The 72089-nt window shown below is 36.4% G+C and overlaps 1 protein-coding gene across 1 annotated transcript; it reads right to left on the minus strand.

Moving 5' to 3' along the window:
• Positions 1 to 29217: 29217 nt before the first annotated feature.
• On the minus strand, positions 29218 to 33366 carry LOC108990292 (fatty acyl-CoA reductase 2, chloroplastic-like). Its single transcript, XM_018964213.2, has 9 exons — positions 32945 to 33366; positions 32747 to 32850; positions 32252 to 32451; positions 32050 to 32150; positions 31729 to 31909; positions 30837 to 30998; positions 30465 to 30546; positions 29603 to 29979; positions 29218 to 29507 (listed from the first exon to the last, which is right to left on the minus strand). Exons 1-9 carry the CDS (start codon positions 33306 to 33308, stop codon positions 29339 to 29341), a joined length of 1740 nt encoding a protein of 579 aa, XP_018819758.1. The 5' UTR covers positions 33309 to 33366; the 3' UTR covers positions 29218 to 29338.
• Between the last annotated feature and the right edge of the window lie 38723 nt (positions 33367 to 72089).

Here is a 72089-nt window from a genome sequence, read left to right on the forward strand (position 1 = left end):
TCTTTTAAATCTTGAAAAGTAGCACTTCTAGACCTCCCTACGAAGGAAGGAAGTCCCAAATACTTAGAGTGGTGATGTACGGAAGAAACATTCCATATATCCATAATAGCTAAAACAACATTTGCATTCACATTAGGACTGAAAAGCAACTCAGTTTTATCCAAATTTAATTGTTGTCCAGAAACAGATTCATAAAGGGCTAAAAGCTGCCTCAAAACCAAATTCTCAGCACAAGTGGCTTGGTAGAATAATAGACTATCATCAGCAAAAAATAAATGACTAATGGCAGGTGCCCGGGAGCATACCTTAACTCCATTAATCATCTAGCAAGTAACAACATTCCTCAATAAAGGGGAAAGAGCTTCAGTGCATAAAACAAACAAGTACGGTGATAGAGGATCACCCTGACGCAACCTGCGTGAAGGAACAAAAGATTTAGTAGGGAAACCATTAACCAGAACTCGAGAAGAAATTGAACCAATGCATGACAGCACTAAGCTCACCCATCTCTGGTGGAAACCAAGCTTTAACATAACTTGTTCTAAGAAGCCCCATTTGACTCTATCATATACTTTACTCATGTCTAACTTCACTGACATCACACCCTTACGACCATTTTTCCTTTTTTTATTGCATGGACAGATTCATACGCTACTAACACATTATCCGTAATTAATCGTCCTGGCACAAAAGCACTTTGACAATCTGAGACCACCTTAGGTAAAATAATTTTAAGCCTATTAACAATAACTTTGGCAATGATCTTATAGAGCACATTGCATAAGCTAATAGGCCTAAAATCTTTCATACATTTAGGATTCTTCGTCTTGAGAATAAGCACAACAAAAGTCTCATTAAGAATAGTCGGGACAGACCCCATTAGACAAACAACACAAGACAGATTTAGTCACCAAATCCCCAACACTTACCTGGAACGACAACGTTTTGTATTCAAGGCTGAGTGGTCGTGGGCCAGGAGGACCTGGCCTTGAGGCCGGTTATTACAGAATTGAATTTTAATCGATAGAAGAAATTAATTTTGGATTCGTAGCTTTATAGAAAAATTCCTAATATACGGTAATTATATATAAAAAGTTTTGTTTGACCATTCGTAATGTAGGTCCGGTGGACCCATTTAGGGTAAAGGATGTCCTTCGTAAGCCCCAATACAATACAGGAAGGGCGAACATAACTGATTCCGTTTTGGGTATGGAATCGGATAAGGACCATTAATGAACTGAATCGAATGATTGGATCGACTGATTCGTGACAATTTTAAATCTGTTATTTAACAATATTAATAAAAGTTATTAAAAATCCAATTTAAATATTTAATTATATTTTCTATAAAAAAAAATACTTAATTATATTATATATAAAAGAGTTAATATATAAATTTATTGACTAATTTCAATAAACATGTAATTTATATATATAATGTCAATTGTGACATTTTTTACCTCATATATGAAGAAGGGAAAGATCATTAAATTACCAATACATAGAAAATGTATTATTTTATGTATTATCACAAATTTAATACAAAATATTTATTCATTTCTTAATTTTTTTTGTTCAACTAAAAAAATAAAAAATTACATCATGTTCTTTCGTTCAGTTTTTGTATGATTCTTATTGAATATAATAATAAAAAAATTAATATATATTTTGTTTTGTCATATTTTTGTAAGAAATTTTAAAAACAACTTAACTTTTAGACAATTTAAAAATAAAGAAAATTTTGAATCGGTTGGAATTGATTCAAATCGGTCTTGAACAGAAAATAATCGATCTTAATCGGTCGATTAAAAAGATTGATTCAAAAACTTTGCCAAAACCGATTCAGTTTCTTACCGACAATATGAATTGGATGACTCGGTTTGAATGGAACCTTTTTTCCAGCCTTGGTTTACTGAACATGGCACAAGGTTTAATGAAAAAAGTGTAAAAGCTAGAGAAAGAGAAAACATATAATATAAAATAAGCGACTGCAAGACGGAAAAAGAGAAATATGACAGAAGTTCTTTCCTCTTTTGTCTATGGCCACCGTAATAGAAAGGTTAAAGAGGAAGAGTGCTCGTATAAAATATTTTTATAGTCGATTTCACACCTTCGACTCTTTTGACGGAGGCGTTAGTTTGAACCGCTTAACAATTATTTTTATTTTATGACATTAGCTTATCTTTGCAAGCCATGGAACTTCATCGTACATACAACAACTTTCAAAGCAAACCCTCGGTCATATTGATGGCTACTATTTGTCGAAACATTCACCAACATGAATTTGGCATGCTCAGTAGGAAAAGTTGTCGGCAGGAAATATTGTTGCTCTCTAGATAAAAGGTCACATGACTGGAACATCCAAGAACTAAGAAAAGCAAAAAAGACTCGCTTTGAGGGTGAGAATCTCTAGAGAATAATAAGAAGAAGATGAAATTTCATTAACCAAAATGCATAAAAGAAAACGATACTTCCAAACAGAATAAGTATATGACAAGCATAACAAATTTTAGTAAAAAGACAACAAAGCCCTCTGACAACAACCAATAGCAATTAAAAGAGAGTAACAACTTATTTCTGAAATACATCTTCTAGAACACTAGTCTTTATCTTCACTTTTAATGTGCTGGCATAATCTCAGCCTTTCCTCAGATCAACGGTCACAGAACACTCCAGGATCTTCTCCTTCTAACCCTAGGCTTGGATTATGGCGTTCCACTTCACAAGCTTCCCTTCCACTTCTCTCTTCATGTTGCCGCACACAACCAACCTTCACAACCACCTATGGCTAGATGTGTAACAGAGCCCCACCGATTTAAATCACCTTCCCCACAAGGTGTGGGTAGGAATTTCGCATCTTGTAGAACGATTCCCAGGTTGCATCTTCATCCTTGTGCCCCTGCCAACAGACTAGAACCTCTATAATGGGTAAAGACCCTTTCCTTTTCACTCTTCGCTCCAGTACAACTTCTAGTTATAGGCTCAGAATACCCTGGGCATCTACGGGTGGGAGATGGGCTATGCGTGTCTAGTCTAGACTTACACGTTTCTTCAGTAGGGAGATGTGAAAAACAGGATGGATTTGTGATGAGGATGCCAAATCCACTCTGTAGGCGACCTCATCGACGCGTTCAATCACCTGGAATGGACCGTAGAAGCGGGGAGACAGTTTAGCATTACATCTTTGGGCTAGTGATTTCTGTCGATACGGTTGTATTTTCACAAAAACCTAGTCTCCAACATTAAAAGTTTTCTCCTTTCGTTTCAAGTCTGCATATTTCTTCATCCTATCTTGTGATTTTTGCAGGTTGTGTCGCAACAGCTGCATGATTTGATCTTGGGACTGAAGGAAGGAATCCATAACTTCAACAAAAGAGGTGCCAGGCAGGTGGTCCACTAACTTGGGATGGGGGTAGCCGTATAGAGCTTGGAATGGAGTGAGTTGAGTCGAGGCATGTTTGGTGGTGTTATACCACCATTCGGCCAAGGGGATCCAAAGTGCCCAGTCTTTGGGACGATCACCCACAAAGCAGCATAGGTAGTTCTCCAAGGCCTTGTTAACAGCTTCAGTCTGGTAGTCGGTTTGGGGGTGATAAGTTGTGCTATAAGCCAGTTTAACTCCCTGTTGTTTAAACAACTCCCTCCAAAATTTGCTGGTGAAACTCTTGTCCCTGTCCGACACAATAGAATTAGGTAGGCCATGGAGACGGAAGATGTGTTTGATGAAGAGTTGGGCTAAGGTGGTTGTTCTATAGGGGTGGGATAAAGGGATGAAATGACTGTATTTAGTTAAACGGTCCACCAAAACCCAAACATAGTCGTAGCTCTGAGACATGAGTAAAGCTTCTATATAATCCATGGTTATTTTAGTCCGTGGTGTAGAAGGGATGTCTAGGGGTTGTAATAGGCCACTGGGTAAGGTGTTATCTAGTTTTACACACTAACAAACATCACACTGTCGAATAAACTCCTTTACATCAGCCTTGAGTCCTTGCCAAAAGAATTCCCTCTGCACTCTGTGTAAGGTCTTGTCAAACCCTGAATGACCTCCTATTGGATTGTTGTGAAGGGCCTCCAAGAGTCTCAGCTTGAGAGGTTTAGAATTGGGTATACAAAGCCTGCTCTTATAGTACAAGAGCCCATTCCTCATAGTGTAATGGGTCTTTAAGGCCCCTTGAGACAGCTGCTGTAGCAGCTTCTGAATATCTGTGTCAACAGAATAAAGTCCTTGCAACCCATCAACTAGTTCTAGAGTAGGGACTGAGACCATAATTAGGACCATAGCTGCTGGATCACCCTCCTCAAATCTTCATGACAGAGCATCTGCTGCTCGATTATCCTTGCCTCGTTTATATTCAATTAGAAAATGATACCCATTAGCTTGGAAATCCATCGCTGCTGCATATGTGTACCCACACGTTGGTCTGGCAAGAACTTTAAACTCTGCTGGTCCATTTTCACCACAAACTGAGCTCCTAACAAGTAGGGCCTCCACCTTTGCACTACAAACACTAGTGCAAATAGCTCCTCCTCATACATCGACAATAGCAAAGCCCTGTCTTTTAGAGCCTGGCTGTAAAAGGCAATGGGATGTCCTTGTTGCAATAAAATTGCACCCGCTGCTCTTCCCGAGGCATCACACTCTATGTAGAAGGGAAGTGAGAAATTAGATAGTGCCAACGTAGGCGGTTTCATGACTACATCTTTCAACTGCATAAATGCTAACTCAGCCCCTAGATTCCAATTAAAACCATTCTTCTTTAAGAGGTATGTCAAAGGGGTTGCAATGCCTCCGTAGCCCTTAATAAACGTTAGTAGTACCAGTTAAGGCCCAAAAAACCCCTCAATGTTTTGAGGTTTGATGGTCGTGGCCATTCAACCATGGCCCGTAGTTTCTCGGGATCAGCCTTGACACCATGGGCTGAGATGAAGTGCCCTAAGTATGCTACTTCAGGGCTGCCAAAACTGCATTTCGATCTCTTGGCAAAGAGCTGGTGCTCCCTTAAGATTTCCAAAGTCATGGCCAAATGTTGCAAGTGTTCCTCCTCCATCTTGCTGTAAACTAATATGTCATAAAAAAGTACAAGGATATATTTCCTTAAATAAATTTTAAAAACAACATTCATAGGACTTTGGAATGTAGAGGGAGCATTAGTCAAGTCAAAATGCATGACTAAAAACTCATAGTGGCCTTCGTGAGTACAAAAGGCTGTTTTGGGGATGTCTTCTTGTCGCACTCTGATCTAGTGGTAACCAAATAGCCAATCTAGCTTTGAAAAATTGCGGCCCCGCATAGTTCGTCTAGAAGTTCCTCCACCACGAGTATTGGGTATTTGTCCTTAATTGTCACATTCTTAAGGGCTCTATAGTCAACACAAAGCCTCGAGGACCCATCAGCCTTTCTTACCAACAAAACAGGTGAGGAATAAAGGCTTTGGCTAGGTTGGATAACCCCTGTAGTCAGTAACTCTTTCAAAATTTTTTCAATTTCATCCTTCTGAAAAAAAAGGATAATGATAGGGTCTAACTGAAACAAGTTTAGTTCCAGGTTGTAATAAAGTGGAGTGGTCGTGGGAACTTTGGGGTGGGAGAGATTTGGGTTCAGAAAAGACATCCTGAAATTGATATAATAGTTGCTGGATTTGTGCAGGTGGAAGCAAGTCAGTGGTTGTTGTGGTACCTTCCAAAAGATGCAACACCACCCCTTTGTGCCCTAAACTATTGCTAGCAGGTAATTTACCTTTCTCAATCAATTTGGAATTAATCAAGTCCTTGAGTGTTACTGTTTTTCCTGGCACATCAAACTGCATTGTTAATTCTTGAAAATTCCACAAAATAAGGCCTATAGTTTGTAACCAAGCTACTCCCAACACCATGTCACAACCAGCTAAACTTCATATATAAGCTTCTGGTTCAATGTGTAGGCCCTGTATAAAAAGAGGCACTTTCGGGGCCCAGCCCTCACTACTCACCAAATCACCATTTGCCATTTTCACTTGCACCTTCACAAATTCTTCTAGAGGTAACAAAGTCTTTCTTAGCACTTCCGGGTCTAGGAAGTTGTGTGTACTGTCTGTGTCAATAAGTACCATAATCTAACAATTCCCAACCTTAGCCTTAATGCGCATAGTTCTTGGGTTTACTGAGCCAGTGATGGCATGCAAAGATATTTCAGGGTTGCCCTTTGAACCACCAAAATCTACCAATACACTCTTTAACTCCTTGTTATCTTCCTTTTTCTCTTCTATTTTTTCGGTCACGGGATCTTCATAAATTTCTTCAATCAAATATAATTTTGGCTTTTGACATTTGTGACCTGGACTCCACTTAGATTCACAATAGTAACAAAGTCCTTTCTGTCTTCTCTCACGCATTTGGTGTTGGTTAATTTTCTGGACTGGTAGGGTTCTTTGTGGTGGTTTGGGAAATTCAGGGGGTTTGAAGGGTGGCTTGAGTAGTCCAGGTTCCGGATTAGGGGTAAAAAACTTGGGAGATCTTTTGGTGAGGTTAATTGTTTCTTCTTGGATTTTGGCGAGACTATAGGCAGTAAGGAGATTGTGGGGGTTAAACATGCAAAGGCGGATCTCATCACAAAGTCAGCTGAGAAAAAAACTCAATTTATAAGTCTTGGAAAGGCCACGTAACCTGTTTGAAAGAGTTTCAAATTGAGACTTATACTCCTCAACCGAACCTATTTGTTTTAGTCTAGTTAAGGTTTCCATCGGATTATCATAACAACAAGGACCAAAACGAATCAACAGCGCTTTTACAAACCAATCTCAATCACCCAACACTCTTGATTCATCAAGGTCCTGAAACCATGTGAGTGCCTTCCCATGCATATGAAAGGAAGCTAACCTAAGACGCTGCTGTGGTAAGGTATTATGGAAGGAAAATAACTGTGATACCTTATACAACCAGCCATTAGGGTCTTCCCCATTAAAGCTGGGAAAATCCAATCTGACTGAGCGTGTCATTATATCACCAGCAGGGACTAAAGGAAGTTCAGAATTATTTTGGTTACCTGATGATGAGTCCTCATGGTTTTGTTGCTTATTTTGTTTCTGCAACTCCATTGCCAACACAGCCAGCTGCTGGTGGACGTCCTTCACTTCAGCTTCTAGGGACTTGTATTGTGTTTCTGTATTTTGAATTGGGTTTTGGTTGATTTCTTTAGGGAATTTAATCCCTCTTGCAGTTGTGTAATGCGAGTACCCTCAGCCATTAGAGTAATAGTTGAGGAAATGTGAATGTAATGGAGAATCGAAGGCTCTGGAAACCACTTGTAACAACCAAGAACCCAGAAAAGCAAAAAAGACTCACTTCGAGGGTGAGAACCTCCAGAGAATAATAGGAAGAATACGAAATTTCATTAACCAAAATGCATAAAAGAAAATGATGCTTCCAAACGGAATAAGTATCTGACAAGCATAAGAAATTCTAGTAAAAAGACAACAAAGCCTTCAGGGAACAACCAATAGCAATTAAAAGAGAGTAACGACTTATTTTCGAAATACATCTTCTAGAACACTAGTCTTTATCTTCACTTTTAATGTGCTGGCATAATCTCAACCTTTCCTTAGATCAACGGTCACAGAACACTCCAGCATCTTCTCCTTCTAACCCTAGGCTTGGATTACGGCATTCCACTTCGCAAGCTTCCCTTCCACTTCTCTCTTCATGCCGCCGCACACAATGAACCTTCACAGCCACCTATGGCTAGATGTGTAACAATGACCTAAAAAGGATAATTCTTTCGAGAACTGTTAGGGCCTTTTGGACAAGGTCCTTAAAGCGGAGGAGAATGTAAGGTACAGAAGGATGGACTGTCGTGGAAGCTGGTATAGAGAATGGAAGTTGGCATCGAAAGGGAATAAGTGAACAAAATGGTGCTTAGCAATTTGTAACAGAAATAACATAATTACACTTAAGTGAAACAGTGCGTATTGACTGTAATAGAAATAATTGCCTGGTAGTGCAGACTAGGCTCATTACGACGATGTTTTATTCTTCTTCTTCATTCTATAAATAGGATTGTAATAAACAGAGTAGGGTATTGAACAATCTTGATAGAAGTTCTTTATTTCTGGTAAGGAGGTTTAGGGTTCCTCGAAAACCCTTGGCAAGAATCAATAAGAGTGGTTGTTTATTTATGTTCTGGTTTGTTTGAGTGAGTAAGGTTACTGGTTAATTCTCTTAAGTTCCATTGTTCTCTGGTTTGGCACCTTACAAGTTGGTATCAGATTGGAGATCCTCACTTGAAAATTACTCTGATGGCTAAAGGTACTAGGGGTCTCTCAAGTCCCAGGTCGATGACAAGCCTCAAGAAGTTGTTCAAAGGCAGTTAGATGATCACAACAATGCACTTCATAGTATGGTTGACAGGTTAGATCGAATTTCTGAAATCCTTACGACTGTTATACGGACTCGAACAGTTGTTACTAATGATGATGTACAAGACAATAGTGGAAGGGATCATGAAGGGGAAAGACTAGTCTTACCTCGGGGTATGAGATTTGATTTACCTCATTTTGATGGTACTGATCCATCAACATGGGTGTTTAAAGCCACTCAGTTTTTTGACTTCCATCAAACTTTGAAAGAAAGGTTAGTGATAGCAGGTTATCACATGGAAGGTCAAGCTTTAAATTGGTATCAAGATGCTTTGGATGGGGGAATCTTTAGATGTTGGGATACCTTCATTAAGGCAGTAAATGTTCGTTTTGGTCCCACTGCTTATGATGATCCTATGGAGGCTTTAAATCGCCTTAAGAAGACCAATTCAGTGAGCACTTATAAGGATCAGTTTGAGCTTTTATCAAATAGGCTTAAAGCTCTGTCCGAGAAGCATAAGTTGAGTACATTTTTTAGTGGGTTGAAAGATGAGATTAGGCTTACAGTCAGAATGCTTGATCCCATTAATCTTAATGTTGCATTTGGATTAGCTAGGATCCAAGAGGAATATGTCTTGGCCTCAATGAAATCCACTCGATTCATGAATAATAATTTTGATAAAGCACAGTCTGAGGCACCTAATGATCGTGGTCAAAGGTTTGTTGGACCAGTTAGGAGGGTGTTTTCTCCACAGATCGATGAAAAAAAGGAAAAAAAGCTTATGTTACCATTGTGAAGAAAAATGGAATCCAGCTCATCTTTGTAAAAAGCCTAGAGTGTATTTGATACATGGGGACGGGCAAGAGGATTTTGTGCTTCCAGAATCTAGTGACCAAGAAGAAGTATTACCAGAAAGTAGTGAAAAGAATGAAGGGGGGATGGAAATTTCAATACATGCATTGTCTGGGTGCATTAATAGCAACTCTATGCAATTGTTGGGAAAAATTGGTGATGCTTCTGTTGAGATATTGGTAGACTCTGGATCTACCCATAACTTTATTGACCCTCTAGTTTTTCAGGCATCTAACTTAAAAGTTGATGCCAGTACAAGACTGCAGGTTCAAGTTGCTGATGGAAATTCCCTTTTCAATCAAGGTCTTCATTCCATTTCATGTCCTTGAATTATGATGTTGTGATGCGGTTCTTGGAGTTCAGTGACTTAAAACTTTGGAACCCATTATTTGGAATTTTTCAACAATGTCAATGGCTTTTTCTGTGGGGCAGTTTGAAATGAAACTAAACAGGTATTGGATGCTCAATTGAAGATGTGTCAAGGGATGGACTGTTTTAAATCTTCTTTAATTAACTAGCTGTGACGCCCCCAATCCCCGCTTGGGATGGAATGCAGACTTAGAGCGTCGGAACATGCAACACAAGGTTATGTACCCCCATTCATGACAGTTAATATGCAATGCATCCTAGTATGCAACTAGCAGTATGCAATAATCGCAGTGGAAATAAAAGGTTAAAGTGAAAAATATGCCAGAATAACTAAAACATCCCAACTTCATTAGATAATCTTCATATTCAAAATACAAAAGTAGCATAGATTTATATACAAAGTTATAACATTCTCTTCATGCAATCTAAAGCATAAAGGACTTGGGCTATGAACATCAAAATTAAGTCCAGCTTCCACACCAAATCTGACTCCTCCTCAATCATGCGAATGCAGTCTCCATCAATCTTGTCCTGGTTGATTCCTGACACAGCTTCAATCATTCGGAGTGGAATGATAATGGTCCCATAAAAGGATGAGATTTACTCGAAATCTCTGTAAGTTTTTTTTTTTTTTTTAAATCTCTGTAAGTTATACAACTAACTGACACAAAATAAATCAATAATGAAAAAAGATAACTATGCAATGTATGAGATGCAAAAAATCAGTATACAAGTCTCCCATCCAGATTCTTCAACATCTTTTAAAAATATGGAGACACATATTTTTACTCAGTAAGTAATTTCGTCATCATTTTTTAAAAGACATAATTTATTCATAAAAATTTCATCATAAACTTTCATCATCATAGACTTACATCATTATCTTAATTAATAACATAGCGTGTAGTAATTTCACAGTTCTCAAATGCACTGTGAGTACCTGCCAGTGACCATAGTATAACTTACGTTTGAACTACGTTATCTATAGACTCGTTCTCAATGCATTGGTAAATAACATAACATCACAAAAGTCATAACGTGTACACCCACCAGCATTAGGTGTCATAACATGTTGACTTCACTCCGGTGTTTTTTAAAAAAAACTCATTCGAAACCTGTTGACTGTTCTTCGTCAATCTGGGGGTTAGCACTCCATTATTAAACACTCCAAAGTAGACAGAGGAGTTCCACCAGGATAATTTCTCATCCTGGCCTTTGGGGTCATGACAAAATGATTTTCATGTTATGCTTTAAAAAATGTTTTTCATGACATGTGCATATGTAGCAAGTTTAATAAAAAATGACATTTATATGCACTATACTAAAAATGGTAAAAATATCACGTCTTGTATGTATGCACTCAATGTATTATATAACATGATATTTTATACGCAAAATGATAATTGAAATATGAATGAACATTTATCAATAATTTATAAATAATTTATCAAGGTGTAAGTTAGATGCCAACTTACAAACTTCTGGGAAAATTCAAAATTAGCGTCGTAGCTGCGTAAATCGTGTGTATACTAAGTTAGGGTTAATACTCTTATGGATAGGTTCAAAATCAAAGGCTTCAAAAAAAATTAGATATTTACAAAAATACCCATAGACTTTCAAAAATTGCCATATAGGTCCTAAATTTTCACTAATTGTAAACAAACTCCAACTTTAACCAAATATTATGAGTTCATATTTTTGGCATTCTAAAACCATCTATGCCCTTAGATTTTCATAATTCAAAGTGAAACTTGTCCAACTAGGCCCAACCCGTGGCATGCATCCTAGTTGATGCCTATGTATATTTTCAACTATTGATCCCTATGAATGCATACATATGAGATTTTCTCTAATCACTAATGATCACCAACATCTTTAGGGACATTATGAAGTCTAATCCTTGAGTAATCAAGTTCATCCCAACACTTAATCAAAGCTAAGAAATCCTTAATCACCAATATGCTGAAAACTGATTCATGCTTGATAATCAAAACAAGATAGATTTCAAACCTATCAGAACATGCTTCTAATCACAAATTTAACCTTCCATAATCATGTTATGATAATGATAGATCATATAAAATCATGATTAGGACATTCCATAGCTAAATTTCCAATTAAAAACATTCAATCATTCAAACCTTCCTTTAATTGACCCCGATTTTGTATTAAGCATCATAAGCTTCTCAAAACTCAACCAAATTTCGTACCAACATTTGAAAACAAAGCTTGAAATGCTAGCTAAGATCAAAATGAATAAAACTTATAAATTTCGTGGCCTTCCAAGCACTCTAGACTGCCTTACACATAATACTCAAGAACTCACCAAAACTCACTTGGTTTGCACTCTTTTGATCTCTAAGAGGGGGAAATTCTCTCAAGGTTCAAGATGATGTTTGGAGCTGTGGTGTGGGTGAAATGAGAAGGGAGGGAAGTATTTATAGGTGGCCAAGGGGTGAGGGACGTTGGCTTGGGTGCTTGGTGATTGGGTGAAGTGGGAGGTGCTCAAATCTGGAAACTTTCCAGATTTGCTTACATGAGCTTAGGTCACATGTGCAGAATGAAATAGTGCCCTAAACTACCATAATCTCCTCTCCAAATCAACTGCAAGGGTCTTGTAGATGAATCCAGGTCGTGGGGAATCATTTGGATAGCAGAAGATCCCTCAAACCACCCTTGAAAATTGGTGGATGAAGGTGGTTTTGTGGTGGCGAAAAATCAGTTCGGTTTTGGATTTTTTTGGGCAACATAAATGAGTCAAAATTCTTCATGATGGTCATGGGAATTCTTGGTTATTTTGTGGAGAAGGAGGTGGCATGGGGTGGTGATGCAAACCATTGCAGGAGGCTAGTTCAAATTCAATCCAAATGGTCCCTACACAAACTAGACCAAGGTGCACCCGGTTTGGTTCTTTGAGTTGGTTGAAACAACCAATTTCATCCAAGGCTCAAAATGATTTTGGGAGGGTCTCATCAGGTGTTTAAGGACCATATTACCCTTGAGGATAAACCACAAAAATGTTGGACCCAAGGGCAAAACAGTCCAAGCATTACAAAGAGTAATGCAGAAAACCGATTGAAGCATGGTTTGCTTGTTTTGTCATTCTTCTTAATGACATGTGGAATGGTTTAGTTTTGGTATTAACATGGTCAAATCATGGTTTAAGGGAGTATTAATTCAATAAAATTTGAATTAAAAATTTTAAGAAAAGATTAAGCATGATTAAGCTTCAAAGCATAGCTTAAAGTGCACTAACCTCAAGTATGATGGTTAATGGCCTTAGCCAATTTTCAAAACATAATTTGGGTACTTTGTGTGTGATTTGGGCTTAATGAAACCAATGGTATTGTCTATTGGGCCTTTAGTCTTTGAATGGTAAAATGAGTCTAAACATGGCTTTGGGCCATATGTGCTTGAAAAGGGCTAAGGGTCCAATCTACACCAAAAGCCTTATGCCTTCCAATACTTGGGCCAAGACTAGCCTTAATTTTCTATGGGCTTGGTTCAAGGTTTTCTTGGGCTAGGCCCATGAATGCACTTGGGTCCTAAAAAGTCTCACCAAAATTACTAATGGGTTTGCCTCTCTAATCCTTAACTCATTAATACTAAGTACCAGCATCAATGCTAATCCCATTATCAATCTTAATGAAAGTGATTAACTCAAAAATAAAAGCCTAATTTAAAGTCTAAAGTATTTAAGGGTTAATCAAGAGTTAATTAAGCGGGGTGTTACACCAACAAGGGTGGTTTTTACAATTGTTGGCATAGGAACCTGACCAAGAAGAGAACTCTTGTTTGGAAGAAGTTCTGAGCCAGCTGGTTTACCACTAAGAGAAGTTTTTATCATCAAATTCTTTTGCAAGATAAATACTACACCTGTCTCAGTGAGGCCTTACAGGTATCCCCCATTACTAGAAAACTGAAATAGAAAACATTGTCAAAGAATTAGTCAAATATGGGGTAGTGAGGCCTAGTCAAAACCCTTTTTCTTCACCTGTTCTCTTGGTGAAAAAGGTAGATGGATCATGAAGAATGTGCATTGATAACCATACACTTAATAAAGTAACCATCAAGGACAAGTTTCCAATACCTGTCATTGATGAGCTCCTTGATGAATTATTTGGAGCAAATATGTTTTCAAAGCTGGATCTTAGATCTGGGTACCACCAGATTAGAGTCAAGGAGGGAGCCATTGAAAAAACAACTTTTCAAACTCAAGAGGGTTATTATGAGCTTTTAGTAATGCCTTTTGGGCTTACTAATGCACCTGCAAAATTCCAAGGTTTAATGAATGACATATTTAAACCTTTTCTAAGAAAGTTTGTTTTAGTGTTTTTTGATGATATTTTGGTGTACAATTCTTTCTTGGCTGATCATTTGGAGCATTTAAGGGTAGTGTTAGGGGTTTTAAGGCAGCATACTTTGTTTGCAAAGAGGTCTAAGTGTAAGTTTGGCTTACAGGAAATTGATTACTTAGGCCACTTAATTTTTGAAAGACGGGTGAGAGTAGATCCTTCTAAGTTGGCAGCTATGCTTGATTGGCCCATACCTGGTTCTTAGGGAGTCTTAGCTCTTAATCTTAGTTTTAGTTTTAGTCTTTGATTTTTGAATCTTAGTTTGAGTTTTAGTCTGGGTCAAAGAGTCTGAGTTTAGGTTTCAATAGTTCAAATTTTATTATTTGAGTTTCTTTTGAGAAGGTGGAACTGGAGGGCAGAGGCAAGTGTCGCATGCTTCATCAACTGACTCCAACGAAGAACACCAGTTTTATTCTTTTTTTTTAATTTTATTATGAACTAATTATATTTTCTAAAGCTTTGATGTAACCTATCACTGAACACACAATTTATATTCCAAGTTATTTTATTTTTAATACTCCCATGATTGAGTGTTTATTCTTTGTTCTTAATGCTTGCAATTTTCTAGCTAACTATTGTTCAATCTATTGAATCAAAATGAGACTGAGAGTGATTTATGATTAAAACTCTAGGATTAAATACCATTCGTTGAGCAAAAGAAGAGATACTTTACCGAAACTAGTGTGATTTTCAAGAAAAATCCAAAAAACTTATTGAGTCTCCAATTAGTTAAATTCACATAGAGATATGGAGTTATTAGTTAGAGATATTTTTGGTATTGTTCGAGAGAAAATATTGAATAGTTAAGGGAATTTTATCATCAACTTGGGATAATTGAGATTCTATAACAAGGAAAAATAAATTGTGTGGGATTTGTTAGGTGTAGTCAAACGCTCTAGATCTATTTACATTATTTTCAAAATCTTAATTTTAATGTTCTTTTATTTAGTTTAATTTAGATAAACCATTCTTCAAATTTCAGTTTTACAAATAGTTATTAATTTAGTAAATTTCAATACTCAATAGCATAATTATTCTCTATGGGTTCGATAACCTTTTTCTTTAAAACAGTTTACAACTTGTTATGATTATGTATACTTGCAGATATACTTCTAAGCGAACAAGTTGTCGGCGCCGTTGCCGAGGAATAGTTATTTATTATTGATATTGATACCAACTGGATTTTTACTACTTTGGATTTTATTTTAATTTTTTCTTTAAAAAAAAAAAAGAGAGCAAGGCATACAATAAAGAGAAGAAGAAAGAGGTCGTTGCCTCCAAATTTAAAACAGCCGACCAAGAGTACAAGGCGTTAAAAAATTATGCTATGTCCGAAATTGCGGCTAAGTTGGCAAATCTATCACAACAAATAGATAAGATAAACCATAATGCTATTCAAACTACTGTTGTTTTTATCATTGCACAGGAAATCATTCAACTGTAGATTGCCAAGTGGGGAATCCTTTTGCCCAACCGAGTTATGAACAAACCCATTACGTGTCCAATTTCCAATGCCAAAATAATTCTTATCGGACACGTTCAATTTCGGATGGAGAAATCACCCTAATTTTTCATGGAACAATAAATTAGCGCTAGCTAGACCACCTCAACAGTTTCCACAGCAAGTGAAGAAGCCGACACTTGAAGATATGATCATGCAGTACATGCAAAAGACTGATATGGTGAATCAAAACCACTCGGCTTCAATCTAAGATCTTGAGGCACAAATCAGTCAGCTCTCAAACATGTGCACCGAGAGGACAGTAAGGACTTTACCGAGCAATATTGTGACTAATCTGAAGGAACATGTCAAAGCCATAACATTGAGAAGTCGGCGGACATATGACCAATCGGTAAATACCGAGCGAGATGCAGAAGCTGCCAAAAATGTGGAGTTCGAGAAGAAGGAAATGGAGGACGAGGTGAAAGAAACCATCGAGAGGTGACCGACCAACAAACTGAGAAGACTAGAGTGAATAAAGGGGTTGCAAAAGCCAAGAAATCTAGGGAGTTTATTTCTAAAACTTATTCTCCTTTAATTTATGATCCACCAATTCCTTTTCCACAGAGATTAAGAAAAAATAAGATTGATAATCAGTTCTCTCTACAGTTGGCGACCGAGGAGAGTAGTGCAATTGTACAAAAGAAGTTGCCGCCTAAGGAACTAAGTCTAGGAGAAGCAAATCCGACCACCATCTCCCTACAGTTGATGACCGAGGAGAGCAGTGCAATTGTACAAAAGAAGCTGCCGCCTAAGGAAATAGGTCTTGGAGAGGCAAAGCTGACCACCATCTCTACAGTTGGTGGACAGATCTATTAAATACCTGAGATGACTCATTGAGGACGTATTGGTGAAAGTTGATAAGTTCATCTTTCCAGCTGACTTCATTGTGCATGATATGGAGGAGGACGAGGAGATCCCTTTGATAGAGGGCCGACCTTTCCTTGCGACGGGAAAAACTTTAATTGATGTCCAGAAAGGGAAACTCATTTTGATGATGGGCGAGGAGCAGGTCACTTATGACATATTTAAATCTATGGAATTCCCTTCCGAGTTACATTCTTGTTTTCAAATAAACGACCGAGACGTGGTCATGGCCGACCAGACTTATGGAGCTGAATTCCCAAAGCTACCACATAAGGAACCACCCAAGCTTGAACTTATCCTGCTTCCATCAAATCTAAGGAACGAAGAGGCTGAGGAGATCTTCAAGGAGTACATAGCTGCACCTTCAAGAAAAATATTCAATTGGAAGACCAGAAAAAAATAAAATAAAATCAAGGGAGCATCTCTTACCTTCTCTCATTATTTGATTTATTTTTTCCTCCTTTTTCCCATTGAGGACAATGTGAAATTTAAGTTTGGGGTGAAAGGATATTATTTTATTTATTTTAAAAAAATAATAAAAATAATAATGATGAGATAAAAACAGTATGGTTTGATGAAAAAATAAAAAAAGCCTATTATAAGAATATGATTTTAATTGATTTTAATTTTTAGGAAAAATTATCATTGCTTAAGTCTAGTTGTTAATTCTTTACTTGATTTTACTTAATTTGATATTTTCTATGTTCAATGAATTATTCATATAATCATTAATTGTTTTGAGTACCTAGAGAAATTTTATGTGAATTTTGTGAATTTGTATGGTCTCAACTTACTCTATAACTTGTTTGATTACACTCGAGGCGAAATCCTAGACAAAATATTAATAGGGAAATGATTAAGGCATTCTTTGGACCGATTGAGTCTTTCAAACTTATCTGTTTATTATCGTTATCCCTAGCCACCCCTTTGAGCTTTATTGAATTGTATTTTGGCCTTATATTTTTCTTTCATGTGAACCTCATATTCCATACCGTATTTGAGCTTAAACACTGATATCTTACCTTTCAAGAGAACTAATTTTATACAAAGTCACAAACTCACAAGAACATGAAAGGCAAGAGAGGAAGAAGGTCTACAAGCAAAGTAATTATAGCAATATTATCAAAATCATAAGTTTGGGGGTGTAAAATGTCAACTCGTCTACTGTGTGGCCAACAAGAAAAGGCCAACGAGAGTCATCCACAAAGGCAGTAAAAAAGGTATGGAATATTTCAAAAAAAATCTGATCTGCCAAATAGAGTGGTAAAGAGAGAGATACTTGAAAGTGCAGTAAAGACAGAGATACTTGAAAGTGCAATAAAGAGAGGTATATTGAGAGATTTACAATGATTGTGAAGAGATGTTTGTGTCAGAAGTGAAAATGCTCTATTTATTCTGTTGATGTTCAAACTTAAGTTATCTTGCTTTGTTTGATTCCTACCTTTTCTTTGTAGCCCTCACCCTAGCCTTAACAAGCTTAATAAGGACCTATTGATCTCTGGTGATAGTTTTTGTTCTACATTAGTGGAGAGTGATTTGAAAAGCAAGCTTATAGAGTTTTTAGAGATCCATTATTTATTTACCTGTTTGCATAAAACTATCCGAGGAGCTAATGATGAAGTGAGAATGATGGGTACGCATGAATGTGGGATGGATAATGCGGTGGAATTGAGTTTTGAATTAACTTTTGGACTTGACTGATCTTGAATGATTCCTTTGAATTATAGACTTTAGACAATTCTTGAGGTAATAAATTTTGTGAATCAAACCAATGCTTGTTTTAATTATCTTTTCTTTTCTTCTTTGCTCGTGGGCAAGCAAAGCTTAAGTTTGGGGGTATTTGATAAGTATTATTTTTATGTGATTTTTATCATTATTTTATTTATGAAAAGTGTCATTTTTCCTTCAATACTGTTGATTTTATTTTATTTCTACATAGTTTTATTTATTTTCTTGGATTTGAAGGAATGAGAACATTTAGTGTAAAATGAGAGCATTTTGGTACAAATGGAGGGACTACGGATCCAGACCATTGAGAGGTAGTGGGATCTGAAGAGAGCTGATGAGATTTGGGCGATGAGCCTTGACCCATGGGCAGCAAAGAGATTTATCTCGACCAAAGGCGAGAAGACTTACCACTTGGTAGGCAAGGAAAGTCGCAACCAAAAGGTGCGACCAAAAGGCGCGAAGATTTGGCGACAAGGGTTCTAGACGGTTAGATTGGATGACTAGTCTAAACGACCAATTTAAAAGACCAACATAAATGACATCGTAGGAAACAACTAGAAAAGGAGAGAAGAGTCTTTCATCCGAGTTAGGAGTCTTTCCACTTAGTAGGCAAGAAGAGGGCCGTGTGGTCTTTGTGACCTCCACACCCGCCAGTTTATATTCAGCGCACAAGGCATCTGCTCGCCTCTACCCTTCTGAGTTCTGTAATCAATCTTTTGGCGACAAAATCCTCCCGAATTTCTCAAATTAAGCCACATATCACTGAATCTTTAATTTTAGATAATTCTGATATTTTTGGGATAATTTCTTTTTATGTTAACATATCTTTAGAAACTATTTTCCAAATTTTTAGGCTAGATTATAGTTGCATTTATTTTGTTTCCGAATTTGAGTTGTGACATCTATTTAATCTCGTCTCGTGGATGAATAAGGAGGCTTGGTTCTTAATCTTTGTTTTAGTTTTAGTCTTTGGTTTTTGAATCTTAGTTTGAGTTTTAGTCTAGGTTAGAGAGTCTGAGTTTAGGTTTCGATAGTTCATATTTAATTATTTGGAAGGCAGAACTAGAGGGCAAAGGTGATAATCGCATGCTTCATCAACTAACTCCAACGAAGAACACCAGTTTTATTCTTTTTCTTTTTAATTTCATTATGAACTAATTTTATTTTCTAGAGCTTTGATGTAGCCTAGCACGAAACACACAGTTTATATTCCAAGTTATTTTATTTTCAATATTTCCATGATTGAGTGTTTATTCTTTGTTCTTAATGCTTGCAATTTTTTAGCTAACTATTGTTTAATCTATTGAATCACAATAAGACTGAGAGGTAATCTGTGATTAAAACTCTAGGATCAAACACCATTAGTTGAGTGAAAGCAGAGATGTTTTACCGCAACTAGTGTGATTTTTAAGAAAAATTCAAAGAACTTAATGAGTCTCTAATTAGTTAAATTTACATGGAGATATGAAGTTATTAGTTTGAGATATTTTTGGTATTGTTCAAAAGAAAATATTGAATAGTTAAGGGATATCATCAACTTGGGATAACTGAGATTCTACAACAAGGAAGAATAAACTGTGTGAGATTTGTTAGGTGAAGTCAAACGCTCTAGATATATTCTCGTTATTTTTAAAATCTTAATTTTAATGTTCTTTTCTTCAGTTTAATATAGATAAACCATTCTTCAAATTTTGGTTTTATAAATAGTAATTAATTTAGTCAATTTCAATACTCAATAGAATAATTATTCCTTGTGGGTTCGATAACCGTTTTCTTTAAAACACTTTATTACTTGTTACGATTATGTGCACTTGCAAATATATTTCTAAGCGAACAACCCACCGGCAGACGAGAGCGGAGACCAACGCATAGAGTAAAAACTCGAGGCCGCTAGGAATTATAGGGAGTTTTGATTTCTTTACTTTCAACTAAAAATTATGGTCAATTTGTTGATGTTAAATTTAATTTTTAGCATGAACTAAATTTTCTTCATTCTAGGAAAACAATATAACCTAGTCTCAAACTATGATTGCCTTTCTATATTAATTTGAAGTAATTCTTTGTTATATTTGTCTGATTTATTCTGAGTTTATTGTTTTGAATTGACTAGTCATTGGTTAGATGATTTTGATCTTGTGATTTGCTTTCAAAAGAATGAATTATAGGATAGACCTTGGATATTTCAGCATAGGTAAGTATAGCAATCGAAAGACCTATATGAACTTATGTAGTCTTAAAATTGCTGGTCTTAATGCTTTCTTGCTTCATTAATTTGCATACTCTTGTATAAAATGATGATTAAGAATAAATTCAACTGACTATTGAAAGAGGCTTTTGGATGAGTTTGGAGATTTTGCTAACAAACAGAGAGAATTAAATTCAATTAGTAAGATGAGAAAAACATAGTGATGGATTAGGTGAAACCAATTTCCTAGAAGTTCTTTTCCTTATTGATCTGATCATCAAACAACAACTTTCTGTTCCCTTGAATATTTTCTTTGAATTAGTTTTATTTCAATTTGCAATTACAAACAATCTTAGTGACTATTCTAAATAAAGTCGAGGTTAGTATAATTTCAATACTTGTCAAAAGTAAGTTACCAATCTCTGAGGACGACACTCTTATCATCACTTTACTATAAAACTATGATACTATGCACTTGTAGTTTTGCACCAATAAGAACTAGCACATATGTTAATGCACTCACAGCTGGTACAAATACCTGTGTTGTAATACGGTAATTGTAATACCCAAACCCATGATCGTATCCATTTTCAACCACTAGGCTTACATTTTAGAGTTTCGTTCGCATTAAAATTTCGTAAGCTACTGCCTTCTTTCTTTTTCTTTTTTTTTAAAAAAAAAAAAAAACCATGCAAGTATTTTTCCGTCCCTAATCAAACCTTGGGTTCCAGTTTCACAACCACCCACGTCACACGACCTCCCCACTGGCAGATCAAGTTGTTTTGTACTGCAACCTCCCCCCTCCACGCCAACCCAAACCGCAGGTCACTACACATATGTATAGAGATCGAGAGAAACCCATGCATTGTGTGTCCACTCCTTACCTTCGTAAATCCACACCAGTAAGAACCACCAACGAGCCCTCCAAGGGACCCCACCATGCACGACAGTTTCCTCCCAAGTCTTCCAGTCTCTTTCCCATGGACCACGCATGGCCACCTATAGCCTTCAGCCCGCCTCTAGTGCTCGGACCTGCAGTGTAACAGCCCGCTAGAAATTCATTGGTGGAATTTCTATTGACTTTAGGAATCTCGTAAAAACCCCTTAAGTTTTTACGAATCGACCAATCACTCAGGTTTTAGTCTGTCATCATAATCAGTGTTATCACTCACTATGGTCCTAGATTTTTTAGTTTAATTATTTGAGATAGTTAGAAGTGTCAGATTGTGTTTTGGTCTACGCTATTAGACTCAGTGGATTATTTAGGATTTTATGGTGCAATAGCCTATTTTTATAATTTCGGACGAAACGACTGTTGGAAATTGTAAAATTTATTTTTAGGGGCACTTCGGGGTTGAATTTCGGTAAACGATTTTCACTATAGGTTAATATGAATATTTAGAATTTTTCAGTACTAAATTTATTATGTATTTTTTTTTTGAGTGAATAGTAACCTCGATAAACGCACTCAGTGCAGGGTTTTCAAAATCACAGTGTGAAATGTCCAAATTAGGTTGGAGGAGTTTTATTTGGACACTTGGCAAGATCTTAGCCACACATAGTGAATAGTATTAGACACTTGGCACCATGAGGAACCATTAGATGGATTTGTGAAGGAAGTCAAGGAGTGAGAACATGCCACCTAAGCAAAGCTCTGTTTCATCTGATCAACTAAATTGTGCCAGACCAAAGAGGGTTTCAACCCTAGCAAAACCCTAAATGGTTGGAATCCAATTGAAACCCCAAAAACTTGGTTGAAACCAAAACCCTAAACGGTTTTCCCAAACCCTAAAGTTGGCCTCCAAATCCTTTTTAATCTGATTTCTAGCATTGTGTCTAATCACTTGATTAAATCACTTCCACATGCTATTAATTAATCAAATCCTTGTTATGACATCATTATTCAACCTTTTAAACCTTGTAAATTTGATTGGGCCAAGAAAAATTAGTTTTGGGCTTGATAGCATCCCAAACCCTAACCAAACCCCCTTTAAACCCAAAATTAAAGCCCACTTGGTTGGGGCCCACCAAGGCCCACGAGATTGGCCACCTTGGCAAAGCTTCTTGGAGAAGTTTCCTCCCCCACATGGCAGACCATCCACTGCCATTGGCTGCAACCCATTAGTGCCTTGATGTGAAGAGAAGTCCACTCCATCAACCTCCATCTCTCACAACTGCTGCAGGTAGTCCATGCCTCTCTCTATACTCCACTTTATGTCACATAGCCACCTTAAATCAAGGGTCATTCAAGCCCATAACTTCCCCCTCCAGAATTCTAAAGTCTTGCAAGACACACTTCTCTCCATTTTATCACTTCTTTCCCCCATTCTTAGAGAGAAACCCAAAAGAGCTCTCTAGAGCAGATTTCTGGGTCTTTTTGCATGGCCATTTTCGATCCTTTGTAAGTATTATCTCACGATGACTCCTCATAAACGTTGTTTGTATTTGAGTCTAGTTTCCGTAGATATCTTATTAGTCTCATTACATACTCATTTGATTGGTCAAAAGTATTTTTAACCATGGAAAGGTCATTCTGGGTGTGAAACTGGAGAGTATGATATGTTTTGAAATTTTTGACCAAGCTAATGGACATATCTTGGTCCGAACATTTTATGGAATGTTTTTAGCATGTGTTTGTAAATGTTCATTGTAGTTTTGTTGCATGAATAAAGCTTTTGATGATAGATTTTGCTTAGATTTAGAAAGTTGAAAACTAGAAGTGGAAAAACCGTTTTTATTTTGTGAAGGTTTGAATATTTTGTGGTTTAATCTTATTCCAAAGGCTTTGATATTTTTATATGATGATCCTAAGCCTCTTATATACATGTTAGGATGTTATTTAGAAGATATTTAGTATCATTTTTAAAGATATGATTTTCTATGCAAGAGGATTTCGGTTTTTGCCTAAGATACGATGTTTTTGGGTTGGATCTATGTTTTATTGAGTTTTATCCATGTGATTTTAAGTTTGATGGCTGGATCTTCTTTAGGACACATTTGTAAACCATGAGATGTTTTAGTTTGAAGATCACATGTGTATAAGCCATGGATCAAGAGATTGATCAAAGTTAGTGGAGAGAAAAGTTTCTGTTTTGGACTAAGTTCAAAACCAAAAACTCCAAGTGTTGTTTTGTGATTTTTGGTGGCTTTCGTTTGATGATTTAAAGGATGATTGATCTTAGGATGATGTTATAAATATGTTAGAAGTAAGATTTGATTTTTTGGAACTCTTGCAGATGCTTTTATTAAGGTCAAAACTTGTGATTTATTAAGTTTGAGTCTTTTTACAAAAAGTTTGGTGTTGATGATTAGCTTTTCTTAATGGATATTTCAAGTGTATTTTTAAACTTAGGATAGGAAGATCCTTGTTACAAAATTTTGGTTCAATCATGGGTTTTGAATATGGAAGAAATTGCAACCAAAATCAAGAGAAATGGCCTATGCATGTCTCGGCCATTGTGAGTTTTCCATAGTTGTGATTGATTTTAAATTTTTCTGAGTTTTTATTCGAGTCTAGGACAAATTTTACATGAGGAATGTAAATTTTGGTAATTTTTAGAGTTAGGATGTGAAATCTTTAAGTTAGGGGTAATAGTCATTTTCCCACATGTAGAGGGTAAAATGGTAATTTTACTCTAAGTTTGTTAGTAATTAATTTCTAACATTTAGAATACCCTCTTACAGTTCCTCGTGTTTCGCGCTTTACACTCATAGGACGCGACGATCAAGGTAAGTTAGTTTTTAACTTACTATCAGTTTAATGTATATGAGTGATAAGTAAGGGAACTAAAGTGTATGTATGCATGTTATCATATGCGCCATGCCAAGTCATTACATATTTATCGGTTACACAGAATTTATTCTGTCACGAATTATTCATCTGTTACACAAGATATTCTGTCACGTATTACTATACATTGCTATACATTGCAACTATGTCATGTTAAGTTAAGTATGCTATTTTTTACATGTATTTCATGCCACGTAATATTCATTGTCACATGTCATGCCATGTTACGAAATATTGTTTGTTACATGTTATGCCAAGTTACAGAATATTGTCTGTTACATATATGTCATGTTATGGAATACTGTCTGTTACATTTATGTTTCAAAGTATGTCATGTATGTCGTCTTACGTTCATGCCACATTATGCTACATCAGGACTTCTATATTTTATGTCAAGTTCATGTTACGTCACGTTACGAAATGTCATGTATGCCAGTTAAGTTATTCATGTCAATCATGACCCTAAGCGCTAGGATGGGGTAATATCCTAGTGAAACTTCTTTGTTCATACTGGAGTGTCTAAATAGGTGTGAAATTCCCTGGGTTGACGAAGTAAAGTCAACAGGTTGCGAATGGGGCCTAACCAGCTGGTCACCGGAGCGCGCCAGACACTAACGCTGATGGAGCCACACATTATGTTACGTGTGTCCACAGTAAGTGTGGCAAAAACAAATAAGTCATGAGGCTACAACAATTGTGGAGCATGAAGTATGGGGCCACAACAACTGTGGAGCATACACTACGTGAAACACAACAATTGTGACACGTAGAATACGTGGAGCCACAACAACTGTGGAGTACTTATTAACGCACTCATAGCTGGTATAGAAACCTGTGATGTGATACGATAATCGGCAGGGACACTCGGCTCAAGGGGACCCCGTGTAGCACCCATATGGTCACTTTATTAATTAAGTCCATTGAATAAGATTCCAAGTTCATGTATTTCACGTTCAAGTCATGTTTCACATTATGTTATGTTCAAGTTTATGTTCACGCAATCATGGTAATCCCATGAGACAAGAATATGTTTCAAATTCATGTTATGTTATGTTCACGTTTATGTTATGTTCCAAATTCACATTTATGTTATGGCATGCTCAAGTTCATGTTCAAATTATGCATGTTCACGTTCATGTTATGTTTCAAGTCCATGTTATATTTCAAGTTCACATTTATGCTATGTTTCAAGTCCATGTTATGTTTCAAGTCACGTTCATGCTAAGCTTCAGTATCAGTTTAAGTTATGCCAATTATGCTATGTTGTATGTCAAGTTATGCTATGATTACTTATGATTTGATTATGCATTCATGCTTTTACTATCATGCATGCATCATTAACCTGTGTAGAAGTTTTCTGTTAACTTGCTGGTGGTAGTCTCAACTACCATTCCCCCCGAATGGTAGATTTTGTTATAGGATCTGAAGGAGAATTAGGAATCGACCAAATGGAAACGGTCGACTAAGCAACGGTGCGACGTAGATGGTAATACAATAGTTACCTCAGATTACTACTTGTATTTGTGGAGTTCAATCTCCAGCACTCTTTTGATCACAACCATATGGACTATTATTGTGATCTTAGTTGTTTAGTATGTCGTTAAGTATGAAGTATGTTTTAAGTATTTGGGATATTTCAGTTTGATGCATAGTATTGCTAAAGAAAAAAATTTATTATCGACTGCGAATATTGCATAATACTAGATGCATGTTAGGAACATTGCATCTTATATGTCATGAACGGGGGCAAGTAACCTTGTGTTGCATGTCTCGACACTTCAAATATTCGTCCGATCCGATCCGATCCCAAGCAGAATTTGGGGGCGTCACATGCAGGAGGCCACTGCACCTCCTAACACCACCACCGATGACACCCAGCCCCACCATAGGGTCGTGCTCCACTCCACCTCTCGTAACCCTCTTCCCCACTGTAAACCACCTCAACATCCTCCTCACCACTGCTCAAACAGCCGAAAACTCCACCGCTGCATGTCTACACATCATGGCGTTACAACACCCATAACTCGGAAGCCTCTATTTTTAAGCTAGAAAACAGTGCAAGTTTTGTGCTTTGCACCTCCGCCACCAGTGGTGCAAGTTGCTAGCTGCTTGCCACCTATTCAGCGTGGCTCAGGCGTGAGACGTTTTCCCACGGCCTTGCACCAACCATTGTCTGTAACAAACTCAGAGCCGCAAGACTATCCTTATTAGAGTAAACCTAACAGTGGAAAAGCTTCACTGTACACCACTACCTTGCACCACCCCGAACCACCATACCCAACCCCGTCTTGTCGCGAGCCACCATCACATGGCATCTCCATCCCTTTCGGTTGCCCATTGTCAGTTTGGCCCAATTTCTCTCTTTCCCTTACTATCCGTCTCTCTCATGGTGCTGATCTCTCCCTCTCTCTCCCACCACTCACTCACTCTCACTCACCACTCTCTATCTCTATCTCTCAGTACTCCGCCGCCATGTGGACCACCTGTGACATCCGCCCAGCCCTACCGTTGCGTCCCACCTTCCTCCTCGGTCAGCATGGCCACTGTTACGTGTTTGTAAATCCCAATTTTTGTTTTCAAAAAGCCATGCAGGTTATGTTTTCTTTTTCTTTCCCAAAATGGCCTTGAATGGGTGCTTGTTGAACATGTTTTTTATAAACCTGTTGTTCGTAGGATTGGTTTGTAGTATAAGTATTTAAATGAAATCTTTGCCTTCCTACTTTAATCAGTTTTGTTATAATGAATCCTTAAACCAGAATTGTGTTTTGTGGCATAGTTGAGTTTATTATTAATATTATTTTACAGTTTTATAAAGTGCCTTGGAATATTTTAATAGCTTAGTTAGAGAATTTTAAGTGGTTATTGTTGGATTTGGAGAAGTGATGGTATTTCAGGGTTATAGGTTTTGAGGAATGAAAATAGGTTATTTTAGCATCTTAAGCTTAAATATTGAAATACATGTTCGATTGGAAATTTATAAAAATTACGTGATTATTTTATAGGTGACGAGTAATTCTTGTTTGGCATTATTGAGGAAAATTGCTGAAAAGCTAAGAAGTCCAGGTAAGCGAGGTTCATATACTAGTTTTGCATAAAAAAAATGAAATGAGGTTGACTTTGAAAATATGCATGTTTGTTTTTTAAAAGAAATCTGAAAACGACCTCAGATGTTTGTTTTGCATATGCATAAATTCTATATAAGAGAAAGTATTTTCTGTCATGACTGGTGTAGACATGAGCTAATTTTGTACATTCTGTTTCTGAACTATGCAAAAAGAGCAAATATGAAAATTTAAAAATTTTTGCTATGAATAAATTAAGATGTTTTGATTTTGTTTATTTCTAACATGTGAAATAATCTAAAACTATTTAGTATTTTGTTTTGATATGATGTATCATCTGAAAACCTTGTTATGAAGTTCTGATTCTGCATCTGAATGTGATCTAATTCCGATGATGTTCCGTTACATTTTTGTTAAGGCCCTACCATGGGTATAATGGTGGTTTATAACCCTACCACGGGAGTGAAACATGGTATATAGCCTAGACACAGGTATAATGGTGGTTTATAACCCTACCACGAAGGTGAAACATGGTATATGGCCCAGCTACGGATATAATGGTAGTTTATAACCCTACCACGGGGGTTAAACATGGTATTTGTCCCGATGTGATGCTATGAGATGATATAAATATAATGTTTCAGTTTGGATATGTTAAAAGATTTTCTTTTTGGGAACAAGTTTGTTTTTCTAAAAATTTCACTTTGATATTTTGTACCAAGTTTTGTTTATGCATTCTGAAAGTAAATAGGTTGTTTCTGTATTCTAAACATAAATGTTTTGTTCTACATACCGAACTTTATAAATGCTCATGTTTACAAGTTAATATATACTCTCTGCTTACTGAGTTGTTGATAACTCACCCTTTATCTCTACAATATTTTTCAGATATTTTGATGGTTCAGCTAAGGATCAAGATTATGAGGCATTGGGTGAGATGATTTAAGTATAGTGGATTGAGCATAAAAAGTTTTTATGCGTATTGGAGATTTTTATTAAGAAACTTTATTGTGTTATGATGACTTGGCATTTTGGAAAATTAATTATATTGATGAAACTAGCTTGAATCGAAATTTCTATATGATATTGGAAATTTGGAGTCTAAATTTATATTGTTGAAATGTGAGTTTAAGTAATAGGAAGTAACTCTTCAACCCGTGCGGAACCGGGGTGTTACAGTAATTGGTAGGGACACACGGATAAAGGGGAACCGTGTAGCACTCATATGTTTACGTTTATTAATCATGTCTATTTATTGAACAAGATTTCAAGTTCATGTATTGCACGTTCATGTTCATGCTATTCAACGTTTGGTTCAGTTCATATTCAATTTCAGTTAGTTCACGTTCAATTCAAGTCCATATTATGTTAAGTTCATGTTCAAGTCAGTTTACGTTCAAGTTCACGTCATGTCAAGTTCAGTTTCAAGTTCAATCTATGCTCAAGTTCAAATCATGTCAATTTATGTCATATTATATATAAAGTCACGTCATGCTTATTTGTGATTATGATTATGCATTCATGCATTCACTGCCATGCATGCATCCGTAAATTGTATGTTAAAGTTTCCTATTAACTTGTTAAGATTTGGGGGGAATAATGTTTTGGACTTGGACTTTCATGTTTTATGTAATATGTTTCATAATCATTTAGAATGTTATTAGTTTGGTGCATAGTATTACTCAAAGAAAAAAAAAATTATCTGCTGCGAATATTGCATATTGCTAGATGAATGCTTGGTGCATATTGCATATTACTAGATGCATGCTACAAATATTGCATATTGCATATTTCATGATCTTTAACTATGATGAACGAGGCAGGTAACCTTGTATTGCATGTTTCGACGCTTTAGATGTCCATCCAATCCCAAGCAAGATCTAAGGGCATCACATTAACTAATACACACACACATATATTATATATAACCTGTATAAATTTAACTTGGCTAGTTTCCTCCATTTTTGTTTACTTTATTAAGGTAGTCAATCAGCTTTCGATAATATAAGTTCGCCGCTACCTGATTAATGTCTGAGTATTACAATTTGTGTTTGACTTTATTTTTTTTTATAATTTTAATGGATCCCACAAAAATTATTGCGTTTACATTAACTCTATTTATAAAGTAGAATAAAACAAACCTACATAATTTATTTTTGAGAAAAAAAAAGTGTGAAGAACTCTGCCATCCACTCATATAGATGACTAGAAAAAGAAAAAATAAAGGTGGCAGCAAGCTGCTAGCATTTATTTCTTAAGAAATCCAGGGATACCACGGAATAAGATTCACATGGGTTAATTAGATATTCCAGCTTTCTCCTTCATGGCATGCGTCCTTAGACCAGGTATATGGACATTAAGGATGTAGTCTTTCCAATCTATGCTCCTCACATCAAAACCAAACATACTCTTTTCTTCCTCGGACATGCTTTCCATCAATCTCTGGGCATTGCTGTTATCAAACCTGCATGCATGCATTGTAGTGCTTTATTTACTAGAACAGCAGATGACATATCTTCATACAAGAGGGAAACAATATCATTTGAGGATCATATATACCTTCCTGGGTTGAACGTGTATGGCTCATATATATCGGCTAGGTACTTTGCCCTCTCAACCAATTTTCTGCAACTATTTTCAAATTCCTGAGGCAGTTTCCCATTTGAATTTTGCTGAATTGTATCTCGCGAAATGTGAGCAGAAAATTCATCCATGGAGCCGAACATTTTGATGGGTTTTACATGGGTTGGCCTACCCTCGGAGTCGATCCAGGGAGATGAAATAAAGTGATCACTGAAAAATGTTAAAAGATCTTTTAGGAGTAAGGGGTTAGCTACTGAAGAGGCAACATGGTAGATGTTCATGTCTCCCTTTCCGGCCATTCCATGCCTTGTTATGGCTGCCAAGGTGGCATTCACAACCATGTCAGCAGGGACCTACAATTAGCGGCCACCATGTAAGTTCGAGGAAGAATTAATTTGTTCAAATATCTACATACAGTCGGAGAGTTCACAAGCGCCTTGCAATTGCTTTAAAAAAGAGTGGCCGGGTCCACTATTACAAAATTAATTTTATTTTTATGTGGGTCTCGTATTTATTCAATTTTTCAAAATGATTGCATTACATTTATATACATATGACTGCAACTATCATTTCTCTTATTTAAAAATATCATGATTCTCTATCATTTTTTAATTATATTCCGTTGCCATTAATATTAGGATCCACAAAACTCATGACGGGTAGCATTTAATGTTGAAGAGTCCACACACAGATATATATATATATATATATATATATATATATATATTTCTTCCAGTAGAAGAAAGCATTTGAATAAAACGATTATAGAGAATCTTGATCCATGGTTGTAACGCATACTTGAGTGGAATAGTCGCATGGGAAAAGTAATATTACTTACAATGTCGAATACCCCATTTAGATCAATTGGAAAACCCGTGAGCTGCCCTTTTCCGTAGGAGGAAATGATTGGGTCAATCATCCTTAAAGGAAATAAAAGAAAGTTATCTCAAGTGTTAATATATAAGAGCATTTGCATTTAGAATAATATTAGATACAATTTTAAAATTTGTAGGGCATACAAATCTCGCGCACTTCTTTTATAAAATCTTGGGACACACTTATTAAAATGTAAGTTTTTTTTATGAGTCTTAGATTTGTCCACTTTTTTTAAAGAGACGCGAGGCTTGCACAACCTAATTAGACGGTACAAATAATTTTACTTGTATTTAGTAATGGCTAAGAGCTATTTGAATAATCGATAAAGACATACCTAATCCCTTCTATCCATCCAGGGAATGGCTCCTTATAAGTGCTCTCAATAACACTTGGTCTAACAATTACCAACGGAAGGTCTCCTTTAATTTCTCCCATTACCATTTCTCCCATAGCCTTGGTGAAGGAATATGTATCTTTCCACCCGTGTTTTCTTGCCCTGATAATGAAATTGCTAAACATTAATATTGCACTCTCTTTTATTTAATATATAATAAAGTTGAATAATATATTCACATAGGCCGACTTGTCACAAAGATAATTATAAAATAAAAAAGTTAGATTTTGATGTGGCTTAATATAGTATATTAGATTTATTTTTTAACAAATGATTGATTATATATATATATATATATATATAAAATAAAAAAAACCCACAGTTTCGTCATGCGGAAACTAGGCACACAAACCACAAGAAACGTACTATGATAGTACTTTTGTTAAATTCTGGATTGAAAAACTACAGCCAAGGGATGTTTGGAAATTATTTTCATCCAATCTCATCTCATCTCATTTTATTCTCAAACATAACTCAAAACAAACATTTTTGAACCAATCAGTACAACATTTTCCATGCAAATCAGTATAATTTTCTCAAACTTTCAAACAACAAATAAAAAACTATTCAAAATTTTCAAATGCCAAAATAAAGATTATATTAAAAAATTATATTCTAACAATATTTTAACTTTATAATATTTTTTATTCAACTTCTTTTCCTTTTTTCAAAATTCAAAAAATACTTAACTCAAATTATCTCACTATTATTCACAAACCGTCTTACTATTATATACAAATTAAATTCTCATCTCATCTCATGATCTCCAACCATCCCTTATAGTTCTAAATATTCACTTTGAAAGAAAAGATAAAAAGAAGAAACTTCTTACCTCACCAAGCCAAATTCTTTCATTTTCCGGGTCAGTCCTTTATTTTTAAAATCTTCTAAGGAATCCAAAGCCAACTTCATTTCAAGGTTGATGTCCAAAGTAGGGAAGGAACTTGGAGGGGTAGCCTCCTTGCGAAGTGACTCTTCCATAAATATTCCTTCTCCTACTCCATGAACATAAGCTGTACGTACGTTCACGAGCGAAAGAATTACATATATATATATATATATATATATTACTGTTCTAAGAACATTGGACATAAATCATAGCATTACTTGGGTAATCATGATAATTTGCCATAAGCTAATTCCACTCGTGTACCTGTTGATATATGCAAGAAGAGCTCAAGTTTCTTGCACGTCTTTGCAAAGCTCATAAGCAGACAAGGACCTCTTATGTTGATATCAACAGCAACATCGTATCTACTTAATTTTCAAACAAAAATGCATAATAGTTAATAGATCTTTATATATATATGTAAATACAGTTGTAATAAGTACCAATACAAACAGATTCATACAACCTTTCACGGAAATCTGTAGTAGCTGCAGAATTTACAATAATATTGGCTTCTTTTCTAATCACATCAGCCACTTCTGCATCTAAACCCAGATTTTGCTCTCGGACATCACCAACTACAGTCACCAGTTTTCTCAACATGAAGTCTTGATAGGATTTCCCATGTATTTGCCGGAGACACTTGAACAGCTCAGCATTTATTATCTGAACACAAATATTACTAGAAATGAATATTTGAGGTCCTCTTAGCTTAACTTCTTGATCGAATTATTAGATGATTCAGTTTTAGAGATCGATAAACATGCATGCGCGTGATTAATTAATTTAGTAGTTCGTACCTCATGATTTGAAGCTACTTGACAATTAGTTATGGTCTATTTCTAGATATATGGACCACCAAATTCGATCAAACAATTGAAATCTTTCATTTACAAATAATTAACCAATTCAGAAAGTTTCAAAGATATGATCATCACTTCATAAATAGATCAACACGTACTTCGCTTTGTAATCTTTCATTTGCAGATTCCTTGTTTTTTGCCCTGATCAAAACAAATATCTTACCCACATCTGGCACTGCTCGTAAAATCTTCTCAATGAGCACTACATGCATTTAGAAAACATCAGTCCATGGTTACTAGTTTAATAAGGTGCTGAGCATCTGTCGAATATCATACAAGCATTAGTAAGAGTATACCTTTGGCCAAGAATCCAGTAGCACCCGTAATGAAAAAATTCTTCCCTCTTAAAAAATTTATGACTCCAATGTCTTCATTAATCATCGTCACTAAAGTAGAGGTCGTTCCACCTCCTTGGATCTTCCTCATCATCCTGTTATTAGGGTTTGAATCCAAACTAGCAGTAGCACTTACTGAAGCAACACCATAAGATTTTGATGTTCTATATAAAGATTTTGATGCATTGGGCCGGCTGCCTAGGCTGTTGCCTATGCTACTTATATTCCACCTTTTCCACGAGCAGCGATCTTGCTTCTCACTCTCAGGGACCCTTACTACCTTTCTGTATGCCAAAGAAAAAGAGTTTGGACGTAAAGCCTCCATGAGTACGTAGCTAGCTAGTCTAAGCAAAGCTCAATGTTTGCTTATTTGCACAAGGGTACTGAAGTTTCCCAAGTGGAGATGAATAGGTCTTCCAGTGCCACATTATAAATAGGCTGAGTTGCACGGGATGAATTCACGGGAATTCATTCCGTGTAATATCAAACATTAATTCCGATAACCAAAACATGGTAGGGTGCGGCTCGAGGACAACAACATATGTATAAGTTGCTAGAATGTCTCAACTACCTATATATTAGGGTTATTTTCTTCTCTTAATTAGGTTTTCTGTGTCAATACTTTAATTGTAACATGCATTAATCTTGACTTTTTGTTTATTTCGATTATTGAAAGAGAAGGTGATCACCGTAAAAAAATTAGTTTAAAGTTGTTAGAAATAAACAAGTACGAGGGAAAGCTAGGTTGTTAGGAGAATGATCCAACACTATATATGAATTCAACATGAATAATATTTAATATCATTTATAAGCAGCTTGGACTTGAGCATTTCCTTCTTAGGGAGGGAATAGAACCATTTAAAAAGAAAATATATAGCCCTTTTAATAAGAAATAACTCAGTACAAATAAACAATTCTTTTTTGTAAAAAATTAAACCTAGACCACAAATATCTATATATAGCTTTCACAATAGGTGTAGTACTTTGCTAGCTAGCTAGATTAGCGCACCACTACCTAATTTTGAGTATATAGCTGAGTTTTTACGATATGAATAGTACCCAATAGAGACCAGTACAAATATCTAATGAAGAGTTTATAATTTTCACATGCTACAGAATTAACCTAGTAGTACTATCGCAATTGGCACGCACAGAATTCAGGTATTCAGTCCCTTAAATTACTAGCTAGCCTGGGTTCAGACCATAATATCTTTATATATCCTAATTTTCTTCTGACGTAGAAGGCTAGTTACTATAGTTCTACGGCATGTAGAATTAACCTAAATTATTGTGTTTTGAAAAACGACAGAGAAATCTTGTAATAATTTGTTAAATATATATATATATATATATATATATATATATATATATATATAACGAGCTGGTTTATGAAATCGGAAAGATAAAGTTGAAAAGATGTTTTAATACAATTTAAAAAAAAAAAAAAAATTAGTTCTTGTTTTGGTACTTGTAAAAGTGATTTTGATTTTTGTGTTTCGATCAATCCCAACTTAATAATGCATGTTTGGTTTGAAATTTTGAAATTAATTGAAATTAATTGAAAATCAAAACAAGATTTTGAAGAATTATTCACTACAAGAGATTGGGTTTTTTGAAACAAAAAATTTTGTCTCAAAAAACCCAAATTTCGTCCCAAATTATATTTTGTGACAAAAAAATTTCATCTCTATTTTATCTCGGAAAGACTGTCTCAAAAAGTTTTTGGAAGAAGAAATTATCTCAAAAAATCATTTTTAGAGACGAAATTGGGCGAATCCAGTCGAAACCGTTAGAATGCAATTTTTTTCTTTTTAGACAAACTGATTACATCTCAATTATACTTTGTTTGAATGGAATATTTCTCGGTTCGAACCGACACGTCCATTCAAACAATATGAAATATTCATATCGAACTAATTACCATATTTGATCATGTTCGAACGAACGGAGTGTTCGAACAAATTTTATGCGTTTGAACTAAGAAATTTTTTAAATGACTTGTGTTTGGACAAAAATTGTGTTTGTTTGAACATAAATTTTATTTTCAGAAATTATATCCGTTCGAACAGGGTTTTTCATATTAATATTGTTCAAACAAATATTTTATTGTTTGAACATCCGTATTTTCGGTTATCGTTCGAATGGGTCGGTTCTGATTCGAATGGAGTTATAAATGTTAATTTACCATTCGAACTAGTTATTTACCGTCGAACAGTATTAATCATACAGATCATAATTTAATTAAAAATACCATACTAATATTACACAAATTGTAATTCAAACATCAGTTGTTCAAATGTTTTGAAACGTCATAATATAAATGCAATTAAAGAAAAAAATAAATTTTAAAACTATGGTGGTGGCATAGAGTTTTGGAACATCAGTGTAACACCCCGTATTTTAGTGTATTTTTATTGAAAGATTATTTTTATTTATTCAAAAAAAATTTATCCTCTTATTTTAAATTGGTTGGATTTTTAGTGAGTTTATTTCTATCATTTTAATTTGGTGAAATTTATTTTTATGTGCTTTCTTAATATTTATTTATTGTTGTAAATTTAAATTGCTTTTCATATTTAATTAATTACTGTGGGATTTAATTATTTCAATTTGACTTTACCATTACGTTTAAATTATTTTATTTAACTTATGGTTTTAAAATCGTTTCCGTTTGATCATTTTTGTTACCCAAGTTATGAGGATTGGACTTCATTTCTTTTCCCTCTATTTTTCTTTTCCTCATTTTCTTTTCCCTTTCTTTTCTTTTTCCCCTTATTTCTCCTTCAGTTTCCTTCTCCCGCGCGCGAAGCCCAGCCCCCTCCCTCTCTCTTCCGTCCGTTTCTTTCTCTTCCACCCAGCGCTGCAGTGCGCCGCCCGTGACCGACACCGCCCCTTCCGTTCCCCTCCCCATCGGCTGGCGACCCTTCCCCGTGAATCTCAGCCCCTATCTCGCCGCCGTTAGCCTCCACGCGCAACACCCTGCCGCGGCTTCATTTCCTTCGCGTGCCGCCGTCGCGCTACCTCCGGCCACCAACTCTTCACCACTTCATCCCCGACCTCTTGGCAATCCAATGGACCCAACCCCGGCTCTGATCCGTCACCGGTGAAGCACAACCAAGCCCATCTTCGATTTCGGCATTTTTGGCCTAAAACCACCCCTTGCGCCGCCACCCACGGCAAACCGCCACCACCATTGGCTTCACCGACCTCTCTAGGCCCTACCCTATCATTCTTGGGTCTTCGTTTGTCTCCGTTGAAAAGTTGGTATTTGTGACCCACGGCCACAGTGTATTTTACACTGTGGTGTTGCTCAGACGTCACCACTTGCAGCTTCGTGATCCTCCGGAAATTATTATATTGCACTGTAAGTATTTTCTCAAAGAACTTTCGTGATTTAAATGTATTTTTGCACTAACTCTTTTTAACTGTGAACTGGTTGGTTATGCCGGACTGAGTCCGAGGAGTTCGGGGGTCGGATGGATTGCGGACGGAGTTGATTGTATGTTTGGTTTGTGATTGGATTGTGTTGACATTTGTTGGTTGTTGGATATTGGTGTCGTGTCTTGTTCACTGCATTTGCACGCATGTTCATGTTTGTAATTGAAAACTGGGTTTTCGCATGATTGCATACATGTTCATGTGTTTATCTGAAAACTGGCTTTTCATGTGAGAAATGATTTTTGGGTGTGTTTGAAACGACTGGATTGACTGGTTTGAGAAAAAGGAAAAGAGACTGTAGGGATGGTGGTAAGCAGGGACGGTGGTAGAGTCCCGCCTGTGATTCTCGCCTACGGTGCACGCGATAGGGATGGTGGTAAGCAGGGATGGTGGTTGTGTCCCGCCTGTGATTCCCGCCTACGGTGCACGCGGTGGGGATGATGGTAAGCAGGGATGGTGGTATAGTCCCGCCTGTGATTCCCGCCTACAGTGCTCTGTTAAGTATTCGTTGTGTGGAAAGGAACTGTAGAGATGGTGGTAAGTAGGGATGGTGGTAGAGTCCCGCCTGTGATTCCCGCCTACGGTGCATGTGGTAGGGATGGTGGTAAGCAGGGATGGTGGTTGTGTCCCGCCTGTGATTCCCGCCTACGGTGCACGCGGTAGGGATGGTGGTAAGCAGGGATGGTGGTAGAGTCCCGCCTGCGATTCCCGCCTACAGTGTCCGATAAAGGGTTTGTTTTGTGTGAATCATTTTCTGGAAAAATGTTTTACGGATTATTTTTTGGGCCAAAATGGGATTTTGGCGTGTGTTGGAAATTATCATTTTTCTGGGAAAAACGGTATTTTATGGCTAAGTGGATTTTGTCGTATGAATGCATGTTGGTTGCATTAATGTATTTTTATCCCGAGAGTTGTTTGGTTTATACTTACCTGTGGTACCATTTTATGGTATCGCAGATTTTGATGCAGATGAGGATGACGAGCCTTAGCTTGGCTCCGTTGGTGGAGTGATCTGGGATTGCTCCTGTTTATCGAGTTTCGTATTTTATCAATTTATATATTGTCCTTGTAATTTATTTGGGATGACTGTATAACTCTTTAAAGGTAAATTGTTTTAAATATTTGTATTTAAATTTCTGGTACTTAGTTGACTTATTTATATTATCCGCTGCGACTTTTTTGTGCACCTTGCATGTTGCACACACACTTGAGCACATTTCGTTAGGATGCGTGACCGTGTTGTCATCATCTTGACGTCTCGATTCCCGTTCTTTTGTACGTGGGAGTCGGGGCGTCACAATCAGTGACTGGAACTATTCAAACATTTTTTAGTTATTAAACTGCATCCTCTCTTCTAATCTCGCCTCAAGATCCGTTGCTTGATCTAATCGGGTCAGCAACTATTTTTCCTTAGACCTCAATCGTTCTATCTCAAGTGTTTCTTCTTCCAATTCCTTAGTTTTGTCATCATTCCATATGGCTCGAGAATAGGATGATGATGTTTAGGATGATTTTACGCAATGTCCTAAACCCCTCAAATATCTAGAACGTGATCCAAGAATTTGAGAAATGATATGAGCATCGTTGACAGATGATGCATTAGATGGATTTATAGCAGTTTCCTTAAAAGATAACATCTTATCCTACAAAAACAAAAAACATTAAAATTAGTATAAGTAACAAAAATATTATGTGACAATGGAATTAAAGGAAATTAAACTTACATAATTTACCTCTGCTTCGGAACTGATCCAAACACCATCACGATTTTATGTATTTTAGCATACAATTGGGTCAGATCATAGTCAGGAGAACTTTCTTCTTTTTGCAAAAGGAAAATCTATGTTAAAACTTAAATTAGAAAAAGTATATTATATGTTAATACTTAACGGACACTAAAATAACTTATCATTTTGTTAGACAAACGATGAAACGATCGAGAACTCGCATGATGATTTATCTTTAAAATTGATCTATTTGCTTTGTTCACAATATTCCTTTGCTAAAACAAATATTAATCTATATGTTTAATACATCTATCATATACTATTAAAAAAATATAGCAGCGATATTACCTGATAAGTAAGATCTTTAAACATATCACAAACCTTCTCCCATTCGTTTGGTGGAATTGCTTGGAATGGATTTTGGCGAGCCTCTATTGTAGCACTGAACTTCTTATAGTGTGCATGGCATCGACCTTTGTAGCTTCGAAATGCATTCGACATCAATTGCTCAACTGTTAATCGATCCTCCCGTAGGCCAAAATTAAGCTCAAACTCATCCTTTAAAAAATTATAAACAATTGGTATAAATACAAAGTAATTTGAAAGTAACATGTTATATACTTAGTTGCTTGAGATGTAGCTTACTACCAAGCAACGCTTTTTAATGTGGTCTTTCACATTTTGAGGAACTTTAGATCAAAAGGATGTAGCAATCGGTGCATACGTGCGAGTAAGAGTACCAACATAAGAAGCAAGCCATGCTGCCAAATCTCTGGAGCCATCAATGTGATCATCAGACATATCAACCTTGATTTTACCCACTTTCCTTACTTTCTCTATGCAAACACCCCTCGTAGTGCCTCTACCTCAGCGCTTGCTTACAATAGCTATATACACAGTAGTTAAAGCATAACTTTTTAGTTAAACTATTTTATTTTATAGATATATTACTTTAATTGAACATAAAATGTGATATTTAATTTGATAAAATACCTTGTTCTAGACCTGGTGATGTCGGCTCACTATTCATGGCAGGTGAACCACATAAGGAGCCAGTAATGGATGGGGATGTCACACATGCTGCTTTGCATTTGGTAGACATATCTATTTGAACATCTTCTCTATGCAATGGAACCATATCATATTGGCTTAGATCAACAAATAGATTTATGTCTATTTCGTTTTCTTGATATGCTTCTTCATTTGCTGGACTATCAACTTCTTCATGTGGTTCATTTGCCTCTGGAATGTAATCATATACATTTCTTGGTACAAACTTCTCCACTACCCTCCATGGGTTTCCGTACTCCGGATTATTTAAATAAAAAAACTTAATTCGTTTGGCAAGTAAGAACGAAGGGATCGTCCTCATACTATGTGCGAGATGTATTGACACTCACAAAATAATCATCGTCACATACTCCAACCTAGGATTTGAGACATCCCATCAATTACATTTAAACAACTTGACCATATATCCCCCCACGTACTTTAACGTTATGATATCTTCCACAATTCTGTAAAAGTCAATGTTATCATCCTCATGGAGTCCTTCGATTACGACCCCACAATTTTGAGTCTTTCTATATCGTTCTCTATCTTTTGTATGAAATTTATATCCACGCACCAAATATCCTGAGTACTGGATGGCCTACTTGGAGAGCATACAATTCAGATGAAATTTCATCTGAATTTTCACCATATTTCGATACAACCTATATCAATAAATATTATTATGTAGAAAAAAAGTGGAGTTTAGTGGTATGAAGTTCGTATGATAAAATGGGGCTTAACAGTAATATCGTATATTCAAACCACGAGACAAATTCATATTCATGCGTTTTTTCTACGTCAATTATATCATTCGAGCGAAGTAGTTGTATATGTTTGTTGCACATGTTCATGTGAATGGATAATTTGTATGAAATTATACTATATTGTTATACATAAACTTAAATATAATATTGATTTAGAGGATCATCACTAACCTCAAGTAGTAATCAATCTCTTCGCAGTTATTCAAGACATACCATCGAGCTCTTTCAAACTCTCGCCCACATAGGTCGCCCCTTGTGCGCCTATGGGAAGCACGATTTGGGAAAACACAAGAAATGTCGATGAGGCTCTCATCTCTCATCCACCTTCATAATTTCAGTCTGGTCTTGCAAATCTAGTATCAACCCCACGAAAATACATTGAACAAAAGGTATGCCACTCATTATCAATATATGACTCTGCAATCGAACCTTTTGGATGAGTTTTATTCTCACAGATCGCTTAAGTTTTCCTTAAAACCGTTCAATAGGATATATCCATCTATACTGAACCGGGCCAGTGACTAAAGCCTCACGAGGTAGGTGTACAACCAAATGAACCATTACATCAAAGAATGAAGGCAGATACAAACTCTCCAATTTGCACAATATTACTGCAATGTCAATTTCCATTTTTAACAATGCGTCAACTTTCAACATTCTACTACAAATGTATAAAAGATCTCCCTAATTATGTGAGCGCTATACAAACATCTCGAGTAAGTTTTCCATGCACAACAACCTGCAACAAACGCTGCAAAAATACATGACAGTCGTGACTTTTAAAATCAGCTATCTTCCAATCATGTGTTCGAACACATCTTGTCATGTTTGAGCATAGTCATCAGGTAATTTGATTGTCAGAAATCAATCACAAAATTTCTTTCTCTCATCATTTGAAAGTGTATATCATCCAATGGGCATATAAGTTGGCGACCCATTATCTTGCAAATGCAATTTCGGTCTTATCCCCAGCTCTTTTAAGTCTTTACAAAAGTTAGCTGTATCTTTTGTCTTCCCTTCAATTGACATCAAAGTGCTCAATATATTCTCACATATTTTTCTCAATGTGCATAACATCTAGATTGTGGCGCAGTGTGTAACACTCGAACCCAATCAAGCTCAATTTTTATTTATTTATTTTGTTTTAGTTTATTCTATTTTATTTTATTATTCTTCACACGTTTATTTTTTTCCCGCATGTTTTATTTTGTTTTCTTCTCTTTCGGTCTTTATTTCTTAATTCTCGTAAGTTTTCCACTCGTCCACTCCATGCACACACAAGACACATCCGCGCACACGTCTCTCTCTCGGCTCTTTAGGGTTTTATTTTTTTTGGTCATCCATTCATCTATATATTTGCTCGTTTTTCATCCTCAACAAAAACCTAGAGTTGCCGCTTCTTCTTTTTCACGCCTCAGCCTCCTTCCCCCACTATACCCTCTCGTTGCTGTAGCACAATTCATCCACTCTCCACTATGAACCTCAGTTCAGACCTCACCAACGTGCCCACTGCCCATTCACACGAAGTTGTCGCCTAGCATTCCGTAGCCTCTACTGCAAGCTTCGGTTTCCTCTATTTTTGTATCCAAAAATAAAGCAGCTTTCAACCACCATAAACCACTTCTCCCCCACACCGTGAGCCCTTCCCCATAGCGCCGTCGTGCAACACCTGAACCACTGCCCTAAACGAGCCAAGCCCGTAACGCAACACGGTATAACCCGTGGCGCCACTGCATAGATCACCCATTGCACTGTAGTGCAACGCGAAGACAACAGCATAGCACCCTAGCCACTGCCACGACCGAGCCCTGCCTGAAACACTCAAACCACATTCCGCATGACGGAAACCACCATGATTGCCGCTGCTTTGCCCTGTACCTCCGCACCAAGTCGCTGATACACTTTGGGACATGAAGGACTCTGTTTTTACACCCCGAAATAGGGGAAGCATCTCCACCGTGAGGCACGTCGTCAACCCCCTCAACTTCGATGCCATTGCCATCAAAAGACGCCGGAGGACAAGCCTCCACCTTCGGACACTGCCCAGGTCGACGCCCAGCCCCTAGATAGTCACAAGCCTCACTGCCCCACTGTGAGTTTCCGTTCTCGTTCACGCCGAGCTCTCTCTCCGTCCCTCTCTCTTTCTACGTGAGGTCTCTCGCTCATCTCTCTCACTCACTTATCTCTCTCTCTCTTAGTGCCTCACCATCGTGACCTTCTTCGCCGAGTCACGCACAGCTCCTCCCTTCGGGGTGAGTACCTCGTGCCCCTATTCTCGCATGAATGCATTTCCAGTCTACGTAAACTTATATTTTTGCATAGTATTTGAATAAGGAATTACAGTTTTACCGTTATTATTGAATGTGTTCAAGTTGATAATTTTGGTTATATTAAGTCTGTTTTTACGTGGTTTATACGGGTGGTATAAGAAAATTTTATAGAAAATAATAGGATTTTCAATTCTACTATTGGTAGCAAATTATTTTAGTAATTGTGTATTTTTTTTAAATATTTAAATTACGATTAAAGCTATTTGTTTATTATTATTTAACGAAATTTTTACTTGTACTTACCTTAAATCGCTTAAGTATTTTAACATGTTATTAAGTAAAGGTTTATTTTAAAAGCAGACAATATTGGTGTAATGTTATTTTTACATTTTAGATACATTTTAATCGATTTAAAAATAGTTATGGTTTATTTTAAAATATTTTGGGATAATTATATTATCCAGTATTAAACTTTATAGTTGGTTTTCAATAATAAATAGGTCTGACTTTTAAATGTTTTTGTCAAAGTTATTAAATCAACAGAAATGATTTTAGAAAGTGATGATTTGAATTTTAGGTTTTGAGGATTTTAATAGGTTATTTTAAAAGCGTAGAATTGAATATTGAAATATGAGATTTATTGAAAATTTACGAGAATTATGTGATTATTTATATGTGACGATTAATTATTGTTCGACATTTTGAGGAAAATTTCGAAAAAGCTAAGAAGTCCAGGTAAGCGGGGTTCCTATGCTAGACTTTGCATTAAAATAAAATGAGTTGAGGTTATTTTTGGAAAATATACATATTTGATTTTGAAAAAAAATTTGAACTACCTCAGTTATTTGTTCTGCATTACTCATGAGATTCTGTTTAAGAATAAATTATTTTTTGTCATGACTGGTGTAGACATGAGCTTATTTTTTACATTCTGTTTTTGAACTTTGAAAAAAGAGCGAATACGAAATTTTGTGCATACATTATGTTGTGATATGATTTTGTTCTGTTCTGGAGATTTTCTATACTTTGATATGATCTGATGTGATTTCTGAAAACCTCTGGCATAACATTCTGTTTCTGTTTCTGTTCCGTTCTGACCTTACCATGGGTGTAAAACTGTGGCCTCTGTTCGGGTTGGTACCAACTTTTCTGTTTCTGGTGCACTCACTTTGAAAACAAAGTGGTTTTCTGCGTGGTCTTTTCTATGTTCACACTCGGGGCTCCGAGAATGAATAAGGGGAAGATTCATATTCTGTTTCTGCTCGGTTAGCTACCGGGGTTTGCGCAACCCTACCACAGGGGTTAAACATGGTATTTGTTCTGATATGATAAGATAAGATGTGATGTTTCAGTTTATGCTATGCCAAAGGGATTTTGATTATGAATATTTTTTGAACTTTTGCTCTGATATTTTTGATAACATGTTCTGACGCTGCATTTTGAAAATATTTTTGTTCCACATTTTGAACTCTGTAAATGTTCATGTTTACACACTAATATATGTCCTCTGCTTACTGAGTTATTGATAACTCATCCATTATCTCTAATTATTTTTCAGATAATTTTGACAGTTCAGCTGGAGAACAAGAGTAGAAAGTTTAGTAAGGTGTGATGATCGTAGTGGAATAAGTGTCTGAGGGTACAAATGCTTATTTGAGAGTCGTAGTTAGTAAACTGATTTATTTTCGGGTATTTGATTTGATGAGTTGAGGTTGTTTTCGAGTTTGTGGAGAATTTCTAATTTATGTTATTGGGAATTTTTTTATTGTCGCCATGGAGGAACTTAGATTTTTGGATTGATTAAATTGATTAATGTTTTATGGGATTTTCTAGATTTTATAGTTGTATTATTTAAGTTAATTTTAAGTATTAAGAGCTAATTCTCCAGACTTTCGGGATCGGAGCGTTACACAGTGTCAAGGTAGACCAGTATAACAATTCAAAGAAAATACATTTTTTTGTCCAATTCAACTCCACTACTTATCATTTTCCCTTTCGAAGTCCTGTATCTTTCCCAAATCTGTTTTCTGAAACATCTCCCAACTGCGCGATAACATCATTCCTAGACAACTCTGGCGGTGATGCCCTACACTCAACCCTTCCATCAAATATCGCTCTATTTGAACGTCATCTATGATCAGTGGTAAATAACGACGATATCCCATAAAACATAATTTCCTACAATGATTCAACTACTGAGACTGTATATCTTTATTGCAAACAGGACAAGCCATTTTACCTTTTGTACTCCACCCAAACAAATTTCCATATGCTGGAAAACTATTTATTGTCCACATCACTGCAACATGCATCTTGAACTCCCCGAACAAGGCCGCATCATATGTACTAACACCTTGATCCCACAACTCTTTCAACTCTCCAATCAGTGGTTGTAGATATACATCTAATTCATTTCCTGGTGACCTTAGCCCTAGTATCAGTAGAGTCATCATAAAATATAGATCTTTCATACACTTCTAACGTGGCAAGTTATAGGGCATTAATATGACAGATCAAGTACTATGAGAAGTGCTCACGTTGCCAAATAGATTAAAACCATATGTTGCTAAACCAAGACGTGCATTGCGAGGTTCTTTAGCAAACCATGGATACTCGATCTTAAATTTCTTCCATTGTAAGGAATTTGCAGGATGCGAGAGGTAGTTTTCATTTTGGACTCTTTCTGTGTGATGCCAAGACATATCTTTAGTAGTCGACCGGGAAGTAAACAATCTTTGAAGTCGAGGAATCAACGAAAAATATCTTAACACTTTTTTATGTACATTACGTTTATCGAATGCCCATCTTGACTTATGACACACTGGGCATGAGTCAAATTCTGCATATTGCGGCTAGTAGAGAGTACAATCATTTTTACAAGCGTGGATGATATTATAATCAAATCCTAACCCTCACTTCAATTGCTTCGCTTCATAAAAATTACAGGGTACTACGTTATCCTGAGAAAGAGCATCTTTAAATAATTATAGCAACATGTCGATGGGCTTGGTAGAAATACGACAAATAGACTTAATATGGAGTAACCTCACTGTGAAAGACAACTTGCTATAATTAAAATAATACATTAATTATATTACGAGTATAGTTATCATAACTTATAATAGCTATAGCATTAGCTATATAGTAACTATATAATACTTACACTATAGTAGCTATATATAACTAATCAGTACTATATATATATTAATTATATTATATGAGTATAGTTATCATAACTTATAATAGCTATAGCATTAGTTATATTGTAACTATATGATACTTAGCCTATAGCTATATAACTAATAAGTACTATATATATATTAATTATATTAATGAGTATAGTTATCATAACTTATAATAGCTATAGCTATATAGTAGCTATATAATACTTACACTATAGTAACTATAGTAACTAATAAGTATTATATATATATTAATTATATTAACTTGTATAGTTATCATAACTTATAATAGCTATAGTAGTTATATAACTAGTAACTATAGTTAGTGCTATAATATTATATATACTATACGAGTATAGTTATCATAACTTATATATACTAACTATATAATTAAGCCATTGTAATTATACTAAGTACTTAGTATAATAGAATAAATATATTTACAAATAATATACTAAATATATAAATTAAAATTATTATAATACTATTATTAGTTTTATTTTTATACTTTTATACTTTGTAATATTAGTATTATTATATATTACTATTAGTAATATAGTTAGAAATATATTAGTATAATAACTGTTCGAACGGAAATTTATCTAGTTCGAACGAGATGCCACGGTTATTATAGACCCAGTTCGAATACAACTAAACAAAAATCTCCAGTTCGAACTAGTAGCCGTCGAGAGAAATTGATTCGCCCCTTATCTCCGCTGCAAAAACCGGCACTCAACTGCCCTAGCAACCCCACATTTGAACTTCTAAGAGGTATGGGTAAAGTCTCTGCATCTATTGTTTGATTTTAGGTTCGAATGGGTTGTGTTTGGGGGTATGGATTTCGAATTCAAAATCCTACATTTTGGTGTATTATGTAGAAATAACATCAAAATAATCAGTAAAAATAATTGGGCTTCACTCCTTAATCATTTCTACCGATTAAAACAAAGGATAACATCTAGATTAGGGTTTTAAGTTCGTGATTGAGTTGACTCAGTCATGGCTGTTTGGCTTGTTTCCGTTCGAACTAACTCTAGTCTGTTCAAACGCTCAGTTGCCAAACATCATTATTTCAGTTCGAACAAAAGAAATTCGCTCAATTGAACAACTCCAGTTTGAATGAATAGAACAGTCCATTCGAATAGCTTCTACTAGTTCGAACATAATATGTTCCATTCGAACGAATTATATCAATTTAGTTCAATATTGTATAATTCTTCAATAATATAATTTAAATATTATGGTTAATTATATTCTTACTTTCTTTACGGTTAAACAGTATACTAATGGCATAAAGCGGAAGAAAATGTGATAGAGATTAGCCCAGCCAAAGTAGTGGAGCAGCTCAGGCTCAGGAGACAAGGCCTATACTTATTGAGCTTGAGATCATTTTGCCTGACTTCTCCGATCTTTTATGGGAGGGACGGAGCATACAGTCTATCTTTACCGAGCGGAGATAGATACCGATCTATCAATAGTAGAGGACTGCATATCTAGAGATGGTCGGTGAGTTTTATCGTGCCATGGGAGCTGATAGCACTGATGCTCTATTCTACACCTTATCGGTCCGAGGAGTGAGTATTAATTTATCTTCTTACATTATTGTTGAGTTCCTTGACATCCCACGTGTGGTCAACACATATCTTGTAGCTGCTACACGGGGACTAGCGGCTGCACTATCTGATTCTGACACACCGGCTGCGTCCTCCACGTTAGCCCCGAATGTAGAGTCGGATGCTAGTTCAAATGGTAGTGAGGATGAGGATATACCTGATGATGGTCGCACAGATAATCAAGTGCATTAGCTAGTGCGAGATCCTTCGGCTCCTCCATATGATGGGAGCAAGGTGATCTGACAGGCATTTTGTATAACATTTTTTAGAATGCTTAATTTGATTGTTAGCTATAACATCGATCCGAAAAAACACAAGATTGATTTCAGGATCGATCGAGCCAGATTTTTGCTACGGATAGCATGAGGGGACCCCATTGATCTGGCATTGTATTTCTTCCTCTGCATTCAATCGGAGTCACGCTTTTCCAGTAGAGGTAGCCTACCATTTGCACTGCTGATATCTAACCTCCTACTGCGATCGGGGGTTACAGTGTCTGTGACTGAGCGGAAGTTGTCACAAATGAGGCCCCTTAACAAGATAACATTCAGCAAGAGTAAGTGACACTTACGGAAGACTGCACCAGAACAGCCTAGTGATCCTCCCATAGATCCAGCTTCTAGTAGTACTGCCGCTGTTGAGAGACAGCCTCCTAGGGCTACTTTGAATCAAGTACGAGCTCTGTTTGTAGAGCTCATTGAACCCATCATGGAGAAGCTTAGGGATCTTGAAGGACACATTAAAATGTTACAACAGGATATTGATCTACTCAGGCAATAGTGATTTTTTAGTTATAATTTTACTTTTTTATGTTGTATTAAACATTATATGTTTGAGATGTAATTAATGTATTGTTTTTATTTTTCATGTTTGCTACATTGTTTATTTCTTTAATTTTACTTGTCGTTCATGATAATATAAAAAATGATACTATCTTTAAAGTTATATTTATAAATTTAACATAAAAGAAATTACTATAAAGTTTTGAAATTAATTACATAAAATTAATTTATGAATTTATAAATATTTTAACTCACTGCAAATCATAATATATAATATATACACATTTTTATATATTTAAATAATAACAAATTAATGAAAACAATATTTATTACTTTAATGGAAAAAATATATACATAAATCCATACTAATTGAAACAATGTCCGTTTGAACAAAGAAATTTAAGTTCAAATGGTTAATAACTTTTCTCGAGAAAAATAAATTAATTTCCCGTCAAATTTATTATTCGAATAGATTATATACTGTTCGAATAGATATTAATTTCATGTTCGAATCTATTTTATTCCGTTTGAACGGTTTTCCTTTTTTGAGATGATTTTTTTCGTCACAAAATATCTTGCTCAAATGGATATTTATCCATTTGAACGAATTTAGTAGCTCATACATCTTTGGAGACGAAATATTTCATCTCAAAAAATGAATTTTACAGTTAAAATTTAATTCGTTCCTAATAAATTTCATCCCTAAAAATCAAATATCTTGTAATGGTTGATAACCAAATATGGCAGAACTCAAAGTACACTTTCCTTAATGGAACAATACAATGCAACTGTCTTAGCAGAACCATTTACCTTTCCCCCAATTAGTTTAAGGTTGTCAGAAATAAACAATTACGAGGGCAAAGGTTGTTAGGAGAAGGATCCAGCACAATATATGAATTCAACATGAATATTTAATATCATCAATAAGCAGCCTGGACTTTAGCATCAATGTGAGGCGGCCACTAATTTAAAAAGTTCGACGACCCTATCCCCTATTTGTTTTTCAAAAAATTAAAAAGCTTTGTCTCTTAAAAAATTAAAAACAATATTTTTATCCTTAAAATACCAACAAAATTTCAAAATAACCCTCTCCCATTAATGGCCATCCGTAAAAGGTCTACCAAACTTATTATTGCAAATTTTAAAGAATAATATTATATATAGTCGTAAATTGTGTAAACAACACGTAATCATTTTGAAAAAGAATAAAGTCTACTATAAAAAAAAAAAAAAAAAAAAAGGTTTTTTTTTTTCATTTCAATCTTATATTTACTCATTTTTTTCAAAATGATTGTGCGATGTTTACATATTTTACGATTGCAAATATCATTTATAGATTTTTAAAAAAAATCTCCAATGATCCCTCCAACATTGGCAAAGACTCAAAAACCTCTCCGTTGTAAAAAAGAAGTTTTAAAAAAAGAAAATACAAAAAAAAAATTCCAAAATCCATTTCTAATAATGAGAGAGTTTAGATATATAGTACTACAACATTGGTTTGATGTATATAGTTGATTGACCAAAATGCCTTATCTACTACATATGTTAAGTTATACCAAACGTTTAAAATGCCTCAGCTACATATCACGATAGACTAAAATGCCTTTACTTTAAATCTAAGAAGCCTAAAATCAAATCAAATCAAATCAAATCAAATCATTCATAACAAGCGGAATAGAGAGAGTAGAACAAACCAAATCGTCCAAATCATCCAAATGGAAAGTAAACATGATTCCTTTCGTGCTTTTTGTGTTTTTAGTAAAGATTCTCCATAAGTATTTTTGCCCTAACACCGCAGAACAAAATGACGTTGTTGGATGACCCATCATACTTGACGCATGTACATCTCTTGACATGTTAGTCTTTAATAAGGAGACCTTCCCTTTAAACATTAATCATCTAACCTCCACTTCACATACTTCACCTAACTATTCTCAGTTCTCACTAACAAGTACCACTACTCAATATCGCCCACTACTGCCGCGCGCACCTCATGACACATGAATAGCACCGCTTGAACCCACTTTATCATTTCCAACACCACTCTCCTCCATCAAACGTCCTCTCGTCCCTCAAATTACAAAGATGAGTACTCGATCTAAAGTTGGTAATCTGAAAACCAAATTACAAAGATGCCCAACTTCATGATCTTGTCCCTATTCCGAAAGAACCTAAAAGCGTTCATTCCTACCTCAAATTGCGTGGGTGGACTCTTCACAAAAACAATACCTAGACCCTTGTTTCTCGTATCCCTGACCCGGATAACGAGTAATTCTATATACAACCGTGAAGTGCGTAACCGTCGCGTAATCGCTTTGAAAAAGAGTGGGGTCCACTATTAAAAAATTAATTTTTTTCATATGGGTCCCATGTTTTATTCATTTTTTTCAAAACGATTACGCGGCGGTTACGCAATTCACGGTTGTAAGTATATTTTCTCCCCGGATAACATTGGTAGTAGATGGCTTTTTAAAACCAAACTTAAAGTCGATGGGTCGTCGAACATTTTTGTCCCAAAATATAGCAGTTTTTGTACCAAAGAAGATTTTTGGACCAAAAAAAAAAAAAAAAAAGCATCACAATATTACTGTCCCGGAAGGTATTTTTGGACAAAAACTTGAGTTCCATCCTAGAAAAATTTTTTTGGGACAAAATTGAAGAAAGCCGTTTGAATGAAATTTTTTTTTGGGATCGGATGATTTTATTTTTTTCCAACCAAACGGTCGAATGGTAAAATTTCTCCTTTCACTCCTTTGAAACATTTAAAAATGATCGAATGAATTGGATTACTTGTTCGATTGAATAAATTCGATTCGAACGAGTCTTCGTTCGAATGTCACCATTTATGTTCAAACTTGATACAGTATTCGAACGTATATATATATTTGAATGTTCGAACTAAAGATATTCACATTCGAACGTATGTTTGATAGTTTGAATCTCGATTTTGACGTTCGATTCGTTCAAATGTTTAATGTATTATTCGAATGGGCTGGTATGTAATGATCGATTTGCTCAATGGTTGTTCGAACGCCATTTACGCATACATTCGAATGTTTTTACTCCACCGTTCGAATGGTTGTCACTTATTAACTATTCGAATGGTTTTTAGTTATTCAACCAGTATAATATTTTTTTCAATCCATTAATAGAAACCAGAATACACATAAATAACATTTTAAAATACATTAGTACATGTTCAACAAACATAAAAGTACATAGTCTCATAAATGCAAACCTACTAAATAAAACAGTAGTTCTTATAATGCAAAAGACAGTTGAAAATCTAATCTATAAATTAAGTTAGTTGTTTGGAGGCCTGAATTGTTGCATAATTATCTGCATTTGGAGTTGCATTTCTCTCCTCAACTCCGCTTGTTGCTCTTTTTGTTGTTTCATTCGCATCTCCAAGTGAACTCGTTGGGCCATTGACTCATGCTGGTTTGTCCTCAATTCCTCGATCTCTGATCTAGCTTCCTCTAATGCTCTAGAAGTGTTTAAGGCATTACTGGACGATGAGGCCAAGCTAGAAGGTTTGAAGCAACAACCCAAACCCCTAAAATAGCCTAAAAGTGGACTCAGGACCTTCTTAAGAATTTCTACATCACTTGTTGTGGAATTTTGATTAGTTACAAATTCAGCACGCACGGCAACTATTTTTTCCTATACATAAAAAAATAATTAATATTGCTACAATATATAAATACGTTTAATTAAAACATATAATAATACTAACATAATTTTCACGAGCATAAGGATGTGTTCTCTCTCCATTATGATTAGTATGTGATGTAGTATATAATTTTTTCAGATCATAATTATTATGTGTCTTGCTACACGAAAAATATTTTGTAAATATAAAGTCATTAGAATAAGACAAACAATAAACTTGAGAAAAAAAATAAACTTACCAACTTCTTAGACAAACAATGGAAAGATCTTGAGCCTGCATGGTGATCAGTCTTTAAGTTCAATCTATTTACTTTGTTTATAGAATTTCACTCCTGCATAGAAGTTATAAATATTAGCAAAAGAAATTATAAATCATGACATGTAAAAAAAGTTATTTATTTACCTTAAATGCAGGATCCTCAAGCATATTGCAAAGTTTCTCCCAATCTGAAAAGGATGTTGGTGTGCGTCGTAATTGTTCTTGAACGTATTGTAATGCTTATGATATCTGGCGTTATATTTCCAGATTGCATTACACATAAGCTCATTAACAGTCTTGCACTCCTCCCACAAATCAAAATTTAGTTCGAAATCATCCTTGAAAAAATAAGACTTGAAAACAAAATAATTGCATGTTCTATATTTTGCTTAAACATTAAATAATTTGATAAATTAATTTAACAATTACCGAACAACGTTTCTTAACAATCCCTTTGACATTTGGAAAACTTTATCAACATGAACTTGTAATCAAAGGTGCATAAATTCAGGTAAGAGTACCCAAATTAGAAGCAAGTCAGGCCGCTAATTCTCCTTCTCCTCTAGTATAATGGTCTGGAATGTCGTTAGCATTAATCTTACTAATTTTACGATATTTTTTCAATATCACACCTCTAATAATACCTCGATCTTGTTGAGATTGTACATTTAACTTTAAAAAAAAAACCATATTTATAAGACACATGAAAGAAATGATAGTTATATTCTTGAATCCAAATTCGCAGCAATGCTTCCTGAAGCAACACCAAAAGATTTTGATGTTCTATAAGATTCTGATGCATTCGGGCTGTCTAGGCTGTAGACTATGCTACCTTTATTCCTCCTTTGCCACGAGCAGCCATCAGCTTGCTTCTCACTCTCTGACACTCTGACTGCTTTTTTGTATGCTAAAGAAAAAGAGTTTGGACGTACTAAAGCGTCCATGATTACAAATATGTCATGCACTGCCCCCATTCCAGCACCCTCGCAATATCCCTATTCACCTTCTATTAGTCCACTTTATCATTTCCAACCCCACTCCATCTCCTTCATCCTCCAACGAACCTCTCCTCACTCATCACAGCTAGCATCACGGCCACATGCAGCATGCTGACTCGATCTAATGCAGGTATCTACAAGCCAATTACAAATATGCCCAACTTTATGATCTTAAAAGCAATATTCATTCTACCTCAAAATGCGTAGCTGGACTCTTCAAAATTAATAATAAAATTAAAATAATAATAAAAAAAAAGGTACTAGCCCCTCGTTTCTCGTCTCCCTGACTCACATATATAACAATATTAGTAGTATATGAATTTTTAAAATCAATCGTAAAGTTGATGGCTCCCTTGATCATCTTAAGCACAATCGAAAAATGAGATCTTCGTCAATCAGATATAAAAAATGTCTATTGATAAGTTTTTTTTAAAAAGTCTGTTTTTATGGAATCTCTTGAATCTAGGGCTGGGCTCCGACTCCAACGAAGTCGGAGTTGTCGTTTCCGACCTCCGACTCCGATCAGAGGTCGGAGCTCTGACCTCCGATCGGAGTCAGATCGTTTATTTATCTGCATTTCTAACAGAGAGGTTCGCTCGATGTGCGCTCGACGTGGCGCTCGAGCGGAATCCATACAGAGAGGTTCGCTCGTATTGCGCTCGACTCAGCGCTCGAGCAGAACTCTTCCAGAGAGATTCGCTTGATTTGCGATCGACTCAGCGCTCGAGCATAACTCTTCTAGAGAGGTTCACTCGAAGTGCGCTCGACATGGCGCTCGAGCAGAACTCTTCCAGAGAGGTTCGCTCGACTTGCGCTCGACATGTCGCTCGAGCCAATGTTCAAAAGAAAAAAAATTCGGAGTCGGAGTCGAAGTTCCTTGGAGCTTTGATTCTGACTCCGACTCCAACTATCTATTCGGAGTACTCCGAATTCCGACGACTCCGACTCCATCGGAGTGGGAGTCAGAGCGGAAGTCGGGCGGAGTCAGAATTTTGCACAGCCCTACTTGAGTCTATGAACAAAAACCTACCTCGGCACTTTTGCAAATTAGATCAAGCACTAGATGGCCTCAATCAGGCTCCTAGTGCATTAATTGTTTGATCAATCATGAAAATATAGTAATTTTACGTATTAATTCGAGTTTTTCCTTTTCAAGCAAAATTTCATGATGTTTTCCTAGCTCTTTTAACCATGAAAATACAGCTTGTAAACTTAAATATTAAGTAATTTCAATTTCAGTATACTCAACGTAAATTCCAAGTTCATCCTTATTTCCTTAGGGAGTCTAGAGCTTTCTCAGCTCTTTTTGTACTCTCTCTCTCTTCATGAATTATCTTTTCTTATCCAATCTTTAAGTTTCTATTATAATAAACTCACCGTTAGAATAATTATAGTTCTACCCATGCAGCGTCAATACTGCAGAAAAGGAAAAATAAGATTGCAGAAAACTCTCTCTCCCCTTAATTTTTTTCCTATGCTTCATGCAGATATTCAGATCTAGTTTGTATTTTTAAATTTATTTGGGACCGTTGTTTTCATTAAAGAAGAAGCAAAAACAACATAAAACATATGTTTAATTATCAAATATCACGAGGACAAATATCAAGATTCAAAACTAAAAGCTTTCTCTATCATGTACTAAAATGGTTGGTGCATTTTTATATTGCAAAACGTGCGTGTAAAGTGCGTAAGTTTCAAACGGCTGTATACCTTATCAATCGCATGCCCACACCTTTGCTCAAAAATAAATCTCCTTATGAAATTCTCATGGGTCATGTTCCTGATTATGGATTTCTTAAAGTCTTTGGGTGCACTTGTTGGCCCAATCTCAGGTCTTATAACAAAAATAAATTGGCCCTCAGATCTCTTCCTTGTGTCTTCATGGGCTACAGCCCAGACCATAAAGGATATTTCTGTCTTCACATTCCCACTGGCCGAACATACACCTCCCGAGACGTCACATTTCATGAGTCCAATTTCCCGTTTGCATCTGGGTCGGGTTCTACTCCCCTTATTTTGTCTACATCCCAATCTCATGGGTCGTTCTTCCTTCCCCACTCTATGTCCGCACCTTCTGAGCCCGCTACACAATCTTCACTCAGCCCAATTACCCAGCCCGACTCCACAACTCCTACTTCTTCTAGGTTTTCATCGCATTCCCAGTCTCCCCACTCGTCTTCTCCTTCGTCGTCTTCTCTGGAATCTGATGAGCATCCCACCGTATCTCTCTCTGTACAGCCTCCTCCCACCACTACTCATCAAATGCTCACTCGATCTAAGTCTCACATCCACTGTCCTCTGATTCGTACCGATGGTACCGTGTCATGGCCATGTCCGAAAGCCTCGGCATCTTTCTCTCATACCTCCTCTTCTCCTCTAACCTGAGATGAATCCACCAATCCCGAAGAACCCACCTTTGTTTCTGAGGCCTCTAAATACCCCGCTTGGCATCTTGCCATGCAACACGAGTTTCAAGCCCTCCTTACTAACCACACTTGGGATTTAGTTCCACCGTCACCACAGTTTAACATCCTTGGCTCGAAATGGGTTCTCAAAACCAAGAGACGAGCTGATGGGTCTCTTGAGCGTCGCAAGGCCCGCCTTGTGGCCAAGGGATTTCATCAGCAACCGGGCTTGGACTACTTCGACACCTTCAGTCCTTTAGTGATACCAGTTACAATTCGTCTTCTTCTTTCACTAGTAGTCACCTCCAAATGGCCTCTCCATCAACCGGACATCCAAAATGCCTTCTTACACGGTGACCTCGAAGAAGCAGTCTACATGAGGCAGCCACCTAGGTTCGTGAATCCAGATCATCCCTCCTACGTCTGCAAGCTACGTAAGTCCATCTATGGGCTGAAACAGGCCCCTCGGGCCTGGTTCGCCAAACTCTCTGATTGTTTACATTCTATGGGTTTTCATGGTTCACGTGCTGACACTTCCTTGTTCATTCATCGCACTACCACTGACTTTATTTATATTTTAATTTACGTAGATGATATTATAATAACTGGTTCAAATTCTTCCCTGATTTCCCAATTTATTACCTCCTTGAGTCAGTATTTTCCGGTGAAAGACTTAGGCATTCTTCATTATTTTTTAGTAATAGAGGTCACTCGCACTCCTTCTGGACTATGTCTCTCTCAGTCTAAATATATAACTGACTTGCTACATCACACAAATATGCATCAGTCTAAACCAGTTACCACTCCCATGGCTTCATCCACTCGGCTCACTGCTTTAGAAGGGTCCTCTTTCGAAGACCCTCAATTATATCGTAGTGTGGTCAGGAGTCTTCAGTACTTGTCCTTTACTCGTCCAGATATTTCCTTTGCTGTTAATAGGGTCTGTCAATACATGCATAATCCTCGCCTGCCCCACTGGCAAGCCGTTAAAAGAATCCTCCGTTATCTCAATAATACTCGATCATTTGGTCTTCAGTTTTCTTCCTCCTCTTCCATTAGCTTGGCTGCCTTCTTTGATGCGGATTGGGCTGGATGCCCTGATGATTGCAGATCTACAGGTGGGTTTTGTATCTATTTTGGGTCTCATCTCATTTCGTGGGGTTCTAAGAAACAACCAACCATAGCTCGCTCATCCACTGAGGCGGAGTATAAAACTATTGCCAATACCACGTGTGAGCTCTTATGGATTCAATCTCTCCTTCAAGAGCTCGGTATCTTTCTCCCGAAACCCCCTACACTTTGGTGTGATAACTTAGGGGCTACCTATTTGGCTGTTAACCCTGTCATGCATTCAAGAATGAAACATGTTGATTTTGACTATTATTTTGTGAGAGATAGAGTTGCAGCTAAAGCACTTCAAGTCTCATTGCTTACTAGCAAAGACCAGCTAGCAGATATTCTCACCAAACCTCTATCCACAGCACGTTTTCATCAGCTTCGATCAAGCCTCACTGTGGGGCCAGTGTCGCTTGCATCGTGGGCGAATATTAAGACTAAAGCTGCCTCACCATCCAACTCAACAACATCACAGTCTGAGCATAACAAGAAATCCACCACAACAGAAAATATTCCAGCATAGTGCAGTGCGTGATTCTTCCAAAATATTCTTGTAACAGAATACTCAATACGTGTCTCATTGTAAATGGCCAACGACCATAGTTTGTTATACGATGATGCCTTTATAAGGAAAGGCAATCTGTATCAAATGATGAGTCCCTGTAACAGCCCGCTAGAAATTCATTGAAGGAATTTCTATTGACTTTAGGAATCTCGTGAAAATCCCATAAGTTTTTACGAATCGACCTATTGCATAGGTTTTAGTCTGTCAACATAGTCAGTGTTATCACTCACTATGCTGCTATAAATATGAGTTTTATTTATTTGAGGTGGTTAGAAGTGTCAGAATACATTATGGTCTACGCCATTACACTCAGTGGATTATTTAGGATTTTATGGCACAATATCCTATTTTCATAATTCCGGACGAAACGTCTGTTGGAAATTGTGAAATTATTTTTAGGGGCACTTCGAGGTTATATTTCGGTAAAAGATTTTCACTAAAGGTTAATATGAATATTTAGGAATTTTTAGTACTAAGTTTATGATTCACTTTTTCGAAGTGAATAGTAATCTCGATAAGCGCACCAATTGCAGTGTTTCGAAATCACAGTGTGGAATGTCCAAATTGGATTAGAGAAGTTTTATTTGGACACTTGGCAAGATCTTAGCCACACTTAGTGAATAATTTTAGACACTTGGCACCATAAGGAACGTTTGTTGGATTTGAAGGAATCAAGGTGTGAGATCATGTCGCTTAAGCAAAACTTTGTTTCATCTGCTCAACCAAATTGTGCCAGATCAAAGAGGTTTTCAATCCTAGTGAAATTCTAAATGGTGGGAATCCAATCGAAAGCCCAAAAGCATGGTTGAAATCGAAACCCTAAACGGTTTCCCCAAAACCCTAAAGTTGGCCTCTAAACATTTTCTAATCCGATTTCTAGCATTGTGTTTAATCACTTGATTAAATCACTTCCACATGCTATTAATCCTTCAAATTTGTGTTAGAACATCATTATCCAACCTTGTTAACCTTGAAAAATTGATTGGGCCAAGTGATATTGGATTTGGGCTTGATAGCAACCCAAACCCTCTTTAAACCCCAAGTTTTAGGCCCATTCGGTTTAGGCCCTTTAAGGCCCACGAATTTGGTCACCATAGGATTGCTTCATGGCTAAGTTTTGTACCCCCACTTGGCTGGCCAGATCTGTACAAGAAGAGCATAGAAGGTTCTTGAAAGACATAGCTAAAGGGCCACCTCACTCATTCACTCTTACACTCCACCTTAAGAAAAGATCTTGGTCTGATTTTTATGAGAAGAAAAGGCCAACACTCAACCATTCCTTCAGTCCTATCACTTTACATAGCTTGTGTAAGAAGCTCTTCAGTCCACTTCCCACGAAAAAGCAACTCTCCTTTACACTTTTCCTTCATAGAACACAAAAGACACTCTCGGACAGTTTTTCGTACCTCTTTTGAATGCCTGTTTCTAAGCTTTTGTAAGTGTTTCCTCGCAACATTTCCTTCATGAAAGTTGTTTCTTTTGGAGTCTAGTTTACGTGGATATCTTATTTGTTCCATTTGGAGATCATTTGATTGGTAAAAAGTTGTTTAGACCCCAGAAAGGTCATTCTGGGCGATAAACTGGAGAGTGTGTTATATTTTGGAGTTTTTGACCAAGCTAATGAATAGATCTTGGTCCGAAATTTTTATGGAGTACTGTTAACATGTGTATATGATTATTGGTTGAGGATTTGTTGCATGATTAAAAGTTTTGGTGAAATATTTTCTTAGGTCTAGAAACTTAGAAACTGGAAGAGGAAAAACAGTTTCTGTTTTGAGAAAGTTTAAATCTTTTATGGTTTAATCTTATTCCAATGGCTTTGATATTTTTATTGGAAGATCCTAAGCATCTTATATACATGTTAGAATGTTATTTTGAAGATATTTGATGTTAGTTTCGAACATATGAAATTTTATGGAAGGAGATATTCGGTTAGGCCAAAGTGATGATGTTCTTGGCTAAATTTATGTTTTGGTTGATGTTTACCCATGTGATCTTGAGTTTGAAGCTTGGATCTGTTTTAGGACACCTTTTTGAACCATGTGATGTTTTGGTTTGAAGATCACTTCTTTATAAGTCATGGATCAAGAGGTTGATCAAAACAAGTTAGAAACAAAATTCTGTTTTGAACTTAGAAGAGAAACCAAAAAGTTCAAGTATGGTTTTAGTGATTTGGATGACTTTTGTTCATGATTCAAAACATGATTATTCTTAAGAATATGTTATGAGTGTAGTAGAAGAAAAATTTTGGTTTAATCATGAGTTTTGAGATTTGAAAGAATTACAACAAAAAGCAAAGGAAATAGCCTTTGTAAGTTTTGGCCATATAGAGTTTTGATGGTTGTGTTTAGTTTTAAATTTTTATGAATTGATATTTGAGTTTAGGACAAAATTTACATAAGGTATGTAAATTTTGGTGATTTTTGAAGTTATGATGCAAAATCCTTAAGTTAGGGGTAAAATGGTCATTTTCCCACATGTAGAGTGTAAAATGGTAATTTTACTCTAAGTTGATATTTTTCCATATTCCTAATTGTTAGTGATTAAGTTCTAATTTTTAGAAATCACTACTTTCAGTTTCCCGTGATCGCACTTGAGTTTTGTCTCGAAGCGCGAAGATCGAGGTAAGTTAGCTTTTAACTTACTATCAGTTTAATGTGTATGAGTGATAAGTAAGGGAACTAAATTGTATATATGCATGTTATCATATGTGCCATGCCAAGTCATTACATATTTATCTGTTACACAGAATTTATTCTGTCATGAATTATTCATCTGTTACACAAGATATTCTGTCACGTATTGCTATACATGCTATACATTGCAAGTATGTCATGTTAAGTTAAGTATGCCATCTGTTACATGTATTTCTTGTCATGTAATATTCATTGTCACATGTTACGCCATGTTAAGAAATGTTGTCTGTTACATGGTATGCTATGTTACGAAATGTTGACTGTTACATGTATGCCATGTTATGAAATGTTGTCTGTTACATTTATGTTTCAAAGTATGTCATGTTTGTCGTCTTACGTTCATGTCACGTTATGCTACGTCAAGATTTCTGTCTTTTATGTCACGTTCATGTTACGTCACGTTACGAAATGTCATGTCTGCCAGTTAAGTCATTCATGTCAATCACGACCCTAAGCGCTAGGATGGGGTAATATCCTAGTGGAACTCCTTTGTTCACGCTGGAGTGTCTAAATAGGTGTGAAATTCCCTGGGTTGACGAAGTACAGTCAACAGGTTGCGAATGGGGCCTAATTAGCTGGTCACCGGAGCGCGCCAGGCACTAACGCCGATGGTGCCACACATTATGTTATGTGTGTCCACAGCAAGTGTGGCACAAACAAATAAGTCATGGGGCCACAACAACTGTGGAGCATGAAGTATGGGGCCACAACAACTGTGGAGCATACACTACGTGAGACACAGCAATTGTGACACGTAGAATACGTGGGGCCACAACAACTGTGGAGTACGTATTAACGCACTCACAGCTGGTATAGAAACCTGTGATGTGATGCGGTAATCGGCAGGGACACACGGCTCAAGGGGACCTGTGTAGCACCCATATGGTCATGTTAATGATTAAGTCTATTGAATAAGATTCCAAGTTCAAGTCATGTTTCACGTTATGTTATGTTCAAGTTTACGTTCACGCAATCATGGTAATCCCATGAGACAAGAATATGTTCCAAGTTCATGTTATGTTATGTTCACGTTTACGTTATGTTCCAAGTTCACATTTATGTTATGTCATGCTCAAGTTCAAGTTCAAATTATGCATGTTCACATTCATGTTATGTTTCAAGTCACGTTCATGCTAAGCTTCAGTTTCAGTTTAAGTTATGCCAGTTATGTTATGTTGTATGTCAAGTTATGCTATGATTACTTACGATTTGATTATGCATTCATGCTTTTACTGCCATGTATGCATCATTAACCTGTGTGGAAGTTTCCTGTTAACTTGCTGAGATTTGTAATCAAATCTCATTGTGGTAGTCCCAACTACCATTCTCCCGAATGGTAGATTTTGTTACAGGATCTGGAGGAGAATCGGGAATCGACCAACTGGAAATGGTCGACTAAGCGACGATGCGATGTAGGTGTTAATACAGTAGTTACCTCAGATTACTACTTGTATTTGTAGAGTTCAATCTCCATCACTCTTTTGATCACAACCATATGGATTAATATTGTGATCTCAGTTGTTTAGTATGTCATTATGTATGAAGTATGTTTTAAGTATTTGGGATATTTCGGTTTGGTGCATAGTATTGCTAAAAAGAAAAATTATCCGCTGCGAATATTGCATAATGCTAGATGCATGTTAGGAATATTGCATCTTATATGTCATGAACGGGGGCAGGTAACCTTGTGTTGCATGTCTCGACGCTTCAAATGTCCGTCCGATCCCAAGCGGAATTTGGGGGCGTCACAGGGTGGTATCAGAGCAATACGTCTCTGGGTTTAAATCCACATGTCCTTAGGAAATGCACCAAATATTAGGCTTGAAATTTTAGTCTTTACTAGGCTTGAATTTCTTGAAGTATAAGAGATAGTATGTGGCTGTAACACGTGTACTCGTGTGATTTAGGAAGTGACATGACTCGAGGTAGGATACCTCAAAACCCTGAGGGAGTTACAAATTAGGATAATCAGAATCCCCCGATGGATGGAGGATTAGTTGAAGCCGTACGTTTGCTGACTGACATGCTTAGACAACTGCAACATCAGCAAGCACATGTACCCAGACTCGAAGTCAGGGATTGTCTGTGTGAGAAGTTCTTGATCCATCATTATCCAAACTTTTTTGGTAATGAAGAGCCACTAAAAGCCGAGAAATGGATTATGGATCTCAAAAGGACAGACGAGATCTGTGGATGTACTGAGGACCAAAAGGTTCTATATGTTGTATACCTATTCTAAGGAGAAGCTGGAATATGGTGGGATACACAAAGGCAACTTCTAGTTAGGGAACTAGGAAGTTTGGATGCATTGTCTTGGGAGAGATTTAAGAAAGAGTTGACAACGGATTCTTCCCAGATTCTATCAAACAGCTAAAGCGCAGGAGTTCGTGACTTTAACTCAAGGTAGTTTTGTGACGCCCGCAAATTCCGCTTGGGATCGGACGGACATTTGAAGCGTCGAGACATGCAACACAAGGTTACCTGCCCCCGTTCATGACATATAAGATGCAATATTCCTAACATGCATCTAGCATTATGCAATATTCGCAGCGGATAATTTTTCTTTTTAGCAATACTATGCACCAAACCGAAATATCCCAAATACTTAAAACATACTTCATACATAATGACATACTAAACAACTGAGATCACAATATTAATCCATATGGTTGTGATCAAAAGAGTGATGGAGATTGAACTCTACAAATACAAGTAGTAATCTGAGGTAACTACTGTATTAACACCTACATCGCATCATCGCTTAGTCGACCATTTCCAGTTGGTCGATTCCCGATTCTCCTTCAGATCCTGTAACAAAATCTACCATTCGGGGGGAATGGTAGTTGGGACTACCACAGTGAGATTTGATTACAAATCTCAGCAAGTTAACAGAAAACTTCCACACAGGTTAATGATGCATGCATGGCAGTAAAAGCATGAATGCATAATCAAATCGTAAGTAATCATAGCATAACTTGACATACAACATAACATAACTGGCATAACTTAAACTGAAACTGAAGCTTAGCATGAACGTGACTTGAAACATAACATGGACGTGAACATGCATAATTTGAACTTGAACTTGAGCATGACATAACATAAATGTGAACTTGGAACATAACGTAAACGTGAACATAACATAACATGAACTTGGAACATATTCTTGTCTCATGGGATTACCATGATTGCGTGAACGTAAACTTGAACATAACATAACGTGAAACATGCTTGAACTTGGAATCTTATTCAATAGACTTAATCATTAACGTGACCATATGGGTGCTACACAGGTCCCCTTGAGCCGTGTGTCCCTGCCGATTACCGCATCACATCACAGGTTTCTATACCAGCTGTGAGTGCGTTAATACGTACTCCACAGTTGTTGTGGCCCCACGTATTCTACGTGTCACAATTGCTGTGTCTCACGTAGTGTATGCTCCACAGTTGTTGTGGCCCCATACTTCATGCTCCACAGTTGTTGTGGCCCCATGACTTATCTGTTTGTGCCACACTTGTTGTGGACACACATAACATAATGTGTGGCACCATCGGCGTTAGTGCCTGGCGCGCTCCGGTGACCAGCTAATTAGGCCCCATTCGCAACCTGTTGACTGTACTTCGTCAACCCAGGGAATTTCACACCTATTTAGACACTCCAGCGTGAACAAAGGAGTTCCACTAGGATATTACCCCATCCTAGCGCTTAGGGTCGTGATTGACATGAATGACTTAACTGGCAGACATGACATTTCGTAACGTGACGTAACATGAACGTGACATAAAAGATAGAAATCTTGACGTAACATAACGTGACATGAACGTAGGACGACAGCATGACATACTTCGAGACATAAATGTAACAGAGAACATTTCATAACATGTCATACATGTAACATGCAACATTTCGTAACATGGCATACCATATAACAGACAACATTTCTTAACGTGGCGTAACATATGACAATGAATATTACATGACAAGAAATACATGTAACAGATGGCATACTTAACTTAACATGACATACTTGCAATGTATAGCATGTATAGCAATACGTGACAGAATATCTTGTGTAACAGATGAATAATTCATGACAGAATAAATTCTGTGTAACAGATAAATATGTAATGACTTGGCATGGCACATATGATAACATGCATACATACAATTTAGTTCCCTTACTTATCACACATACACATTAAATTGATAGTAAGTTAAAAGCTAACTTACCTCGATCTTCGCGTTTCGAGACAAAGCTCAAGTGCGATCACGAGAAACTGAAAGTAGTGATTTCTAAAAATTAGAATTTAATCATTAACAAATTAGGAATATGGAAAAATATCAACGAGTAAAATTACCATTTTACCCTCTACATGTGAGAAAATGACCATTTTACCCCTAACTTAAGGATTTTGCATCATAACTTCAAAAATCACCAAAATTTACATACCTTATGTAAATTTTGTCCTAAACTCAAATATCAATTCATAAAAATTTAAAACTAAACACAACCATCAAAACTCTATATGGCCGAAACTTACAAAGGCTATTTCCTTTGCTTTTTGTTGTAATTCTTTCAAATCTCAAAACTCATGATTAAACCAAAATTTTTCTTCTACTACACTCATAACATATTCTTAAGAATAATCATGTTTTGAATCATGAACAAAAGTCATCAAAATCACTAAAACCATACTTGAACTTTTTGGTTTCTCTTCTAAGTTCAAAACAGAATTTTGTTTCTAACTTGTTTTGATCAACCTCTTGATCCATGACTTATAAAGAAGTGATCTTCAAACCAAAACATCACATGGTTCAAAAAGGTGTCCTAAAACAGATCCAAGCTTCAAACTCAAGATCACATGGGTAAACATCGACCAAAACATAAATTTAGGCAAGAACATCATCACTTTGGCCTAACCGAATATCTCCTTCCATAAAATTTCATATGTTCGAAACTAACATCAAATATCTTCAAAATAACATTCTAACATGTATATAAGATGCTTAGGATCTTCCAATAAAAATATCAAAGCCATTGGAATAAGATTAAACCATAAAAGATTTAAACTTTCTCAAAACAGAAACTGTTTTTCCTCTTCCAGTTTCTAAGTTTCTAGACCTAAGAAAATATTTCACCAAAACTTTTAATCATGCAACAAATCCTCAACCAATAATCATATACACATGTTAACAGTACTCCATAAAAATTTCGGACCAAGATCTATTCATTAGCTTGGTCAAAAACTCCAAAATATAACACACTCTCCAGTTTATCGCCCAGAATGACCTTTCTGGGGTCTAAACAACTTTTTACCAATCAAATGATCTCCAAATGGAACAAATAAGATATCCACGTAAACTAGACTCCAAAAGAAACAACTTTAATGAAGGAAACGTTGCGAGGAAACACTTACAAAAGCTTCGAAACAGGCATTCAAAAGAGGTACGAAAAACTGTCCGAGAGTGTCTTTTGTGTTCTATGAAGGAAAAGTGTAAAGGAGAGTTGCTTTTTCGTGGGAAGTGGACTGAAGAGCTTCTTACACAAGCTATGGGAAGTGATATGACTGAAGGAATGGTTGAGTGTTGGCCTTTTCTTCTCATAAAAATCAGACCAAGATCTTTTCTCAAGGTGGAGTGTGAGAGTGAAAGAGTGAGGTGGCCCTTTTGCTTTGTCTTTCAAGAACCTTCTAGGCTCTTCTTGTACAGATCTGGCCAGCCAAGTGGGGGTACAAAACTTAGCCATGAAGCAATCCTATGGTGACCAAATTCGTGGGCCTTAATGGGCCTAAACCGAATGGGCCTAAAATTTGGGGTTTAAAGAGGGTTTGGGTTGCTATCAAGCCCAAATCCAATATCACTTGGCCCAATCAATTTTTCAAGGTTAACAAGGTTGGATAATGATGTTCTAACACAAATTTGAAGGATTAATAGCATGTGGAAGTGATTTAATCAAGTGATTAAACACAATGCTAGAAATCGGATTAGAAAATATTTAGAGGCCAACTTTAGGGTTTTGGGGAAACCGTTTAGGGTTTCGATTTCAACCATGCTTTTGGGCTTTCGATTGGATTCCCACCATTTAGAATTTCACTAGGATTGAAAACCTCTTTGATCTGGCACAATTTGGTTGAGCAGATGAAACAAAGTTTTGCTTAAGCGACATGATCTCACACCTTGATTCCTTCAAATCCAACAAACGTTCCTTATGGTGCCAAGTGTCTAAAATTATTCACTAAGTGTGGCTAAGATCTTGCCAAGTGTCCAAATAAAACTTCTCTAATCCAATTTGGACATTCCACACTGTGATTTCGAAACACTGCAATTGGTGCTCTTACCGAGGTTACTATTCACTTCGAAAAAGTGAATCATAAACTTAGTACTAAAAATTCCCAAATATTCATATTAACTTATAGTGAAAATATTTTACCGAAATTTAACCTCGAAGTGCCCCTAAAAATAATTTCACAATTTCCAACAGACGTTTCGTCCGGAATTATGAAAATAGGATATTGTGCCATAAAATCCTAAATAATCCACTGAGTGTAATGGCGTAGACCATAATGCATTCTGACACTTCTAACCACCTCAAATAAATAAAACTCATATTTCTAGCAGCATAGTGAGTGATAACACTGACTATGTTGACAGACTAAAACCTATGCAATAGGTCGATTCGTAAAAACTTATGGGATTTTCACGAGATTCCTAAAGTCAATAGAAATTTCGCCAATGAATTTCTAGCGGGCTGTTACAAGTTTGACCGTAGAGCAGTACGCTGCTAAGTTTATGGTGTTAGGAAGGTTTGCACCACACTTGATTTCTACTCAAAGGATGCAGACACGAAAGTTTCAAGCTGGACTTCAGCCATGGATCCATAGCCAAGTAGCTTGCCTAAGAATAAAGAATTACCAAGAGTTAGTAAACGTGGCCGCGATAGTAGAGGCTGAGCAGAGAGGTCTAGCGATCCAGATCAATACCGAATGAAAGAGAACTTCATTGTCTGCTACTGAAGAAAATCTAGAAATGAAGAAGATATCTACTGGACCAAATAAGGGAAAAGGCATCGAGACTGGAAGCTCAATACTAACCACGTACCCAATATGTGGGATGTCAGGAAAGAACCATGGAGGCAATTGCAAACTTACCTTAGGACTCTATTTCAGATGTGGCCAACCTGACCATTTGATCAAATTGTCCCAAAAGAGGCCGGAGAAATGGAACTATTCCCATTGGAGATTCCAAACCAAAGCCACGACCTCCAGTACTAGCTTAAGTGTATGCAGGTACTTCTAGAGACGCAGATGCTGACGCCCCAGGAACTAAAGGAGTTGGCGCCGTCACTGGTATTTTTTCTAAGACCTCTATATTGTTAAGCTTATCTAAGGTTGATTAGATTACGATTGATGGTACTAGTGCATTATTGATACTTTGGGTAAGTTAAATCATTGAGGTTTATAACTTGTACGCAGTTTGATTCAAGCGAGGCCCTATTTTTAGTGATTGTGGTATTGTACGTTTAGTTCGTACTCTGAATTGTTACCAGGTGGTAAGAGTAACATTTTTCATTAAGAGTATTTCTATTCATACCAGTGTAGATATGGAATACCTTTTAGTAGTACGAGGAAGGATATTCAAGGTTGATGAATTAGTATCCCAAGTATTTGGAGTTTGTTTTGATTCGAATGTTACAATGAAATTTGTGTTCGGAAGAGTACAGTGTGTGGGAGAAGCTTTGGCCTTAGTAGGATTCACTTATGATAATAGTTTTATCCAATCGCGAATAAATGGTTTCTGGCGAAGCACCGTGTTTGTGGAAACCTAGATTGCCCTTATATTGGAGACTTTTATATGGGGAGTAAAAGCTTGTCTTAAGGATTTACGTGAGCAGTAAGAACAAATTCTTTGGATTAGAGTCAGAATAAGAGGCAACTCATGATGGATAGAAGAGCTATGTTAATCATAAGAGAGAAACTCTTGAGTTGAGGTTAATAGCTGATCGTTTATCAAGGTACCACCTAGGAGGAGGAACGATTCGTGGTGATTATGAAGGAGTAAGCTAGTCCTAGGCAGATATAATTTCTTGAGGAAATAGAGAATGTGAATTCAGTTGTGTATGGATTAAATTCTTCCAAATTGAACTGCATGAATACTTGAAGTTTTAGATTTAGAGAGTATGCTGGTACGATTTGACCTACCTTGTGGAAGGACTCCAGTACAAATTGATATGATTTGAGAGAGAAAGAGTTAAGAATGGTAGATATATATACACGTTGTGGATAATTCATTGAATAGTGAAGAGAATAGTGATTTCTTTTAAGTAAGGAGTCAGTAACCTAAAAAGTCTAGAAGTCATTAAGTTTAGGCAGTAATCTTTGGGATTGTTATGCCTTAATGTTATAGTGATAGTCTTTTTGTATAACCATGTGATGGTTATAGATAAGAATAGTGTTGACTACGAGAAGGAGGCGTTATTTCAAGAAGAACGAGACCTGCCCCTTGGGCGTGATGAGGCATCCAATGATGGGCAATAAGTTGGTAAGCAACTTTTTCTTTTGAGCGTATTTTATGTTTGTACTTACGTCGATTTCGAGGACGAAATCTTTTTTTTAGGAGGGGAGGATGTAACAGCCCGCTAGAAATTCATTGAAGGAATTTCTATTGACTTTAGGAATCTCGTGAAAATCCCATAAGTTTTTACGAATCGACCTATTGCATAGGTTTTAGTCTGTCAACATAGTCAGTGTTATCACTCACTATGCTGCTATAAATATGAGTTTTATTTATTTGAGGTGGTTAGAAGTGTCAGAATGCATTATGGTCTACGCCATTACACTCAGTGGATTATTTAGGATTTTATGGCACAATATCCTATTTTCATAATTCCGGACGAAACGTCTGTTGGAAATTGTGAAATTATTTTTAGGGGCACTTCGAGGTTAAATTTCGGTAAAAGATTTTCACTAAAGGTTAATATGAATATTTAGGAATTTTTAGTACTAAGTTTATGATTCACTTTTTCGAAGTGAATAGTAATCTCGATAAGCGCACCAATTGCAGTGTTTCGAAATCACAGTGTGGAATGTCCAAATTGGATTAGAGAAGTTTTATTTGGACACTTGGCAAGATCTTAGCCACACTTAGTGAATAATTTTAGACACTTGGCACCATAAGGAACGTTTGTTGGATTTGAAGGAATCAAGGTGTGAGATCATGTCGCTTAAGCAAAACTTTGTTTCATCTGCTCAACCAAATTGTGCCAGATCAAAGAGGTTTTCAATCCTAGTGAAATTCTAAATGGTGGGAATCCAATCGAAAGCCCAAAAGCATGGTTGAAATCGAAACCCTAAACGGTTTCCCCAAAACCCTAAAGTTGGCCTCTAAACATTTTCTAATCCGATTTCTAGCATTGTGTTTAATCACTTGATTAAATCACTTCCACATGCTATTAATCCTTCAAATTTGTGTTAGAACATCATTATCCAACCTTGTTAACCTTGAAAAATTGATTGGGCCAAGTGATATTGGATTTGGGCTTGATAGCAACCCAAACCCTCTTTAAACCCCAAATTTTAGGCCCATTCGGTTTAGGCCCTTTAAGGCCCACGAATTTGGTCACCATAGGATTGCTTCATGGCTAAGTTTTGTACCCCCACTTGGCTGGCCAGATCTGTACAAGAAGAGCCTAGAAGGTTCTTGAAAGACATAGCTAAAGGGCCACCTCACTCATTCACTCTTACACTCCACCTTAAGAAAAGATCTTGGTCTGATTTTTATGAGAAGAAAAGGCTAACACTCAACCATTCCTTCAGTCCTATCACTTTACATAGCTTGTGTAAGAAGCTCTTCAGTCCACTTCCCACGAAAAAAGCAACTCTCCTTTACACTTTTCCTTCATAGAACACAAAAGACACTCTCGGACAGTTTTTCGTACCTCTTTTGAATGCCTGTTTCTAAGCTTTTTTAAGTGTTTCCTCGCAACGTTTCCTTCATGAAAGTTGTTTCTTTTGGAGTCTAGTTTACGTGGATATCTTATTTGTTCCATTTGGAGATTATTTGATTGGTAAAAAGTTGTTTAGACCCCAGAAAGGTCATTCTGGGCGATAAACTGGAGAGTGTGTTATATTTTGGAGTTTTTGACCAAGCTAATGAATAGATCTTGGTCCGAAATTTTTATGGAGTACTGTTAACATGTGTATATGATTATTGGTTGAGGATTTGTTGCATGATTAAAAGTTTTGGTGAAATATTTTCTTAGGTCTAGAAACTTAGAAACTGGAAGAGGAAAAACAGTTTCTGTTTTGAGAAAGTTTAAATCTTTTATGGTTTAATCTTATTCCAATGGCTTTGATATTTTTATTGGAAGATCCTAAGCATCTTATATACATGTTAGAATGTTATTTTGAAGATATTTGATGTTAGTTTCGAACATATGAAATTTTATGGAAGGAGATATTCGGTTAGGCCAAAGTGATGATGTTCTTGGCTAAATTTATGTTTTGGTTGATGTTTACCCATGTGATCTTGAGTTTGAAGCTTGGATCTGTTTTAGGACACCTTTTTGAACCATGTGATGTTTTGGTTTGAAGATCACTTCTTTATAAGTCATGGATCAAGAGGTTGATCAAAACAAGTTTGAAACAAAATTCTGTTTTGAACTTAGAAGAGAAACCAAAAAGTTCAAGTATGGTTTTAGTGATTTGGATGACTTTTGTTCATGATTCAAAACATGATTATTCTTAAGAATATGTTATGAGTGTAGTAGAAGAAAAATTTTGGTTTAATCATGAGTTTTGAGATTTGAAAGAATTACAACAAAAAGCAAAAGAAATAGCCTTTGTAAGTTTTGGCCATATAGAGTTTTGATGGTTGTGTTTAGTTTTAAATTTTTATGAATTGATATTTGAGTTTAGGACAAAATTTACATAAGGTATGTAAATTTTGGTGATTTTTGAAGTTATGATGCAAAATCCTTAAGTTAGGGGTAAAATGGTCATTTTCCCACATGTAGAGGGTAAAATGGTAATTTTACTCTAAGTTGATATTTTTCCATATTCCTAATTGTTAGTGATTAAGTTCTAATTTTTAGAAATCACTACTTTCAGTTTCCCGTGATCGCACTTGAGTTTTGTCTCGAAGCGCGAAGATCGAGGTAAGTTAGCTTTTAACTTACTATCAGTTTAATGTGTATGAGTGATAAGTAAGGGAACTAAATTGTATATATGCATGTTATCATATGTGTCATGCCAAGTCATTACATATTTATCTGTTACACAGAATTTATTCTGTCATGAATTATTCATCTGTTACACAAGATATTCTGTCACGTATTGCTATACATGCTATACATTGCAAGTATGTCATGTTAAGTTAAGTATGCCATCTGTTACATGTATTTCTTGTCATGTAATATTCATTGTCACATGTTACGCCATGTTAAGAAATGTTGTCTGTTACATGGTATGCTATGTTACGAAATGTTGCCTGTTACATGTATGCCATGTTATGAAATGTTGTCTGTTACATTTATGTTTCAAAGTATGTCATGTTTGTCGTCTTACATTCATGTCACGTTATGTTACGTCAAGATTTCTGTCTTTTATGTCACGTTCATGTTACGTCATGTTACGAAATGTCATGTCTGCCAGTTAAGTCATTCATGTCAATCACGACCCTAAGCGCTAGGATGGGGTAATATCCTAGTGGAACTCCTTTGTTCACGCTGGAGTGTCTAAATAGGTGTGAAATTCCCTGGGTTGACGAAGTACAGTCAACAGGTTGCGAATGGGGCCTAATTAGCTGGTCACCGGAGCGCGCCAGGCACTAACGCCGATGGTGCCACACATTATGTTACGTGTGTCCACAGCAAGTGTGGCACAAACAAATAAGTCATGGGGCCACAACAACTGTGGAGCATGAAGTATGGGGCCACAACAACTGTGGAGCATACACTACGTGAGACACAGCAATTGTGACACGTAGAATACGTGGGGCCACAACAACTGTGGAGTACGTATTAACGCACTCACAGCTGGTATAGAAACCTGTGATGTGATGCGGTAATCGGCAGGGACACACGGCTCAAGGGGACCTGTGTAGCACCCATATGGTCATGTTAATGATTAAGTCTATTGAATAAGATTCCAAGTTCAAGTCATGTTTCACGTTATGTTATGTTCAAGTTTACGTTCACGCAATCATGGTAATCCCATGAGACAAGAATATGTTCCAAGTTCATGTTATGTTATGTTCACGTTTACGTTATGTTCCAAGTTCACATTTATGTTATGTCATGCTCAAGTTCAAGTTCAAATTATGCATGTTCACATTCATGTTATGTTCAAGTCCATGTTATGTTTCAAGTCACGTTCATGCTAAGCTTCAGTTTCAGTTTAAGTTATGCCAGTTATGTTATGTTGTATGTCAAGTTATGCTATGATTACTTACGATTTGATTATGCATTCATGCTTTTACTGCCATGCATGCATCATTAACCTGTGTGGAAGTTTCCTGTTAACTTGCTGAGATTTGTAATCAAATCTCATTGTGATAGTCCCAACTACCA

This window comes from Juglans regia, chromosome 7, assembly GCF_001411555.2.
Source record: "Juglans regia cultivar Chandler chromosome 7, Walnut 2.0, whole genome shotgun sequence".
Lineage (NCBI taxonomy): Eukaryota > Viridiplantae > Streptophyta > Magnoliopsida > Fagales > Juglandaceae > Juglans > Juglans regia.

Bases quoted from the DNA above. Each gene is read 5' to 3' on its own strand.
- LOC108990292 (XM_018964213.2), bottom strand. From the start codon at position 33,308: ATGGAGGCTTTACGTCCAAACTCTTTTTCTTTGGCATACAGAAAGGTA. The intron at 30,547-30,836 runs GTATGTCTTTAT...ATTTCCTTTAAG, and splicing joins GGATGGATAGAAGGGATTAG to GATGATTGACCCAATCATTT. The intron at 29,508-29,602 runs GTATATATGATC...GCATGCATGCAG, and splicing joins TACACGTTCAACCCAGGAAG to GTTTGATAACAGCAATGCCC.